This window comes from Schistocerca americana, chromosome X, assembly GCF_021461395.2.
Source record: "Schistocerca americana isolate TAMUIC-IGC-003095 chromosome X, iqSchAmer2.1, whole genome shotgun sequence".
NCBI lineage: Eukaryota > Metazoa > Arthropoda > Insecta > Orthoptera > Acrididae > Schistocerca > Schistocerca americana.
The window spans coordinates 523,201,104-523,273,192 of NC_060130.1; positions in this window are offsets into that span (position 1 = coordinate 523,201,104).

A 72,089-nucleotide genomic window follows, 5' to 3' on the forward strand; every position below is an offset into this window, starting at 1 on the left:
CTCGCACTGGAGGTGTTTATACTATCAGAAATCTGGTCTCGTTTACAATATTGTGCAATGATAAATTGGAGGGATCTACGTTTCTGCATCTGTATTTCGTCAGCTTGACAGTGATAGAAATTCGCACCCAGTGTTGTTACTTCGACTCAATCGTTATGAATTAATGAACCGTGCTTCGGTTCCTCAATGGTCACTCTCTCCATTACTTCTCAGCACCGTTCCACCAGTGAAAATATTGGCAAAGACTCTTGGCGAGAAAACTGGGGGAACAACGCAGACACAAACATCTCTCGTATACACAAAAAAAACTGTTTCTTTAAAAATAAAACATCCTATAAAATTTGGCACATGCAAATTAAAAGTTTACGGCTTACGCAGCATTCTCACCTTAACTATTTTCAAGAAGGAACTGGTAGCTTGGTGGCGGTGCAATTCGACACCACGTGGATGATCGACACCAACGGCTAATTTTTTTTTGTACTCACACTACTGTTCATTCTTTTTTTCAGTCTATACAGCTATTCACAATCACAGCCTATTATTTATCAATTAGTTAGGACGTGAGCCTCTTCTAGGTTGCTGCTTGCAAATGGGGGTAGTCATGAACCAAAAGATCCGTTGTTGATCATTCTTCCGGGTTATATGGCCGTGGTCCATGGAATTCTTCTATTCCTAACGTTTCGTCCAATACTACGTTGGACATCCTCAGAGGTATGGCTGGTCCTGTTGAGTCCTGCCGACTGACGAGTCGGGCGTCGGAGAACGGCCTAAATACCGAGGAAAGTGGTCGTGGTCTAACTTGCACATAGTAGCAGAGAGAAAACTAGTCAAAGACAAAATTTTATCTTTGACTAGTTTTCTCGCTGCTACTATGTGCAAACTAGACCACGCCCACTTTTCTCGGTATTTAGGCCGTTCTCCGACGCCCGACTCGTCAGTCGGCAGGACTCAACAGGACCAGCCATACCTCTGAGGATGTCCAACGTAGTATTGGACGAAACGTTAGGAATAGAAGAATTCCATGGACCACGGCCATATAACCCGGAAGAATTATCAACAACAGTACCATCCGGTCGTGAAAGCCTTCATTGTATGATCAAAAGATCCGTGCACAAAATGTATGAATTTGCTAAAAAATTACATCATACGCTTAGAGCCTACTAACACAGAACACACGCATATCCTAGCAGGTTTCACACGGAATCATCGTCTAAATTTCTCATCAGCAGCTAAGATCATGTTTTAAGCTAACTGAGGAGGGGGGAGGGGGGGGGGGGAGGTCTCATGATACTTTACAAAGACCAATAAGAAATTTAAAATTGCAAAACGCTACTGCTAAAAGTGGAACTCTATGATGTTTGAAACTTTTGTTGCTCTCGTGTGCTGAAGGCTCTAACTGATTGCATTACTACAAATGGATAACGTGAGCCCCCATGCTTACCTCTGGAAAAGAAACCCTAATTGAAAATTTTACAGGCAAAATTTCTCAACAAAAAAAAAAAAATGAATGGTCGTAACGACAGGCTAACTACTTCCATCATGAAAAAGAACAGGTTAATAACAAAATAAGTTATACGTCATCCCAAAAAGAATTTGGCGGCAAAGGCGGAGATCGCCCTCGATTCCATCCGCCCGGTTCAACAGCTTCCCCCATAGTGTGCCTGCTATGGCGGCCCTCACCGGTCGTTCTCCTCCGCCCTGGAGGGGAGGGGAACCTGTTACCAACCCCGAACTGCCCCTGGCGAACAGGTGCATCTTCGCTGCCTTTACCCCAAATTTATATTGGCACTAACCAACCTACATAGTGACTACATCTCTGCCTTGCCACTACCAGCAGACGATCTCTTAACACAAACTCAAAGTTAATTATCCCAAGGCAACGCAGAGGGATTAGGGAAAGGAAGCACATTTATGTAATTATGAATTAATCAGGTAGTGCATTTCTTCACTCTAGTTCCAACATTGCTTAAATTTGGAAAAATGATGAACGTATCTCGGACATCTATACTATTCAGTATAATGTGACGGAACAAGCTAACTATAATGAGATGGAACAATCTGTTTCCTCTCAATGATATTATTACATCATTCAAAGCGCTTAAAAAGAAGTGCTTCTTAATCTTAACGAAGATAGTGCTGGCCAAAACTAGAAAAAAGTCTTGTGAACTTATGCTCTTAAATAACATTTGTTCACATGTGGGCCACATCCGCTGGAAGCAGTCATAGTGGCTGCGTCAACTGACGATGGTTTCTCATTTATTATTAGTTATGGAACTAGCCTTCTGACATTGATCCGACATCTGCAGCGCCTCATTCCATCATTTCAGCAGGCTGATCTAACGACTTACAGACACAGGAACATTCGCAACAGGGCCACTGGATCGTGGTAGAAAATGGTTCAAATGGCTCTGAGCACTATGGGACTTAACATCTGTGGTCATCAGTCCCCTAGAACTTAGAACTACTTAAACCTAACTAACCTAAGGACATCACACACATCCATGCCCGAGGCAGGATTCGAACCTGCGACCGTAGCGGTCACGCGGTTCCAGACTGAAGCGCCTTAGAACCGCACGGCCGCACCGGCCGGCGGACCGTGGTAGATCTCGCACAGTTTGTACTTGGGATACAGAGGAACGAATGTTGCGATGGGAAGATGATGATTCCCCAACAAGTGTGCGAATAATTAATGCTGCTGAAGACATAAATCATGCTCTTTGGTGGTTAAATCTGGATCTGTCTCTATAACTTGTAGTGTTACAAGCTCTCAGACCATAAGGTCACCATCCAGATTACCCTTCGGTCAATGGATTCTGTGATGGAGCTCTGAAGACCCGCAGTTCACAGCTTTAATTTTATTTACGAATGAGGCTTGGTAGAGACAGACTGGGGTAACAAATTACAACAGTAATCATGAATGGGCAGATGAAAATCCTCAAGCAAGAAAACCATCAAGGTCTCTTCAGTATAGAGCAATACAACTTACCGCACAAATTAATAGGTGCAGCTGATAGTAATTGGTGATATCAGTTCCTGCGCAATAAATTACTTGCACAGTTGGAGAACTGCAGAACTGCACAAAGACAACAGATCTGATTTACACAAGACGGGGCACCACCCCATTTTCTACGCCTAATAAGACAGTACCTAACTCAAATGTTTAATAGACGCTTGACTGGCCGGCTGGGGTGGCCGAGCGGTTCTACGCGCTACAGTCTGGAACCGTGCGACCGCTACGGTCGCAGATTCGCATACTGCCTCGGGCATGGATGTGTGTGATGTCCTTAGGTTAGTTACGTTTAAGTAGTTCTAAGTTTAGGGGACTGATGACCTCAGATGCTAAGTCTCCTAGTGCTTAGAGCCATTTGAACCATTTATGAGTAAATACTAACAAACAATCTAAATTATACCTTAAATAATTTGCTATAAGTGGTTGTGTGAATTCCTAAGGGACCAAACACCAAACTGCTGAGGTCATCGGTCCCTAGACTTACACACTACTTAAACTAACTTATGCTAACAAGGGAACCTCCCCATCGCACCCCCCTCAGATTTAGTTATAAGTTGGCACAGTGGATAGGCCTTGATAAACTGAACACAGATCAATTGAGAAAACAGGAAGAAGTTGTGTGGAACTGTGAAAAAATAAGCAAAATATACAAACTGAGTAGTCAATGGGCCACATAAGCACCATAATGGACAATGTGAGATCAGGAGCGCCGTGGTCCCGTGGTAGCGTGGGCAGATGGAGAACGAGAGGTCCTTGGTTCAAGTCTTCCCTCGACTGAAAATTTTACTTTATTTTTGCATAGTTATTATCTGTCCGTTCGTTCATTGACATCTCTGTTCACTGTAGTAAGTTTAGAGTCTGTGTTTTGCGACCGCATCGCAAAACCGTGCGATTAGTAGACGAAAGGACGTGCCTCTCCAATGGGAACAGAAAACATTTGTCGCAAGGTCATAGGTCAACCGATTCCTCCACAGGAAAACACATCTGATATATTCTATACGACACTGGTGACGGCATGTGCGTCACATGACAGGAATATATTGTCGGCCCACCTAACTTGTACACTTGGCGAATGGGTAAAAAGATTCTTCTACCTTGCCCGATTTAGATTTTCTTGTGGATGTGATAATCACTCCCAAAAAAGTGATGAAAACATAAGAGTTTGTCACATAAACTGAAAATAAAAAATTAAACTTTTCACTCGATGGAAGATTTGAACCTAAGACCTTTCGTTCCGTAGCTGCTCACGTTACCACGAGACCACAGCGCTCCTGCGTTCCTATTGTCCTTAATGTTGCCTATCTTCCCTTGAACTACTCAGTTTGTATATTTTGCTTATTTTTTCACAGTTCCACACAACTTCTTCCTGTTTTCTCAATTGATCTGTGTTCAGTTTTTCAAGGCCTATCCACTGTGCCAACTTATAACTACATCTGAGGGGGGTGCGATGGGGAGGTTCCCTTGTGAGGGGGGTGCGATGGGGAGGTTCCCTTGTAAGAGTGTGTTCTCACTCAGGTGTTCGTCGTTAACAGAGACAATTAGTAATGTTAAATATGAGATTCGTTGTAGATTATGTCTGGAATGATCTTTTTGGAGTGAAATAATAAATTTGACACCCCATTGTTACACCTTAAGTGAGAATGTCACATTATGTTTCGGAAATGACAACGAAGTATCATGTGAATTTAGCAGGACAATTCTGAACCACACTGGGAAGTAAATCGACCATCACTTAGCTGCCAAGCATATTCTATAATGTTGCCTATTCTCCGTAGAACAGCGACAGGAAGAATAAAATGGCTCAGATGATGTGCAGATGTGACTAGCACTAAGGGAATCTCGCCTTTCGCAGGAGCGTAGGAGCTATCTGCTACCGCGTCGACAATCAGTCGAAATATCTGAAACATAATCCAATGATTTTAATTGAAACAACAAGTTTACTGTTACCAGTCACCGTTTAATTTATTTCCACGACGCGTTTCAAAGGATTAAACCTCCATCATCGGGTGGATTTACATTAGTTAGTATGACATTTGTGTGTGTGTTGTGTTACGATTTTTTGGAGGAACTTGTGGCACTGTCTCCAGTGGTCACAGATTCCTTTCGCTGTCGTAACGCATCACATGTATACTGTCATATTTGTAAAAAAAATTCCTCCAAAAAATCGTAACACAACACACACACAAATGTCATACTAACTAATGTAAATCCACCCGATGATGGAGGTTTAAACCTTAGAGACGCGTCGTGGAAATAAATACACTCCTGTAAATTGAAATAAGAACACCGTGAATTCATTGTCCCAGGAAGGGGAAACTTTATTGACACATTCCTGGGGTCAGATACATCACATGATCACACTGACAGAACCACAGGCACATAGACACAGGCAACAGAGCATGCACAATGTCGGCACTAGTACAGTGTATATCCACCTTTCGCAGCAATGCAGGCTGCTATTCTCCCATGGAGACGGTCGTAGAGATGCTGGATGTAGTCCTGTGGAACGGCTTGCCATGCCATTTCCACCTGGCGCCTCAGTTGGACCAGCGTTCGTGCTGGACGTGCAGACCGCGTGAGACGACGCTTCATCCAGTCCCAAACATGCTCAATGGGGGACAGATCCGGAGATCTTGCTGGCCAGGGTAGTTGACTTACACCTTCTAGAGCACGTTGGGTGGCACGGGATGCATGCGGACGTGCATTGTCCTGTTGGAACAGCAAGTTCCCTCGCCGGTCTAGGAATGGTAGAACGATGGGTTCGATGACGGTTTGGATGTACCGTGCACTATTCAGTGTCCCCTCGACGATCACCAGTGGTGTACGGCCAGTGTAGGAGATCGCTCCCCACACCATGATGCCGAGTGTTGGCCCTGTGTGCCTCGGTCGTATGCAGTCCTGATTGTGGCGCTCACCTGCACGGCGCCAAACACGCATACGACCATCATTGGCACCAAGGCAGAAGCGACTCTCATCGCTGAAGACGACACGTCTCCATTCGTCCCTCCATTCACGCCTGTCGCGACACCACTGGAGGCGGGCTGCACGATGTTGGGGCGTGAGCGGAAGACGACCTAACGGTGTGTGGGACCGTAGCCCAGCTTCATGGAGACGGTTGCGAATGGTCCTCGCCGATACCCCAGGAGCAACAGTGTCCCTAATTTGCTGGGAAGTGGCGGTGCGGTCCCCTACGGCACTGCGTAGGATCCTACGGTCTTGGCGTGCATCCGTGCGTCGCTGCGGTCCGGTTCCAGGTCGACGGGCACGTGCACCTTCCGCCGACCATTGGCGACAACATCGATGTACTGTGGAGACCTCACGCCCCACGTGTTGAGCAATTCGGCGGTACGTCCACCCGGCCTCCCGCGTGCCCACTATACGCCCTCGCTCAAAGTCCGTCAACTGCACATACGGTTCACGTCCACGCTGTCGCGGCATGCTACCAGTGTTAAAGACTGCGATGGAGCTCCGTATGCCACGGCAAACTGGCTGACACTGACGGCGGCGGTGCACAAATGCTGCGCAGCTAGCGCCATTCGACAGCCAACACCGCGGTTCCTGGTGTGTCCGCTGTGCCGTGCGTGTGATCATTGCTTGTACAGCCCTCTCGCAGTGTCCGGAGCAAGTATGGTGGGTCTGACACACCGGTGTCAATGTGTTCTTTTTTCCATTTCCAGGAGTGTAAAACTGTGACTGGTAACAGTAAACTTTTTGTTTCATTTAATATCATAACCTAAAATGTTTGCATTTAAAGATAATCCAATGAGTTTTATTCGTATTTCTGAAAATGGATTTTGATCTAAGGCATAATTAGGAATAGTATCCAGACTCACCAACTGTAAATCTGACATCATAAAGAGCAGGGGGAATTATTTGGATGGCTCTGCTATTCAGTAGCTGTTGTAGCTATTGTAACTGTTTCCGTTCTTTATGTCTTATGCGTACTGCAAACATGAATTTTTACGACAATCTGACACTTAACATTATGAGTAAATAACATTTTTAATGTTATTCCTTAAAGCAGTTTTCCTTAACAGTGTTTTCATTGGCACCGCCGCTAACATATAACAACTCAAATGAAAAGGCAGTATAGCACTGATTATAAAACAGGAACATCCAAAAAAATTGTCATTAAACTGCGAACAGCATACAGTTTCCAATCAGAAAAGCCAACAGTTTTCTGGCGTAGCCTCAAGCGTCGAAACGAAGATGAACGCAAGACCAGAGAAGGTGGTGCGGCGCCGTCAGCTATCAGCCCGCTGGCAAGGACCGCACCACGACACGAGCGCCCTCAGACCGAAGTGAATATAAGCACCGCTCCTGCCAGCCTCGGACGCTCAGATCGGCTCAGTATACGGACATTAGTGGACGGTATAGGTACAGTTGTAGACCGGCATTCGCAGAGCAGTATCAGTGACGTGTGTCAACTTGCAGGAAGTTTGTCTATAGCGAAGAATCTTACTGTTGGCATGTTACTTGGGACACGGATTTAACTCCAAAGTTCAGCATTGTTAATCTGCTTTATGGAAATAAAACTACTAACGTTATTTGCTTGAATTGTTGTACAGCATTCCGGAATCGCAGCATCCCTTAGACACCCTTTACGAGACGATTGGGGAGACCCAACAAACAGTGCAAGGATGTCTTTTCAATGACCAGAAAACTTTAAAAAGCTGTGAAAGAAGTGGCTCAGGCGAATGAGTAGTGCAAATTCGATAATGTTAGGTAATGTGAAAAGTATACTGCTGTTGATTAGATTAATTCTTATTTTTATCTCTCGCGTTCAATGGAACAACGAAAGAAAGTCGATATAAAGTATATACTGCACTAACACAAATGGATTGCAACTTACCATGATAACCGTACAACAGAAGTGTTCTATAACATAACGAAGTACCCATGACGCGAACGCCCCCAAATTGTCATTAATTAGCAAGATATTATGCGCTTTTGGCATAAAAACTGTTTGTGACTGTGTGGACTCCATGGTCACACTGAAGTAGCGTAGTGCAACTACCACGAAGTTAATGAAATGTAGCAGTGTGGGCAGAAACGTAACGAATTAATCAGTGGCCCATTCAAATCACTCCAGTTGTTTCTTCAAAAAAAACTAAAAATTATCTCTGCCGACGCAGAAAGGGCAGCAATAATAAGATACAAATCTGTCGGTTTTTCACTTTTAGATATGAAATGTACTGAATCAAGGTAGAAAGAAAACTTATGAGGGAGAAGTTTTCTGAAGATATCGTTACTGATTGTTGATCTGCCTGGGGATAACTTTGTGGCAGAAAAAGGAAATATTTTGTCTCCAGTGAGATTTATAGCGACAGTTTTCTCTTCAAAGGGTGAGCACTACCCCTGAGCTAGCAGACAGCTTTCTCTTTGCCCCAATGATGGCAAAGATGGATAGTTTGTGATGTGAAAAATGAGAGTGGTTTTAGTTTTAGCTTGGAATAAGCTTCGTGGACTCAAAAGCAGATTTTCTAACTCTGCGTCACCTAGTAAGTAAGAACCAATCAGAATATTTAATCAAAATGACAGAAAAATATCAATATCTTTCACTCCAGGAGCTAAGTCAAAGGTCACAGTGTTGCCAAATATACTTTTCACGTCTCTAGACAGTGGCAGGTAAAAGCTTAGCTGTATCTTGATCGTCTCCTACTTGCTTTTGAAAGACACAGAATAGGCATGAATTTTATTTGGTTTTCTGTAACTAGAGATTGAACCTAAACCGTGGTTATGAATAATTTTCAGATTCACCGACGGCAGCCGAACCACTTCAAATTAATATTACGGGGAATTATTTGGGTGGCCCAACTCTTCATTAGCGGTTGTAATGACTTTTTTCTGTCTCATGCGTGATGCAAACTGGAAAGCTCCTTTGCTGGACACAGTTCAACAGTAGCTGTTTGTTTTGTCGTTATAACATATACTTAATCTCTGACAGGGAACAAGTTGACCACTATGTGTTAATTGCATGGACAGCCCATAATCCCACATACTAAACAGTCGCCCCACCGTGGTTGGTAAATAAATTATTTACACTGTTGTTCGTTCATCTGAACTTCCTGTTGGGACTAAATAACTTTGGTTAAGAATTGTAGCTGCAAGGCTTAACATTGACAGAAGGTTTAGTAATAGAAACAGAATCTTTAAACAACACAAGAGATACTGAACTGAATTGACATAGTATTGAATTACGAAAGGCGAAACAAGGCATTTGGAATAAAAGACGTTCATTTACTGACATCCTCGGTAGAAAATACTATGACAAACCATTCTATCATGTACGCAAAATATATGACGTAAGAAAAGTACCCTCTGATGTCAAGAAGGATGTAATAGTTGCAATGACAAACGTGGCAGCTTGTGACATATGAAAATATTACCGAACTATCGCTCTTATCAGTCATAGGTGCAAAATACTTACACGAATTATACAGAAGTATCGACGGAAAAAAAGACTTTTGGAAGCAAGACTCAGTGATGATCAGTTTGGATTCCCAAGAAACGTAGGAACAGGTGATGCAATACTGACCTTATCTTAGAAGACAGGTTGAAGAATGGCAAACTTACGTTTGTAGAATTCATCGATTTTGAGAAACTTATTGGCAACGGTGGCAGAAAGAGACGCTGAAATTCTGAACATAACAGTGATAAAATACAGGGAGCGAAACGTTATTTACAAATTCTATTAAAAATCAGATTGTGTGCGAAGATCATGAAACGTAGCATTTGTTGAGAAGGCAGTGAGAGAGAGTTGTCTATTCCCGACGTTATTCTATCTGTACATTGAGCAACCAGCCAAGGATTCCAAGGGGAAATTTTGGAAAGAAACTGAAGTTAGGAGATAAGAAATAAAAACTCGGAGTTTTGCCGATGACATTGTACTACTGTTGGTAGCGGCAAAAGACTTAGAGGAGCAGCTAAACGGATTGGATAGTGTCATGAAAAGTGGTGATGTGGTATAAACATCAAAAAACTAGAATAACGATAATGAAACGCTGTTGAATTGAACCAGGTGATACTGAAGGAATCAGGCTAGGAAATGGGACACTAAAAGTAGTAGAGGAGTTTTGTCACTTAGGCAGAAAAATAAGTGAATGTGGTCGATGTAGAGTGGATATAAAGGCAAGGGGCAAATAGCAAGAAAAGCATTTCTGAGAAGGGGAAATTAGTTTACATTCAGCAAAAATTTAAATGTTGGAAAGTCTTCGGAACGTATTTACCTGGAGCGTAACATGGAACGGAACTAAAACGCGGGCTATAGACAGTTCAGACCAGAAACAAATAGAAGCTTTTGAAATGTGGTAAATCAGAAGAATAGCAACAACTTAGAAGTTATTCTCTAATAAAGAGCTTTTTTTCTCCATTCCTCTGAATGATTTGTTGCAGCTCGTCATGACTTCTCCTGTGCCAACCTCTTCATTTCCACTCAACGTGTTCAGTTATATGATGCATGTATTTCAATATCTGTCTCCTCCTACAGCTTTTGCCGCCTACAGCTCTAGTGCTTGGATGTTTTCTCCAACTGTCTTAACACGCATTCTTTCACCCCATTTTATTTAATATTTTCCACGAAGCTCCTCATTTCTTATCTTATAAGACGCTTCTGTAAAACAACGGCTCAAACAGATCGACTTTTTTTCCTGGTTTTCAGATGACAATATAATTGTCACAGAACTGTCAAAAGTGAAAGTTCCTCTGTAGTAACTTTTAGAATAAGCATTTACAATAGGTTACGTTAGGCATTTTTCTCGTCTGATAAAACAATGATGAGCAGCCAGTATCTCGGTTTTCGAAAGCTGTTTTGAACTTTGGGAAAGATGCGTTATTTTGTGAAGTCGGGGTAGTGTATCGAAAGTGCAGACGGGAATGAGTGTACAAAAATGTTTTATGTTCTTGGGAACTTTCATGCAGGACATGCTAACTTTCAATAAAATTCTGAACGGTGAAAGATAAGTGGCAGTAAAGTGGTTATTAAATTGTAACACACAGAACATGTGCAGTGACCATCATTTCACCTGTGTACCCGACGATAATATTTGTGATGCAAATTATCTGCGGAATTAACAGAGCTGGTTTTACATCCAACCGACATAAGCTTGGGTCGCCAAGCTGAGAGGGGTGCCAGGGGCGTCACAATTGTAAGATTTCAATACGGTGTGTGTCATAATTAGAAGCGGCCGCTTGCGGTGCCCCTCGCTCCTAGATGCAAGATTTGCATAGTGTGCACATCGTCTTCAACGGCGAAAATTTATACGGGTGAGATGGTACGAGGGAAAAGGGTGGAGAGGGGGAGAGGGCGAGCTCCATTTGGTAAGTCGCTTGTGCCGAAAAATATTCTGGAAGCAACGAGTTACAGTAGTGAGCAACAAGTTGCGAAAAGAAATAATCCCATAAAACAAACGGTTTCGCGCATGTCTGACTCCAGTTCTGGTTGTAAGCCGATCCAACATTGTCTTTCAGACTTTCACAAAGCATGCAACACCATTTTCAGAGCAGTTCTGACTTCTCCTGCAAGTCACCAACAGATGAAGTAAAATTAAAATTAGGCTCACCGCTTGAGTCATATTCAACCACAATTAAAGTACTATTTAACGTAGCAGCCTGTTTTAACAGTTATGTGTTAATTCTCATATGAAGTTCTGGATAGCCTTGAGGCTTCGATAGTGTGAAATAATCAGGAACTAATTGTAGTTCAAACATCGCCAACTGCGAAGCGCTCCGCAGTAACTTCATCCCACCGTCATCTTTATGGACCTCATACAAACATTTTGGGTTCCCTCTGTCTGAAGTGTACTGCATGTTAACACAGCCATTCGTCAGACGCATTTCAAAGCAATACCTACGATTAAATCGTAATCACTACTAGTAGATGATACTGTTCGTTATTTTGATAATTGCAGACTGAATGGCAGATTCACTTAATGAAAACGCATTTGAGTCAGGCAGTAGTAGCCGACCGAAACAGACGCAGCAACAGGAAAGTAACCGCTTTTGTGACATTTACGAGTTCCTAACCATGAGCATATTTTATTATATCATTTGTGTGCTTTAATAGTTTAGTTTCTTGAGTTTCTGTGTGTAAATTTAATATCTAATAGATACAGTTCTCGCGTTATCGTTTGCATCGGAAAGTAAACCAATTTTGTGACATATTACAAGTTCCCAATCAGGGGCGAATTATTTAGTTTCATCTGTGAGCTTCGGTAGTTAGGTTTTTAAATATCTGCGTATTATTAGAAACAGTTCCTGCGTTTTCGTCACGGTCTACAGTAGAGTTGTGCAGCACGTGCCGATAGTCCGTTTATCTGCATAGTTTAGTTTTCCACGGTCTTTAATATGGACAGGGACTGCGATTGTTGTGTGCGGATGCGAGCCGAGTTGGTAACACTTCGCTGTCAGCTTCAAGCTGTGATGGCTTCGGTTACACAGTTTGAGGCTCCAGTGGATGGGCACCACTGTTGTGGGCTGGCCGTGAGAATCCAACGGACGTCCAGCACATCGAGTGCTGCGATCGGTCCTCACCGGTGGCCAACCCAGTTACTGCTCTCACTGAGGTTGGCCCCTCACCCGCGTCGAGTGGGAGGTCGCCCCGGGGCGAAGCAGGCGGTGAAAGACTTGCCAGGCTGCCGCACGTAAGGCCTCCCCGGTTTTTCTGACAAACAGGTTCCAGGAGCTGTCTGTGGCTGACACTGTGGCTGAGCCAGATGCTATCGCCTGTCCTGTTTCGGAGGAAACCACTCAGCCTGCAAGATCCGGGCAATCACAGAGGGTGGAATTATTGGTAGTTGGAAGCTCCAACGTTAGGCGCGTTATGGGGCCCCTTAGGGACTTGGCTGACAAGAAGGGAAAGGAAACCAATGTGCATTTCGTGTGCACACCAGGTGGAGTCATTCCAGATGTGAAAAGGGTCCATCCGCATGCCATGAAGAGCACAAGGTGCAGCCAACTGCAGGTGGTTGCTCACGTCGCTACCAATGATGTGTGTCACTTTGGATCAAAAGAGATTCTCTCTGCTTTCGAGCGGCTAACAAAAGTGGTAAAGGCTGCCAGTCTTAGTTGAAAGATGAAAGCAGTGCTGACCATCTGCAGCATAGTTGACAGGACCGATTGCGGACCTCTGGTGCAGAGCCGAGTGGAGGGTCTGAATCAGAGGCTCAGACGGTTCTGCGGCCGTGTAGGCTGCAGATTTGTCGACTTGCGACAAAGGGTGGTTGGGTTTCGGGTTCCGCTGAATAGGTCAGGTGTCCACTAAACGCAGGAGGCGGCTACATGGGTAGCAGGGGCTGTGTGGCGTGGACTGGGCGGTTTTTTAGGTTAGAGGGACTCGGGAAAACACAAGAAGGGCTTCAGTCACAAAGAGTGCAGGCTGAACACAGGAAGAACGTAGATACAGGAATCATTGGTATAACAGTTGTAAATTGTCGTAGCTGTGTTGGGAAAGTACCAGAGCTCCAAGCGCTAATATAAAGCACTGATGCTCAAATCGTTATAGGCATTGTAAGCTGGCTAAAGCCGGATATAAGAGCCGAAATTTTTGCGGAGAACCTAACGGTGTTCCGAAAAGATAGGCTAAACACGGTTTGAGGTGGCGTGTTTGTTGCTGTTAGTAGTAGTTTAACTTATCGCGAAATTGAAGTAGATATTTCCAGTGAGTTAGTATGGGCCGAGGACATTGTTGGCAACCGGAATAAAATAATAATTGGATCCTTTTACCTACCTCCCAATTCAGATGATACAGTTGCTGAAAGGTTCAAAGAAAACTTGAGTTTGATTTCAAACACGTACCCGACTCATACGATAATAGTTGGTTGTGACTTTAATTTGCCCTCGATATGTTGGCGAAAATACATTTTTAATTCCGGAGGTATGCATAAAATATCATCCGAAATGGTGCTAAACGCATTCTCTGAAAATTATTTCGAACAGTTAGTTCAAGAGCCGCGCGAATAGTAAAAGGTTGTGAAAACACACTTGACCTCTTAGCAACAAATAATCCTGAGTTAATAACGACCATCAAAACCGATACAGGGATTAGTGAACACAGGGTCGTCGTAGAGAGATTGAATGTAGTAATCCCCAAACCTCCATAAACAAGGGAAAAATATACCTATTCAAAAAAGAGAAAAATTCACTTGACGCCTTCCTGAGAGACAATCTCCACTCATTCTAAATTAATAATATGCATGTAGACCAGATGAGGCTTGAATTCAAAGAAATAGTATCTACAGCAATTTAGAGATTTATACCAAATAAATTAACAAACTACGGAGCTGATCCTCCTTGGTATACAAAACGGGTTAGAACACTGTTGCAGAAACAAAGAAACAAACATGCCAAATTTAAACAGACGCAAAATCCCCAAGATCGGCGATCTTTTACAGAAGCTCGAAATTTAGCGCTGACTTAAATGCGAGATGCTTATAACAGTTTCCACAACGAAACTTTATCTCGAAACCTGGCAGAAAATCCAAAGAGATTCTGGTCGTATGTGAGGTACGTTAGCGGCAAGAAACAATCAGTGCCTTCTCTGCGCGATAGCAATGGAAAAACTATCGAAGACAGTGCTGCCAAACCAGAGTTACTAAACGCAGCCTTCCGAAACGCCTTCACAAAAGAAGATGATGTAAGTACTCTAGAATTCGAACCGAGAGCAGCTGCCAACATGAGTAACGCAGAAGAAAATATCCTCGGAGTATTGAAGCAACTTAAATCACTTAATAAAAGCAAGTCTTCTGGTCCGGACTGCATACCAATTAGGTTCCTTTCAGAGTACGCTGATGCATTAGCTCCATACTTAACAATCGTTCGCTCGACGAAAGGTCCGTACCCAAAGACTGGAAAGTTGCACAGGTTTATATATTTTTGTGTTAATCGTGAAATGCTTTTTGGGTAGGACACAGGACTTCATGTAGGCACAGACCGTCTGAAAGTCAAAAGTGCGTAATATCTTGTTAATGCGCGATGGTTGTTCGATAAGGAGCGATAAACGTAAACGGTTGAGTGCGTTAAAACAGAAGTAGTAGTGCCATTTGGCCTGCTTTTCTGTCAAACTCCTGCGCAGTTTCTCTTATAAAATCACCAGGGGGTAGACGGGCATTATCGTACAGCAGCTACACTAAATCAGTTCTCCTGATCGCTTTGGTATGTTGCAACCACAAGGCGCCTCAGCTGTTGAGAACAGATCACAACTGTGATGGACACATCTCTGGGATGCAGTTCTTAACTCCTAATGTATACGTAACATTCTGAGGACTCACACTGACCTCTGTTACAGCCAACCACTGTTCCGTTTATAAAGTTAATGCACAGTGATTCAAAACGCCGTTTGACCACCCTGATTTACGTCTAATTTCCTTAAATCGGTTAAGGAAAGTTTTCGGATCTTACCGGTGAGCGGGTAAAGTTGATTTCATTCCCCAGCCTTGGCTTTTATAGGGTCTGCTTTGCCTCTAATGAACTGATAACTGTCGGAATGTTACCCTGAGGCTTCCTTTCTTTCACTTTCACTCAACATTGCCTACTGAATGCAAATGTCATACGTAGGTTAAATTGTCGCAATTCCTCACATTTGCCAGGATCGTTCAACAAAGCCCGTCACTTTTCTTCAATATGGCGAATAACTGAGGTCGAAGCGATTCTACTTTAAATGATTAACCAATTTTTGGAGTGATTTCCTTTGTGCATAAATCTTTCCAGCTGCCTCCGCTACCTACAACCGTCTATTAAATCCTAAGAGACAAAATATCACAAATATCGGAGTTCTTCTCATTTCACTCTCAGTTTTCTAGCGCATAAAGTACAATCCTTATAACCTTCAAATATGCAACATTCATTAAGTCATGGCAAGAACAATTTAGTAAAAAATGACAGCTGATAAGAATATTAACAACACGCCAACCGAAATCTCCGTGAAGTTATGCACAAAAGTAGTTTTTTCAGATGAATTTGGCCTTCGTTTATTATAAAAATCAATAATCTTCATACAAAACGCTGCACGAGAAAATCTCAAAAATGTTCAAACGTGTGTGAAATCTTATGGGACTTAACTGCTAAGTCCATCAGTCCCTAAGCTTACACACTACTTAACCTAAATTATCCTAAGGACAAACACACACACACACACCCATGCCCGAGGGAGAACTCGAACCTCCGCCGCGACCAGCCGCACAGTCCATGACTGCAGCGCCTAGACCGCTCGGCTAATCCCGCGCGGCGAGAAAATATCACTAGCCTCTTGCCTATGCAATTATATGAGACGAAATACCATGTCATTTCAAGTTTAAACGTCTGCACACTTCGTTACTTGTGATTAAAATCATATTTCACAACTTTCGTTGTTAGTTAGCAGGAACAATAACTGCTGGATTGGAATTCTGGCTCCCAACCCAGAAGAAAAATTTTTTGTCACATAATTTCAAGTTGCTTTTTGAAATTTCATTTATTGTAAAAAATCTGGTTTTAAAAGCATATTTTCTGATAGTTCCATTATTAATTTCCATCTGGATTGATAGCCATACAGAGCCGTTATCTCTTGTTGGTTCTTGTAGTAACCATTTTGTGTAGTCAACCAACTGTGCAGAGAAGAGAGCAGGGGACCGTCAAGACAGCTTCGTTATGCTAGTTGCATACAAATCAGGCGAAATGCAACTCAGTCATTTGGACGGTTTTGTGTGTGCTGGTTTAAGCTGTCGCCATCACACCGGTCAACAAAGGCTTAGCAAGAAGATCGACAGTAGGCGCTCCTATCAGGAGAGAGGCCAAATACAGACTCGTAAGCAACATGCGGCCAATGTCCTCTCGATCGGAAGTATTTAGATCGACACCATTGACCAGAGGGGCCCCAATCTCAGTCAGTAGCGCAGTCGCTCAGTCACTGACTTACCAACTCGCACTCCAGTTTGGGGTCTGTCATTCATCGTATAGCGGGACATTTACTTCACCAGCAGTGAGGCCAATGGGGACTATTATTTAACACCTTGTACCACAACACATGGACTCTGTTGTCGGTAAGCAGCTTCCTGTTCGTGTAAATAAAGAACCCTGTTAATCCATGTGTGGAGTTGTGTTGTAGAGAGAGGACACCGGCCACCAAACAAAACCCTCCTATGCTTCCTATGGTACAAGTCTCGACAGTGGCGAGGAGGATAATTCAGTATCGATCGAAGATAATTTCACCAATGGTTTTGTTTACATCTCTTGTGTTTTAGCTTTCAGGGATGATTGTATTCAAGTGTTTGATAAATTGTTCTGGTGTTCTTCCATGAATTCCAGGAGGGGAGCCGCAGAAATAATCAAATTTCTATTTTCGGAGGCTTTGCTTGATTTTTTTATATAACGTATTTGTGTAAACCATGGCTACCCAACCCCCTCCACCTCCTGACACCGCGCTTCAGTCATAGGCGGCCAGTGTGATGGATCTAACACAGGCTTTTCGGTTAAATATACTCTACCGTATCTCGCATAACATTATAGTTCACTGGTTTTTGTTTATGCACTACAAACTCTGTATGTTAACACGAACTATTATAGATAACTATTATAACCTTCAGGTAACTGTTATAGAAAACACTCCTATAAATCGAAGATTCAGTAATTCGAACTCGGACTCGCCCCAATAAATCCGAATCAGTGAGATTTCGTTGTACCTAATACAAAAGTAGAGCCTACTTTCAGTGGTCTTAAGATACCAGGTGACTGAGTAATGCAGCCGGTGGCGAAACCAATGGGAAAATCGTACGTTTGTTGTCACCAGAGACATTCGAAGGTGATCCTGCACCTCTGACAGAACTCCCAAAGCTGCGCCCTTTTTCCTCTACCGCAAATCTACCTATCTACGATTATTTCTACGCAGTTGTAGCAATTTTATAACTTAGTAAGCACGTTTAATGAAAATGAAGCATTAAGTAAAAATAATATTGGTAAACTTCAAAACAAAATATTAAGTGTCTCATTCATGTAAATGAACTACTAATTACAAAAATTTGCCAAAAAAACTACAGGGTGTCCAAAAATTCCCGTTACAAATTTTTAGGATTTGTAGAGAGGAGTGAATATATAATATTTTGAATAGGAACTGATGTCCCTCCTACGACGTTTCAGTTCAGGTGTTTGCACAACTCCTCCACTTCTGCTTGAAGAACTGAATTAGGCGTGACGCAGTACAGTTATTAGGTAACAATTCGAAAAAACATAACGAAGCATCCATTTATCAATTAACCACATTTGTTTGTTTTTAATCTTCAACACTACTTGTTCACATTATTCCAAAGAAAGAAGACCCTAGCATCTATACGTACAGAACAGTACTGATGCATCACAACTGCGGCTCGATATGGCGACCAACAACGCTCTTACAGACATTGTACCTACAGAGCATGTTCTGGCACACATTCTCCATCCCTCCTCTTGTCTCTCCAGTTCCTAATGAAGCGGCCAGAACTCGTGCCAACAGATCTTTCTGTGTCTACAGGAGTCTCGTAAATAAGCTTTGCAAGGCAGACATTATGTGGCGTCAGGTGACCGTGTGACGTAGTACACGTCATTCTATCTACCCTATTGCATTCTAGGACTAGCAACTTCGAGACTTTTCTCTTTCCCCGAACAGACGAGGACGCGATACACATGTGAACTGAAACCGTCGTAGAATGGAAACTGTACGTTTCCGGGCATGGGTTTCTGTTCAAAATGTTATGTACTCACTCCCGTCTACATGTACCAGAAGCTTGTAACGGGAATTTCCGAACACCCTGTATATCTAATCGTTTATGTTAGCAACTGTTCAGTGGTTTTTATGGGCGTGGCTGGCAGTACAATGAAACCCGCTCTGCAGTGAGATTTAAAAGAACTAAATGTGTTAAACCTTTAGGACAGTGATTAACAGAGAACCTTTATATTCTGATGCATTTACGTTCATCAGAGATTCGTGTGCGCTAGAATAACAACAAAATACTTGGTACATAAGAAAGGTCTATTTTCAGTGGTCTTATCACACCAGATGATTGAGCAATGCAGTCGTGAACAGTGGCAGAAAATACACGACACTTCAGTTTAGATAAATGGAGCACAGCTGTCTGTAAACAAATACTAACAATTCCCCTAACATGATTAATCAGCCTCAGAAGGCTTATACTGAAAATATTTTTTCTTTACACAGAAGAATTTAATAACCGAAACTTGGTAGCTATAAACGTACTGGCTGGAGGGGCAAGTAAATCACGTATTGCCCCCATCTCCTTTTGCTTGCTCCCTTCAACATCGCGCCTCTTTCCAATTTTCAGTCGGCAGAAATCGCCAAGAATCAGAACTACTGCTGAGACGTGAACTACTTTAGCGATAGGCTTCTTTTCCGTAGTAGTCGTTTCTTTATAGTGCTACTTGGACGAAATGACGCTATGCAGATGACACTGCACAAGGAGGTGCGCTTAATCTGTCCTTTCACGGGATGCTATTCACACCGTGAGGCTCGCCAAACGCGGTTTCCATCGTGGCTGGTGCACGCTTAGAAACGAGCTGGTACATTAAGCGGACCGTCTTCCTCAAGATTTAATACCGCAGCGCCCTCCATCGGCAGGTGTCAGCCGTATCTGGCTTACGAATAACAAAGTTTCTTTACGACAATGGACGCGCGTAAAATTGCTACTTAAGTGCTATTAAAACGCACATTTCCTCCCTCGTCTATATGCTAACCATATTTTTCTGTCTATAGAGTACATGGATACAAACTTAAATATAAATGAACATGATGTTAGGCTAAAAAAGAGGTACATAGTCCACGCAGTAAGGACATCAGCTTATGAAAAAGTCATTATAAATAGCGCGATACAAACTTACAATAATCTTCCATATAAAATAAAAATTATTTCATCATTCTCACTTTCACTAAAATCGAAGGTCAGTCTTAGCATATCCTTGCTTCTATTCAGCAGCACAATGTTTAGAACATCTAAAATACAAGGAAGTGCTACATATCCCAAAGTACGTAGGGCAAGCTCGCATGTTGATAATGGCAAAAAAGGCTTTTATTTACCGCGATTCTACAATCTTCATTGTGATAGTGCTCTGCAGCTGCGATAAATTTTTAAAATGATTTCGTGATACCTTCAAATGATATTCTCTTTCTTTGATGTACAAGTATCTAAAACGGAAGCATTTCACATTGGATGCATTAATATCAATTATTAGTTTAACATAGGAACAAGATATAGTAGGATGATGATAATTTACTTTGTTAACGACTATTTAATGACATATTATGTCATGTGCGTTGTTACTTTTGAGCAGTTCGGGCAAAGACCTTATATATGAGGTCTATGTTTATAATGCCCTTACACTAGGAAGATTATAATTATTTTACAGAAAATAGTTAATTGAGCTATGTAGGTCTTTGTTCTCAGATTTAATTATGGTACATCACATTTATTCCAACGATGAACGATAATCACGTGTAACTGGAAACAAAGAAAAAAAACTAACAAGAATCTTCCTAAAAATATGGAATTGTTCTACCAAGAAGTAACGGAAGAATCTATGTATAAGATAAAAATGTGACACATTGTTGCTGATGTTTCCAGCAAGATTGTAACCAAAAGGTAATGCATCTTACATTTCCCTAAGCGGCCAAGTTTCCTAATAGCCAGCAAGCCAGTGCTACTACCTGTACACAATCACTGCCATATCAACTGATTACACAGATAATATGCAATATAAAAGGTGAGATTAGTCGTAGATTCTGTGTGGAACAACATCCCTAGAACCAAATTATAATTATAATAACCCAGTATTACACTTTAAGTGTAAACCACATATATTATTTATTTGAAATGACAAAAAATGTAGTGAATTTAGTAGGATAATTCTGAACCACTCCAGGAAGTAATTTATGGTCACATAGTTGCCAAACATCTTCTACAGTGTTGCCAGTTCTCCATTATACTACGAACAGGAAGAATGATTTTGCACTGTTGATGTTTTTTTTGAGCTGTCTTGCGTTTGGGAAGCTCGTGCTTCAGAGACGTAGTGGTGCTGTCTGCCAACATGTTGACTGGGATCCAAAATACACAAGTATACGCCAATGAGCTTTATTCGAATTTCTGTAAGTACGATGGGAGTCTAAACCAGTGATTCCCAGAGTGGTATATATCGACCGCAAGGGGTCGACTCCACCCTGCAAGAGATCAATGACAGCGAAAAGTAAGTTAGGCGTAGATTAGATGTAAATGGGGATCCACAAGAGTTGATTCCCTTTAGGAAAGACTGAACCAAAATTATGAATCATACTCACAGATCTGTAGTTTGGTCCTGTGTACGTCACCGTTCGTCTCATCGACGCCATTATTAATTATTCGTCTAGCTCTACTTCATGAAGTATCCATTGCCCTTTTCTAAGGACTGGAAACTCTGGCTCTGCTATTATGGGCCACGAACGCTTCGACATTTATGAAGAAACATTGATTTTCGACAATACAACGAGACAGAACAATCAGTTTGCAACGGCTTGATATGCAAGATTCTGAGTTACATTGGTGAGGTGGGCAGCGACCGTACACAAAACTTGAGTGGATCGATTCAGATCTAGACAGCGCTAGTTCATTTCTTTGTGAAACGATTATAGTCAAGCGTCATTCAAGTTAAAGTGAATCAATATCATATTCGGGAGTTCCCGGAAAAAGTGAGTAAATTATTATTTTCTCAACATCTTTTTTGTAGTTCATTCGATTGCATAGAGACTCACCGATCATGACGAAGTTGAGAGGGTTGATTCTGATAGTTACGTCTTGTCATATTTACCTAAATAGCTTAATTTTTGGCCACGGATAACTGATACACCCGAATCTAAAAGAAATGTATACAGTAGAATGATGATCATTCGAAGTTTGCCAACATTCCATCATTGTCGGGCAAATGATAATCTATGTGTCTTTTCTACAAAAAGTGTTAAGCAATGACTGCTTGAAACTATCCAAGCTGTAGTATCATCTGAGAAGGTGTCACCCTGATAAAATATTTGAAATATTTTCAAATACTTAAAGAATAACTTCAGAAGAGATCCACGGTGGACAGTATGTTTGTTTCCACGTCACAAAGAAATGATGGTGGTTTGTGGTGATCTTACAATATCTCGCTACTTACAGCAAAATCTGGAAAACCGCTTACAGTCGTGGACCAATTAATTTTGCCAACTACTGAAGAGATTTTAAAAACTTCTATACAGACCTGCAACACTGTTCCAAGACAAATTGATGAAATTCATTTGCAAACAAAGAATTTCGTGTAATTGTCTGCAAACGATCAATTACTTCACAAAAATGGATGAGCCGATTTTACGTCTTTTCGTTTTTTAATGGGCCAAGAAATCCATGAAGAACTGCTCTTCTCGAAAACGGTGGTATCGGAAACTAGATGTGAATCAATATTTTATGTTTTCAAAGATTATTTCACAGAAAAAGATACTTCTGTGCCAAATATAACATCAGTGGCAGCAGAGGGAGCATCTGCCATATTTGTGTGCTACCGTGAATTTTTAATCTATTTAAAACAAAATGTTCCTGGGGTGTTTGCAATACACTGTCACTCGTCGACAACATTTAGTTACTAAAAGTCTGAGTGATAGATTGCTCAAACTCTTCAGTCTGTCATTAAAGAGGTAAACAAAATTCGAAGCAATGTATTGCATTGTAGGTTATATACACAGTTATGTAAAGAAAATGAAGAGGACTTCGATCGATTACTCCTTTGCAGGTACACAGAAGTATGTTGGCTGTCAAAAGGCTTATACTTGACAAGATGTTTCTCACTTTGTGTGATTTTATTAGATTTGTTGGATGCTAAAGATCCAATCAATCAAGAGTAAACCAAACATTGGTTATTTGTTTACTAAATTTAATGATGCTAACTTACAGTTTTAAGGTAACGGTCCAAATATGGAAAGAGAAAGTCCATCATTTCAGCTTTTCTTGCCAGAATTAAACAGTGGACGACGCGAATTTTTCCAGTTCCTTGGCTATGGAAATACCACAGTGGATTATCAGTTCATACAGTGATACGGAAGAAACGGATGTCTTATTACATGAGGAGATGATTGGAATAAGCATTAACAAAGGAGCAGATTTGACAGGGATATCAGCAATTCTGGCTTCAGATAGCTAAACCTGTTCCTTATTCCGAATTACTAACTACCGCGAGAAAGTTTTTGATGGCTTATCCATCTTCATATTTCGTGGAAGGGTGTTTTGGCACGGTTTCAAACGTTCTTATAAAAAAGGAATCATATTAGAAATCACTGACTGAGGAGATTTAAAGTTAAACCTTTAACGGTACCACTGACCACCTTAAAACGGCAATAGACGCTAACGTCATATCCCAGCCGGGAATTTTTAAGTAGTTGTGACAGTGAGATAACCTAATGAAAACAGGGCACTCGACTAGGATTCGTTTCCGGAACAGAAGGCAGTGCTAAGGCTAACCTAACCTTCCTTGACACACACACACACACACACACACACACACACACACACACACACACAATCACACACACGCAAAACTCTTTCCTTATATCTGTTCATATTACAACACAGTAACCTAACCTTGCTTCTAACAAACAAAAGGCCAATGAGATAGTAAACTGTAACATATTCATCTCAACAACACGTATCTTAAATGACCTAGGTGCAACAGTTTATTAAACCAATTACCGACACATGAAACTAGTAGCAAAACTGAGCAGTGAAAAGCTTGAAATGATTCAGAATGTAGCCGGCCGCGGTGGCCGAGCGGATCTAGGCACTTTAGTCCGGAACCACGCAGCAGGTTCGAATCCTGCCTCGGGCATGGATGTGTGTGACGTCCTTAGGTTAGTTAGGTTTACGTAGTTCTAAGTCTAGGGGACTGATGACCTCAGATGTTAAGTCCCATAGTGCTTAGAGCCATTTGACTCTGAATGTAAATCAGGGGGTCTGCTAATGATCATACCGTATAACTTCATTGCCTGTGCATTAAGAAACTTGCATTAGAATAGATAACACAGTAAATAGTTCTTTCCTACATTCGGTTTGATGGAACTAAACAGAATGCAAATCTAACTACACTGGCTCTTAAGGAGCCTTTGCATTGTTTCATTAACTAACTAGTCTAGTACATGAGGACCCTTAAACTTTCATGGTTTGAAGAACCATGCTCATTAACAAAACCACAGCAGTATGTACGAGAAATGGTAAGTATTTTTATCATTAATTATTAATTAAGTAAAGAACAACAAAATATAACTCTTCAAATAACAAATGTGCTTTGATAGGTATTTTGACCTACTCAAAAGTATAACTGGCTGTACAAATGACAACACAAAATTAATTTCATCATCAACCACTTTTTCATAATAAATTAGGACACTTGAAATTAAATTCACCAGGATAGGATTCCTGTCCAGGTTTGTGATTTGTGATAATCATGGGTGTAAGATGGAGTTTTTAGCAAAACCTCAATTATTATTACAAAATCAACCAAATTTCACAAATACGTGGGCCATTTACAGAGTGCCAAATAAAAACAATTTAGTGGAAGGCTGGTGGTTTTGGTGCCGTAATTTGCAGTGGTTATTAACCTAGTGGCGATGCAGTCATAGTAATACTGTTGGCCTCGTAATGTTACATATCGTCTTGGAGTCAGAATTATGTTTACAGTGCCAAAAACCATGTCATGATAATGGTATCACCAAATGTAGCATCCGAGGCCCATGAATATTGCCATTAGGCTCCTCTGGCCTCAAAACTCTAGGAATATGACCCACAGTGATCCGCTACTGCTAGCCCAGACTCCTTAGCCGGCAGAAAGGACGAGTTGCCACTTGCACGCCGACCACACCTTTTCCACTCCGCCAGGCTACTTCCGCAGCTGCGGGGCTTCCCCACATCTTTTACATTCAACACTACTTTCCCTAACTATGGACCAAGTCATTTACCGTACATTATATAACAATCATTTCAGTAGTTATTTAAATTCACAAGCATAATTTAAACAACATCGTTCAAAAGTTAACTAATTTGTATACAAAGTCAAAGAATTTACATAACAGATACAACATTCTACGTAAGCAACACTACAAATTGACATAGAAATATCGATACAGATACAAAATACGTCAAAAAGAGGTGTTAAAAAACTAACTAAATTCAAGCCAATTATTGAGGATTTGCTAATACAACTCAAGGCCTCTCCCATTATAAGGATTTATATATTAATTTTACTAGATTTGCTTTTCATGTCGTTTAAAGCAATAATTTTTAAGTGTTTTACTCCACACTTCTACAGTTAAAGCTATCAAAGTGAGTGGCACTGTATTATCTGTCAAAAATATTTTAAAGTTGATGAAAACTGTCACGTGGTCTATGATATAAAAAATTTTGGCGACATCAGGTCTAAATCATTTTTAAAAATAATGTTCACAATCACCGACTACAACTTTATCACAAGAGCACTTAGAATCAAGATTCAAATGGTTCAAATGGCTCTGAGCACTATGGGACTTAACATCTGTGGTCATCAGTCCCCTAGAACTTAGAACTACTTAAACCTAACTAACCTAAGGACATCACACACATCCATGCCCGAGGCAGGATTCGAACCTGCGACCGTAGCAGTCCCGCGGTTCCGGACTGAGCGCCTGAACCGCTAGACCACCGCGGCCGGCTAGAATCAAGAGGAAATAACACTACCTCTAATATTATACACTTGAAAGCTGTTTTCCTTAACAGTGCTGTCATTGACATCACCCTTAACACATCATGGCACAAATGAAAAAACAACATAACACTGAATACAAAATACAAACATTCACAAAGAAATTTCTGAAGCTGCGAATAACATACTGTTTCAGATCACAAAAAGAAACTGTGTATAGAAATCTTACATAACCACCGAAAAAAAGGAACTCAAGTAACATCCAAGAAAATGAAACCAGTGACCAGTCCAAGGTTGGTTCCAGCTTCTGATAACGTGAAAGGAGAAACAGGTGTCTCGAGAATGTGGAGCAAGGAACAAAAAACGCTGACAGTATTGTATCAAGTATGGCCTACGTGTTTCATAAGCAAAGCGTTATTCAGTCTTTAAAACGATAAGAATGAAAAGTATCATCTACTCATAACTATTACAGTGTAACTGCTACTGACACTTCGTCAGTAAAGCGAAAAGATTTTCATGAATAAGTTGTTGGATTTTAAGACAGCTTTCGAGAGAAAAAAGAAAAAAAAAACAAGCGAAAAGGAGTAGGTTCAAATGGCTCTGAGCATTATGGGACTTAACTTCTGAGGTTATCAGTCCCCTAGAACTTAGATCTACTTAAACCTAACAAATCTAAGGACATCACACACATCCATGGCCGAGGCAGGATTCGAACCTGCGACCGTAGCGGCCGCGCGGTTCCAAACTGAAGCGCCTAGAACCACTCGGCCACACCAGCCGGCTAAAAGGAGTAGGTTCATCTTCATGAGCGTGGGATGAAATTTCTATGCCGCTTCTTGCAGTTGGCGCGTTTTTCCTTAGTTTATTTCATACTTGTTTCACACTAACGATGCCTTTAGAGTCTAGGCTGTTAGAATACTCATGTAGGAATTATTGAAGTGTAATTGTGAGAACAGAGAGCTATGTTAAATACTACGTTACTTCCGACCAATACGGACTCGGTGGACAAAAATAACACCAATTTCGTCCTTGAGGCTATTGTAAAGGCTTAATTACGCTCTCAAGATAGCTCCTATGCACCTGAACTTGTCCCCTTATACTATTGTTCTTCGGGTCTTGCTTAAGGTAACTTGCCAGTGAAAGGCAGGAAAAACGGCAATAATTTTCATAAAGTTTATGAGGGTCTAACAACATAATGTGAACACTGAATACAAATAAATTTTAGGACAATGAATGTGTTTTTACGATGAAGATTTTGGCATAAGAATATTCAAATAGCTTCGATATAAACTTTATATAATAAACATTTATTTCGGTCAGTAATTTAAAATTTTTCCTACCAGTCTACGTTTGAAGTCCACAGACTTATTAAATACTTTTCTTAGATGCTTAAAACTTTGTGCACACATTTATGACATTGTTATCTAAAAAGTAGACTACAATCACATGATTTCAATCAATAGTTTTTATGCAAGAAATACATAAATAAGACAATCAAAATTAAGGTAACTTTTTTTAATTAATAAGGGTATTTTTACCTCCTGGTGATAGTAAGCTGGTGTCTGTACGCTACTTTTCTCCAAATGGTAGCCTGAAACATCACAAAAAAATTTCAGACCTCTAGCTCAGATAGTTTTTCTTGCATAAAATAAACATGTAAGAAAATTTGATTCTTGGGGAATGCAGTTTACAAGTACACTTCATCTGTTACTCGCCTCTGTTGTTCTTAAAACCCTCCAGTTGCATAATATTCTAGGTTTGTTTGTTTCGCATCTTCTCTCTTTCTTTTCTTGCTCCTCTGTGCTATTCTGGCCTCTTTAGTTGCCTCAGGAACCCATTTTCGTGAGGAATTTTTCGTTTCACAGCTTCCCTGTTTGCTTCCCGACTTGGCAAGCAACTTTGCACGCGACTCCGCTCCGCTCCGCTTGCTAGCTGCCCCGTTATAACGAGAGAAGTCCAAACAAGTGGTAGTTGAGAGAATCGCATCCATTAGACACATCGCAAACGCATAAATTACCCTAACTCCTCGCTGCCTTCACTTATAAGCTTCAAACTTTGACACCGCCAAGCGACCACCGACCTTAGAGCGTGGTATCAATTTCAACTTGATACACGCTTACTTTTCCAGGGAAAAACGCTCTCAGAGACTGAAATACAAACCGAAAAACGGATTAAGGGGGGGTAGGACGAGCAGGAGAGGCACCACAGGATATTTTAATTTCCACTGGCTATACTTTTACAAATAAATTCTTAAAACTTTGTCAGCATGACCAGGAAGGATTCAGGATTTACACTCATAGCAGTGGAAGTTCAAAAACATAACAAAATAAACTTTCTTTACGTGTGAAATCTCATCATTTTTTTCACATTCTATTGGCTACATTTTTTGCTATAGGTACACTTTTCTTCGTAAGTAAGAGTTATTCTTCGAGGAATTTTGCACAGCATACAAAGCATACTTGCAGGTGTACTAAACTAGACTTTTCCAAATCTATTACAAACTGTGGTAAAAATTGAGACAATTACCTATAAAATTTGAGTTTTTTCTAAACATGAAGTTTAAAATGTAACAGATCATTCATTTTTTTCATAAATTAAATAAATTGCAGAGTTTAATACACCTCAGCGTATGGTTTGTATGTTGTGCAAAATTCATCGCAGAATCTCTCTTACTTATGAAGAAAAGTGTACCTATAGCAAAAAATGCAGCCAATAGAAAGTGAAAAAAATGATGAGATTTCACATGCAAATGAAATTTATTTTGTTATGTTTTTAAACTTCCACTATTATGAGTGTGAATCCTGACTCCTTTCTGGTCATGCCGCCAAAGTTTTATGAATTTATTTGTAAAAGTATAGCCAGCGGAAATTAAAATGTCCCGGGGTGCCTCTCCTGCTCCAAGTCGGCCCGTTTGACGTCCTACCCCCATTAAAGGAACTCAGAGAAATGCTGTATTTTCGTCTTATGTAAATACAAATTAAACACTTTCCTTAACTTTCCTTCAATTGTACTGTGAAACCTTGTTCCTTTCCGCGTCTCACGCTTCTAGGTCAACGTAAATAATAATGACGCCACTTGACATCCGACCGCAGCGGAAACACGGTCGTTGCCGCATACCGACATATATATATATATATATATATATATATATATATATATATATATATATATATATATATATATATATATATAAATTTATTTTTAAAGATGTTCCCGATGTCCGAATCGATTCATTTAACCACCATTTTGTTCACAAAACTCTAAATATTGATTTAAGATGGAAAAAAATTCTAATTTTTCAAGCAGATACACTAGCAAGTGACCTTAAATGCAGAAATATGGGGTGGGATGAATAGGGAAAACCAGAATGACAAATAGCATTGAGACTAGAGACCTCACTCTTGACACTACCCTGGAATAACATCAAAAAGTCGAAAATTGAAGCGAGTGCACGAATAAAGCTGTATGGCACATTTTGCGTCACCTTACTACACTCCACCATTCTCGTAACATACAGTATTATTCGTGCAGAGGCGCGAAACTGCGCGAGCCTCCGTGCTGTTTAGTGCTGCCCTCGGACGGTAAACGGGCCAACTATTACACCAGGCGATGCAGACTGCCGTATACACATTACTCCAAGCGATTCTACAAAATATCAGAATGCGCCCTACAGCGTGACTAGTGCACACGCTTCGTTTGGTAAGGTAACGAATTTTTATGATATGAAGTTCAGGAAACAAATTAAACGTTTCGAGATCAAACCTAAATAATTACCTACATAACTATTCCCTTCTTGAAATCAGCATTATACGGAGAACGAACGCCAAATACGTATCGTCGAATATCTGATTCGTTATAGACCTTTGGTAACTCATGTTTCCTGTCTAGTGTGTCCGTCACCCACTACAATCGACACCAAAGTCAACACGCGGTATCACTATGCAACGCAATTATGTCGTTACAGAAAAAAGTTATCGGCAGACCCGAATCAACTACATTCGCTTTGGTACTACGTAATAGCTTAGGTAAGTGTCACCCCTCGCGCCTTGACCAACTGGGTAACGAAAATCAAGTCCAAAATACTTGAGGCAGTGAACATCCCCAGCTGAGAAAAATATTTATAAAATAAAAATCCGCTTCAATTGCCAGTAATTTCTTACCTTATTCCATGACAGGGTTCGCACCATAATGAAGCAATTCAGGTGCTACCAAATAATCCCATAATTATCTTATAATTATTTGATGGCACCTAAAGATGAAGCTTTAAGCTCTGAAACCGGTCGTGGAATAAATTAAGAAATTACTAGCAACTGAAGCTGATTTTTATCCTCTAAAGATAATCAAGGCCTCAGTTCTATACCAATGTCATCCTGTAGCCGTCCGACTATCTTTACGTAAGTTAAACATTAGTACCGGGGTGGAGAGATGTACCTGGAGGATAATGTCTCTGCCGGCCAGGGTGGCCGAGCGGTTCTAGGCGCTGCAGTCTGGAACCGAGCGACCGCTACGGTCGCAGGTTCTAATCCTGCCTCGGGCATGGATGTGTGTGATGTCCTTAGGTTAGTTAGGTTTAAGTAGTTCTAAGTTCTAGGGGACTGATGACCTCAGAAGTTAAGTCCCATAGTGCGCAGAGCCATTTGAACCATTTGATAATGTCTCTAGGAACATACAACAATTCTTGGTCGGTGTTTCAATCTAGTGACCACTTTTAGAATTACATGAAGGAAAGAGCACTAGAGACCAACATGAATATTTTCTTGTCTTTTCTATTGTTTTTGTTGTTGTGAGACATGAGGTTGTTTAGTACAGCCTTTGTAAATACGAGTATTACGAGTTCTACACATCTAAGTGCTGTATAATATATTTGAGCTATTTGGAGGATACTGCTAATGCTCCATTTACGGAGTTTTATGGCGAGTAAAACTGTGTGTAGTTTCAAAACTCAGAACGTGTGCACCGTTAAGCAACACGTCAGTCGTGTAACATTTTCTGCCTCTCAACACAACAAGGTCTTCTACCTTAAAACTCATGATATTTGTAACAGAACTGCCTTTTTTAAATTTCTCAACAATTTTCTCTGTCTGGAAAATGGAAATTTGTGTTAGTTGCCAACAACTGCTACTTCGAAATGTTTTTAGCTTGTTACTGTTTGACAACACTTGTTAGTTCTACTTCAATTCGATATTATTGGCACACAGAATACATCTTTCGTTGCACCATCTTTGGAGTACGACGACCCAGTCTTTTCTCTGCGTGTTGTTTTTTCATTTGTGTCGTGCTTTTTCATTCTCTGTCATCCTTCTCTTCTCTTCCTATATGATGGGTTAACTTTGAATACAATATTTTTGTTTCTACGTATATGACCATCTCGCACCTTGTAACTGTTATTCCATTTGGAAGAACCATACTTTTTCGGAGTAATTTTTGTAATTTTGGAAAAAGACTGCAGCACACAGAGTAAATGCTACGATATCAAAATAGAATAAGAGTTATACGTCAAACTTCTGTTACAGGCCTGGCTAGGGGAGAACGTCGAAAGTGTTGTACTCTCCCCTAGTGTACCGTTTCAGAAACTGCTGGCGTAACTACTGACACGAGCATGTTTAATCGACGTAGCGGGACACAAGACCGTCACTCCGTTGCTCGTTCACTCACTTTAAGTTAACTTTTCGAGTAATGGATTAAGTTTTAAATTAATTAAAAAAATTTGACGGATTTTTAAACTTATGTTAACTTCCTTTGAGTCTGTTAATCGTTAATTAGGAACCTGCTATTTATGACAAAAATGGCATCATGCAGCCAATAGAAATCGTGTTCTGACAAGTTCAGGTCATATCGGAGTCTAGCTCCACAACTGATGAAAATCCGTGGTCGCATTCAAATATTTACGTTAATTTTGCATCCAGGTCGAGAAAAGCAAATATTTTTCCACGGTAAACTACGCTTGCCTAAAATATCAACAATTAGGGCTCACTCTTCGAGCCTTAACAATTTGAAACAGAAAATAACGAGAGCACATGGATAGCGGTATGTACAGTTTGATTAAACAGTGAAGACACGGTCCGGTCGAGAAAAACCAAAAAGAAAAATCAATCTGGGGCATTCAGATGCCAATGGCGGAGTTAGCAGCTGCAATCCAGTTACAAGAATACAACAGAGAAGCACTGGAGAGTCTTTAGGCAATGCAGTAACTGTGTGCCTCAAGCTAGTGTGGACCATTGAGTAGTAAACTTTTTTTGTTGAGAACGTGATTCCTATACATATCCTCAAATCGAAGTCGTTTGAGAAGCTAATAAAAACTAAGGTCTATACCCTCGAGTGCTGCAGCCGAACGACTTTTTCCTGTGAGCAAAAACATTTTGTCTCCTAATCAAGCCTCGCTCTCGTATGAATACTCTTACATGTCGAATTTCATGAAGGGAAATATGCACCTTAATTTATGTACTATCTGATTTTGCTATACCCTGACTCTCCCATGAGTGAACATTGATAAATAAATAAGTATAGAACTAAATGATTAAACTGTTTTTTATTTGTCTTCGATGTCCTATCTAAACTCTCCCTACCAAAACATTCTTATTTAAGCAACGGTGATATTTTTGATTCACTTGGCTCTGAGCACTATGGCTCTGAGCACTATGGGACTCAACTGCTGAGGTCATTAGTCCCCTAGAACTTAGAACTAGGTAAACCTAACTAACCTAAGGACATCACAAACATCCATGCCCGAGGCAGGATTCGAACCTGCGACCGTAGCGGTCTTGCGGTTCCAGACTGCAGCGCCTTTAACCGCACGGCCACTTCGGCCGGCTGATTCACTTGCTCACTTCACTGCGTCCACAAAAAAGTCTCCTTAACGATTAAAGTTTAACCTTAACTTCCGATAAATCTCCTGTGAAGTATTGCTTCAACATTTAACGAAGTTAACTTTTTGCCCAGATATGTTCATGGAGTTCTTGCAGTATTTCCGTACCAGAAGCATATCTCGACCAAATCCCTACGGACATCAAATGACTATCTTGAGAAACTACTATACTATCGAAATTAATCATCAAGTCTTGCGTCCTGTGGGATTGCGATGACAATTTTAGGCATGTTAAAGTAATATTAAATCATATCATTTACGTGGGAGCAGAGGTGTTACATTTCCTGTGATCTGTGGACTATTTTATTCTCTCTTTTTTGTTGTATTCCCTGTATTCCTGAAGCTAAATCAACGCTAAGCTTTCCCATAAAATTGTAGGGTGCTTGTTGGGAGTTACGTGGGGAATAGAAGCGATGCCTGTTTCCAGTTTAGTAGTACGAATTTAGAGCTTGGGAGCTGATCCGTGTCCACTGATAAATTTTGCTAATAATGAGGTAACTGCGTTCGAGTAGTGAGATCTCAGACTGTATCACATCGGGACTCCTATGACAGTAATATTGGGTGATGGGTGCTCCTCACCACGACCTCCCGTTACCGAGGTAAGTGTGTGAAACTACTCTAATGGATCTTCAGAGACACGTATCAGGCGTGTAAGGCCGGCCGATTTCAACACGGGAATAATTATGGAAGCAATGAAATATGTTTGATTCCAAAATGTTTAATTTATTTCACCAACATCACCTATTACCGTTGCCTTTACTAGTTTTCGACTTTTTCAAATCATTCCATGTTGATGTCAAGCGTGAAGTATGCAGTCCATGTGAGTATTTACCATTTTGGTTTTGCCCTCTGTATGTGATCCCCTAACTTCTGTAGTAAAGCAAGAGTCTATGAGCGATAGTATCAGGAGGCATGTTGGTTTGCGCAGGGGCTATCTTCAAACCGTTGTGCGGAGTGGTAGTCTCGCTTCTCTGGTAAGACCGTCAAGTTTACGCCAGAGAAATAGGGAAGGGGAAGTAATTCTGGCGTACACTTAAGAATTCTTACAGGTGAAGCTGCGACATAAGTCGTCCGTCCAACCATGTTTACAAGCGACACAATTGTAGGAAGACGAAAAGCTAATTGCAAAATCCTAACCCGATATTCGACGTTCTGTTTACATGTTAGGCCTTTACCTATTTTGGTAACTTGATCAAATACCGGTTTCCGAGTGTCACTTGTTTACGGCGACTAGATTATGTAAATGTGCTGCTTCGATTTAGTAAGCTACGTGAAGTGCGATTACCAGGGTCTTCGTAGATTTATAGTAATAGTAATGAGTCTTGCATGGTCAATATTTAAACATATCTTCTTGAACAACCCCCCCCCCCCCCCACCACCACCTCCCTCTCTCTCTCTCCCCCTCTCTCTCTCTGTCTGTCTCTCTTATGCATGTATGAGAGAGAGAGAGAGAGAGAGAGAGAGAGAGAGAGAGAGAGAGAGAGAGAGAGAGAGAGGGAAGTGGTTGTGGTGAGGGGGGGAGGGTTGTTCAAGAAGATATGTTTAAATATTATCCATGAGAGACTCATTACTCCCACCAAATGCCGAGCGTTATGGAAAATTTATCATTTGTTGAACATTATTGTATTCAAAGATTTTGGATACCTACAATGGCTAGAAATATTCGAAATGGATAAGTATTTTGCGAGTAAGCAACAAAAAGAATTTGCGTTATGCTGCTGAGCGGTAAAACTAGAAGTTTTGTTGGGAGTGGTAGCATAGCGTAGTGGTATACGAACCATCCCTAACAAAGTGGAGGTCGTGAGCTCGAATCCACTCCGGTGCTTTGAAATTTTTATTTCTAAATTTTTATCCAAACGATTTCATTCAATACTGTTATTCAGTTAGCTCTACTTACTTTATCTCTGATACTTTGTCAGTTCATTATAATCACCGAATTAACATTTTTATTTGGCCACTACATTATACAGGAGCAATGTCCAACCTTTTAGCTTACCTGGGCCACGGTCCGAGGGGCTCCCCCGTCGGAAGTTCGCGTCCTCCCTCGGGCATGGGTGTGTGTATTATTCTTAGCGTAAGTTAGTTTAAGTTAGTTTAAGTTAGATTAAGTACTGTGTAAGCCTAGGGACCGACGACCTCAGCAGTTTGGTCCCATAGGAACTTACCACAAATTTAAAAAAAAAAAAGTAAAACCGACTGGCTTCCGCCCCAGGGTTTGAAGAGGATTCAGGACACACGCAGGAGCGCAAAGGCGATGCAATAAACGTGACACAAAATGATTAGAAAGCAATTCGAAACGCTAGAGAAGCTAAGAGAAATAGACGAAAGCTTGAAAACACGAACGGAGGCAGAAACTTTGTTAGTCGCGATGCTATCATTTTCGTTTCTATGTTCGAGTATGTGGCAACCGGTGCTGCATGAACTTAATGGTACCCAAAATTATTTGCAAACGGGGGGACTTCACGTAGATCAGTGTGCTCAGAAAATAAGCGCCTTCCAGAAGGCGTTGGAAGAGAAGCGATTGGATTTCTTAGATGTGGCTTTAAGTTATGCTAAAATCTTGTGTGAAGAACTTGGCATTTATACTGAACCTCCAAGACGAATTAGGAGGGGACACATTTGTGGCGATGGAATTGGATATGTGAGGATGTAGTACGAAGACGATTTGAAACGAAAAATGTTTCCTTCATTACACATAGAAAATGCTGAAATTCGAGAAAGGTTCCAACACCTCCAGAATTTGGAAGCCGGAAGGCCTGCAATAATACTGGGCATTCATGATGAGAAATGAAACCTCGCACAAGCTTCTCAACAGACTGACAGACGAGTTTAAGCTTGACCACGTGCTTCTACGCGCTTTCGTTATTACAACAGATTGTAATAAAGAATTTTGGTTTCTGTCCACTGGGTTTACTTAAGTTTACTTTGAGTTCAAATTTGAAGAAGGGTTATCTAGTATAGTTATAAGGCTAACGATATTCCTCATAGCTGCCGTAAGTAATGCTAGCTGGGAGAGACGCTTCTCTAAATTGAAACTGATTAAAATTATTTAAGATCTACTACGTCTACTTTGAGATTAACAAATGTAACTAGTCTGGCAATCGAATAAGAGGTTCAAATTGAAACAGTCAAATGTATTAGAGAGTTTGCGTTGCAAAAAACAGCAATAGCAGAGGACTGTAACGAATTACAGGAAGACCTACAGAGGTTGGAGAGGGAACTGGGAGTTGGACCTGGACGCAAGTAAATATAACGTACTGCAGATAAATAGTCGAGGAGACCAACTATTTTCCTATCACATTATTGACAAAAAATTACTAGACACAGTAAAAATCGTACAGTAACAGGAAGTAACCATCCAGAGTGGAATGTAGGAAACGCAGACCCAGGGTAAAATTCATTGGAGGACTCGTAGAGAAATGCAATACATACATCAAAAAAAAGTTTTGCATCACCCCGGTTTCCAGAACTCCTGAAGATAGACGTAGACTGTGGGTATTGTATCACAGACACAGTCCCTTTGACTGTTCAGAAATGTCACTAAACCCGCTCAAAGATGTAAACAACCATGCATGAGTAGCGCCTATTAGACGGAGGGGGTCAGACAGCCGATCAGCTCCAGTCATTCCAGGAGGAAGGAAGTACATGGCTCGTGTTGTCTGTAGTTCAACCATCCATAGACGGCCAATACCGCGGTTCAATTGCATCCGCATTGTTACTTTGTGCCAGGAAGGGTTCTCAGTTAGGGAATGGTCCAGGTGTCTCAGAGTGAACCAAAGCAACGTGTTTGGACGTGGAGGAGATACAGAGTGACAGGAACTGTCGATGACATACCTCGCTCAGGCCGCCCAAGGGCTACTACTGCAGTGGATGACCGCTACCTACGGATTAGGGCTCGGAGGGACCCTGGCAGAAACGCCACCATGTTGAATAATGCTTTTCATGCAGCCACAAGACGTTGTGTTACGACTCAAACTGTGCGCAATAGGATGCACGATGCACAACTTCACTCCCAACATCCATGGTGAGGTCAATCTTCGCAACCACAACAGCATGCAGCGTGGTACAGATGGGCCTAACAACATGCCAAAAGGACCACTCAGGACTGACATCACATTCTCTTTACTGATGTGTGTCGAATATGCCTTCAGCCAGACAATCATCGGAGACGTGTTTGGAGGCAACCCAGTCAGGCTTAATGCCTTAGACACACTGTTCAACGGGTGCAACAAGGTGGAGGTTCCTTTCTGTTTTGGGGTGGCATTACGTGGAGCCGACATACATCACTGGTGGTCATGGAAGGTGCCACAATGGATGTACGGTACGTGAATGCCATCCATTGCCGAATAAAATTTTAATTCAAGAAAGACGTTTCATTTGGAACCCATTTGAAATAGCGACAATGAATCACAGATGTTTTGATTTATAATTCCTCGCATGCATTTTGCAGTCAGTATAAGGTAAGTTAGTGCTTTCGTGAACTTCGAGACTTCTTGCTGATTATGAATATTTTTTGAGTGATTACTGTGTTTGAGGTTAATTTGTGAATACGTCCTAAGATTTACAAAGTGAGCTCTTACATGCTCGTGTCACGTGTCGTTTCTATACGGGAGAACACAAATACGCTTAGATTTGCCAGGAAATTACAAGGTGTGATTATAATGTTGCATTCTGTTAAATCTATGTTCAAGCTCCTGTTATATTTTTTGTTGATCTATGAAAACACTTCCTACGTCTGAATATATCAATCAGCTTGAAGTCAGGAACGCAATATTAATTCTTGGGCCAAAATTTAATGTAAGAAGCAAAATATACACTGGAAAAATGTACACAACACACTTTGTGTCAATACAAAATGTAATGTATTTTTTTAAGCTAGCCTAAAGTTCCCTGTAAAAGTGTTCAAAAATAAGTTTAATAAATTTCATTCCATTTATATTTATTTATTTATTTATTTTTCTTTTTGCAGGTACTGGCGAACATACAGAGATCAATGCCACAGCTCCTAAACACAGCAGTTCATTTTCCATAGTGGTACTTAAAGACACAATTAAGTTGGAAATAATGGTTGAAACTGCTTGTTAAGTTGCTCGCGTGTGGGAATATCGCTGGAGTGTGTTTGTGATCACATTAAATTATTTCTAGAAAGCTCAAGAATTTTACAAATAATAAAACAACGGGATTAGGTACTTATACATACAATGTTCACAATCTTTATGTCAATAATACAACTTCATTTGATTTCATTGTTCTCTGTTTGACAAGATACCTGGGACATTAGAGGCAAACGAATCCGAAAGGTAGTGAAGTTGTGACGTTGTCCTTTCCTGTTTTCGCCTCGCCTTCGTCCCTGTGCTTCAGGCGAGGCGAATCGCACTCTATTTCGTTACGCAAAATAATCTTACTGTTAACTGCATCACGCTCGCTAAAGGAAACGTGAATTACGTTTTTATCGACGGTTCGAGAAATACACTACTTAAAAATTCGCTTTAGAAAGCTGGAGAAGGAGATTCCATCATAACTGCCATGACACTGATTTTAGCGCTAGCTATAGATAAGAGTATTCTTAATCCAAAGCCTTCTTCGACTAATTATTACCTCTACAACCTAATACATGGCTGCCACCGAAATATAACGCCATGCTTAAGTTAATACGCAATCATTCACCCTCGAAAATCAGGGCTGCAAAGTAAAATCTACCGTCTGTTCCCCATATCCCGTAGGATGTGTGCCCGTGCTTTAGATTAGGCAAGAAGTTCTTGTTAGGTCGTCTAAATCTTTAGTCGGGAGGACATTCATTTTATATTAAATGCTTCAGCCAACAAGTGCTGTGCTAACACATTGACTGGTTTCCGCCCCAGTGTAAGCATTCCCATTCTCCTCTGCTGATAATACTTTTCTCCCTGTTACTAACACTTTCCTCCTTGGTTTCGCTTGCTGACATGACCACTCGCTACTATTATTTTCATTCTAACGTTTCTAAAGTTTATACGCCAAGGTAAGCTCTTGTGATTGGTGAAATTCTCCTGAATCCAACAAAGCCTGGTTTAACCTCAGATTACTAAACCCTCGAAAAAATTTGCGGTTGCAGTTGGTATCTCTTCGCGGTTCCCGCCAGCTGGGCACATGAACGACACTTGCTCGTGAGTACCACCATGGCAAACATTGTTTGCTGACACTGGTTTAGTAGCAACGTAACGCCCCACCCCCCTGCCCCCCCCTGCATCACGCTCGCTAAAGGAAACGTGAATTACGTTTTTATCGACGGTTCGAGAAATACACTACTTAAAAATTCGCTTTAGAAAGCTGGAGAAGGAGATTCCATCATAACTGCCATGACACTGATTTTAGCGCTAGCTATAGATAAGAGTATTCTTAATCCAAAGCCTTCTTCGACTAATTATTACCTCTACAACCTAATACATGGCTGCCACCGAAATATAACGCCATGCTTAAGTTAATACGCAATCATTCACCCTCGAAAATCAGGGCTGCAAAGTAAAATCTACCGTCTGTTCCCCATATCCCGTACTCTATAGCAGTCGTCCTCAGAATGGGGGGAGCCGAGAGTAATAGGGGGCTGCCAGCTTTCCGTGAAATATTTGTATTTCATATAATATAAGAAAACAACGCGGTGAACAAATACTGCTAGTATCAGATTCTTATATCCATACACTAAGTTAGGAAGCTGGCACATTGTTAACTTTTTGTCTTATTTCACAAGAACTGAGCAGCAGATCGTGTCAGCAGGAATAGTGACAAAAATCACGAGCCATATTTCATCATCCAGACTCTGCTACAAATCACCTACTGGGTTATCCACTTACCAAACATTTTACAACTACTAATAACAATAAGCTGCTTTACACTGTGACCGCCACATCTTTGCAACACTGACTTTTAAGAATTGGTTATTAATCACAGCAATTTGTCCATACGATTTTAGCCAGGCTTCGGGGGTCACCTCAAAAGTTGTGAATTAGCTAGAAGTTGAATTTTAGTGTGTGTTCAGTAGAAGTAGTTAACCGGATTTAAAACAAAGTGATACAAGTTCCGTCGTTCCCATAGATAAGCGTCTGATTCGCAATGGTAACAAGATCTCTCGTGGTAGTGATTCGCCGAATGTGTCTTCTCCTTCTAAACTATGCAGCACCTCCATCTGCTCTTATCACCAATGTTAGTTGTAAAAGGAAAAACAAAATGTGTAAATATCAAAGTGATTATCTGACATTAGGCTTTACCAGCATCCTTTTGAATATGGAAGAACGATGACAGTAAGTTCTTTGTTTGGAGATTGTACGTAAACTCAGCGAATTTTTTAAGCGTCATGAGCAGCAACTAAAAGGAAATGACACATTCGTCAGAAAATCACCATACATTATTAGTGAGAAGTTATGTCCTCCCGCAGCCGTCAAAATGTGCAAAATCATTCAAGGATAAAGATTTGGCCATGAAAAATAAATTGCTACCACATCTTCAGCTCTACAGCTTTATGACAGTACCGACACCGGAAATTTTTCCAGCTTCTTGTTCTTGTACGCTACTGTTATGACAATGAAATGCACGAGGGATTTCTAGTTTGTAAATTTCTGGAAGAGAGGACTGCAGGTGAAGATATTTTCTTTCTTGAGAACTCCTTTTTTGTTGACAACCATCTGTTACGAACAAATTGTACCGATGGGGTGGCAGCATTCACTGGAACTAAAAAGGGATTCAGCACAAATGTGTGTACTGTTTCTCCTCTAAAATTCACATATTGCATGATGAACAAGATGGCGTTGACTTCTAAAGTGCTACAACTGGAAGTCACTAAAGTGCTGAATGGTGGAGTCAGTGCTGCAAATTTGGTGAAAGCATCGACTTTATACATAAGAACTTTGCAACAACTGCTCGAAAGTAATGTGCTCCTAAAATAGCGAAAAACCTTTCTAATTTATTTTATGGTCGCTACGTGTAGTCATTGGAGCAAGGACGTACATGACATAATATACTTCTAAAGAGTCATCCATAAAGTACGTTATAATGCTCCTAGTTTACCTACAGATGTGACTTGTTCCTGTGTCAAAGTCACAACTGTCACTAATGTATCCAATGTATAATGCTCCTATTTCACATATTTGAAAGTGCCCTAAGGCCGAAATTGTACAATCGTACATGAAATAAAGAGAATGACAGCAGAAGGAATCACAAAATCATCAAAAAAGGAACAGGGTTCACGTAATACATTTAGAAAACCTTCGTCAACAATTCGAGAGTAAATTCCCAAAACTTCACCTGAGTAAGACACCATTCACAAAACGTTAGGTGCCGGCCGGAGTGGCCGAGCGGTTCTGGGCGCTACAGTCTGGAACCGCGCGACCGCTACGGTCGCAGGTTCGAATCCTGCCTCGGACATGGATGTGTGTGATGTCCTTAGGTCAGGTAGGTTTAATTAGTTCTAAGTTCTAGGCGACTGATGACCTCAGAAGTTAAGTCGCATAGTGCTCAGAGCCATTTGAAAACGTTAGGAACGATCACAACAGAAATTTGACAATAGTAGAACAGGAGGAATTAATAAACCTCTCAAGCGATAGAACACTTCAAATGAATACAAGGCGAAATCTCTTGAAAACTTTTGGGTGCAAACTCAGAAGGAATATCATTACAAGAAGGGCAGCAGACGTGTTTTTCCCTTCACACCACATACTGGCATTCATCAAGACGAAACATCGGTCTCGACTGTGGCTGGAAGGGCAACTGCGAGTTGCTGTTAGAAAGACCCAAGTAAGACTGTTCTTTTTATGAAGCTGCACACACAGCACACTAAATGTGCAAATGTCAAAAATGTTACGACTTTCGAACCTATGCATTTTTACTCTTATTTCCTTTTCTGGACGATCAGTTTGAATAAAGCAATTTTTAAATTGGTATTTAAATTTTGAATATTGTTATTTGCACGTCGTGATCTTTCAAATATTAAACCTCTGTAAATGAATTAAAAGCGTTACAGATGGAAACAATATTTAACTGACAAATTTGAGAACCAATTCGTAAAAAAAAAAAAAAAAAAGCGAAGTACAGATGTATGTTCAGTTCCAGTAATTGTGCTCACAGCTGTGGTTACTTATAAACTAGCTGTATTTGTCATCTTGCACCACCTTTGGATAACACAAATCTATGATAATTTGAAGAAAAAAAAAAGAATTTACCTCTGACGCACTCAAACGACATCCTCTAATAATAATAATAACAACAATTATTGGCTCTAATAATAACAATAACAATTATTATTATTATTTCTATTTTTCTCAGACCTTAGGTCTGGTTAAAAATGGAAAGTGACGCGGACCTTCATCAAGCGTGACTTCCTTTTAACTGTACGGTATATGTTACATTGTATTTAGGAACTTTCGGGTTATTGAACACGTATCAATAATTACGGATTTCTGTAGTTATTGTTATTATTATTATTATTATTATTATTATTATTATTAGTAGTAGTAGTAGTAGTAATAGTAGTATTAACATTGTCCTTGTTGTAACTTAGTTGCAATAATTAGAAGTAAATAGAAATTTTTTGTCGTTTTTTGCAGCAAGTATGATAAGTGCTGAGGAAGGAAAGCAAGATTGGAGGTGTTAAAATAAATTATGTTTCAGAAGAGAAGCAAGATGGAAAAAGTTTGAGAACCGCTGCTCTAGGTTATCTGAATTCGTCCCATCAGCTAACACTAAGCCAAGGCTGGAACCACCTCGTGTAGTAAACAGTGGAAATGCCTACTGAGGGCCTACTTACAGGGAATTATTGGATGATTTAGTATACGTATAAGTACTCCCAAAACTTAAATAGAACAGCATAATTTATTTCTATGAAAGCCCATGCGCCATAGGTCCAGACGTAGCAAATTATTTACTTCTCAATATATTATACAGTTAAAATAAATTGTAACGTCCCTATCTTCTGATTGTAAGTATTAACCAAATATTGCTATGCGTTGTCAAAAGTCTCCATTATTTGTTTCTTAATTGCGAAGAAAGGGAGCCGGTAAATTTAAAGCTCCCACCGAATGGCAGAGATCCACACTACGCCACTGTATAGAATAATAATACACATACCAGCCTGCTACAAAGGATAATACAGTTGTCGCCAATGAGATTTGTTAATATAGAAAATATTTCAGCATTTGTATACATTTTTCGTCAAAGAAAAGTAAAATGTGATTCTCCTCAAATAAATAAAGTAAAAAGACTTCTTGGTCCATTTCCGAGTAATAGTCCAACCTTTAGGTTTTTTAATCATATGAGAAGTGAACACTTACTGATAAACCCATGTAACCCCCCACATGCACAAAAAACTGACCGACACAGTCATTCGAAAATACACCTCCTTGCACACTGTCACTTTCCCCGCATTTATTTGCGATGTGAAGTGTGTGAATTTATGTTTCATCTACCTACATCACTGGCCACTTTGATTATGATGCTTCATTCTTCTATAAAAACCTAACGTAGAATGCCCTTTTTGTAACCACCTCCTGTCTTTCGCACATAACGCGTTTATTTTGGCACTTTGAAACTAAATCCCACAGACAGGACCATTTTTCTAAGAATTTTCTTGCTAGACTTGAAATTCAGTTCTGTGCGATAAGAATTGTGTAGTTTTCCCAAAGTTTGTATTTCTGTATATTGTTCGTAATAGCGTACAAATTGCTGTCCGATAATACGCGTACACTTATCCATATCGTCACTGGAATACTGATTGTGAGCATGGTTTTTTCCCTTCTTTATCGGAGAAACTAGAATTGTACTCTGCTCGGCTTCCTGTCCCTCCTTCCGTAATTTGCAGAACATCCTCTTACTCAACTAATAGTGTTGGCTGCACATACCGTCGCCTTCTCCGCCGGCACAATAATTCGCTTCTCATTCTCATAGTCGGCAAGCTAAATCACGTAACGGTAAGCCGTCGCGCCTGCCCGTGAGTACATTTCCTGCGCTCACCTTCCATACTTGCATTGCAATGTAGCAGCCTTCACTATTTTAATCGGAGTGAGACTGTACCTTATCACGTGACCAAGTTAGTCCCTGCTATTGCCGCATCATCAGTTCGACTTGCCGTGTAATACATCTACATGACTAATCTTCAAGTTCAAGTGTCTGGCAGAGAAATAATTAAACCAACTTCAGTCTATTTCTCTAGCGTTTCACTTTCGAACAGCGTATGGGAAAAACTAACACTTAACAGTACTTAGTGGAACTGACAGCCTTTAGATTTGTGAAACTTATCGTGTAACCCAAGTTAAACGGATTGCTTTTAATGCTCATGTGATTGGCCACACACTTTTTATTATTTAGAATCAATTACTACTTTTCTTACAACACTCTAAGAGGGCTCCACAGATAGTCTTCTCTATCTTTTATTTAGATAAGTAACAACAAAACACCTTTAGCAGTTCCTTCGGGAGCTCCAGAAGATTTTATTTATTCTCGTTGACATGATTAGGGCTACATGTTGTGGCTGGTGTTAGCGACAGCCAAACTTACCTCCGTAAAACAACCTAACGCTCACTTTCTGCCTGTTGACTCAACGTCTTCTTCGCTTTTCTTATAAAATGTTAGTTGCAAATGTGACGTTAAATTTCTGCTTCATTGTTGAAACCTAGTACAAGAATATAAAAATTTTATCAACTAACAAAACACATTGTGAGTTATTTCACCTTATTAAATAACTTCTCACAGGTTAAATATTTCTTCTCTGTAGTTCAGAGTTTTGTGTGAAGTAAAAAAAAAAAAAAAGTGTCTATTAAAAGCATAAACGTATTCTAAAAGCAACTTTTTCTGACATCACGCACATGAATGTTTAATAACAGAGAGCATTTTGTCGTTTTGAATGAAATGATCCGCACTGACTGTAAAATACCTTTCATTAAAAGTCACGACTGGTTTCACGTCGATTGAAGACGAATCCTCAGGTGTCCTGTACAAATTAATAAGGATTTTTTTTACAAAGAACCATAGCAATGGTCTGAAGAATAAAGGGACACCGAAAAATAGCGTTATATACTTGGAAGTACTCACATAGATACTTTTTAATAAGTCATAGCCGAAAGATAAGTGCCTTACAAGTGAAGACTCTCGGCTAGAACAGGAAATTATATTAATATATTTATACACAGAATCAATCGTTTATCTCAGCAAGGAGTTGACATGTTTGGTATACATCTGTTCAAATGGGTCCGCAGCTCGTGTTCGTGCGGTAGCGTTCTCGCTTCCCACGCCCGGGTTCCCGGGTTCAATTGTCGGCGGGGTCAGGGATTTTCTCTGCCTCGTGATGACTGGGTGATGTGTGCTGTCCTTAGGTTAGTTAGGTTTAAGTAGTTCTAAGTTCTAGGGGACTGATGACCATAGATGTTAAGTCCCATAGTGCTCAGAGCCATTTGTTCAAATGGTTCAAATGGCTCTGAGCACTGTGGGATTCAACTGCTGAGGTCATAAGGCCCCAGTAACTTAGAACTACTTAAACCTAACTAACCTAAGGACATCCCACACATCCATGCCCGAAGCAGGATTCGAACCTGCGACCGTAGCGGTAGCGCGGTTCCAGACTGTAGCGCCTAGAACCGCTCGACTACTGCAGTCGGCTCTATACGTCTGTCAGTATCGTCAGATATATAGAGCAAAAATGGACGAAACCATTAACACCTGCATCAGTTTAAGTATTGTGGCATCCAAGTTAAGATGGTGTTATCAACGGAAAACTGTAGGACAAGATGATGGCATTTTCGAAACGCCTTTGGTGAATCTGATTATTGAGAAACATGAATAGTCACTTGACTGCGCAGTGAAGTTCCATTTGGTAGGACTGTGGATGAAGTAAACGACTTTATAGGCGGTAACTCGATTAATAGTGTTCAAAATTTTAGTGTTGCTGGTAGTGGCGGAAAGAGTACTCCTCAAAGAGAACTTAACATTTCTGGTGACTTCGAACCTTCACCAGAATAGGAATCAAATACTGTTGGTATTTTAACAATATTTTAGGGAGAACGTATTTATGATGATTATCATACATCTCCACGTAAAGTTGCGACCTACAGTTAGTGAAGATCCATCCAGCTATAAAAAGCACATAGAACAACAAAATGATATTTGATTATGTGGTGAAAAAAAGACGTAATGTGCATCTGTTTCGGGGAAACAAGGCAATCAAAAAACTGGAGATAAAACAACACATTCTGTTCCAGTTTTACATGGCAAGAACTAAAGAAAAATGTATCCATTACTGGCACCTGAAATTTTGGGCAATGCAAAAAGCAAGAGAAATTAGGCATACAAAGTATAAAGTTCTGCGGATTTTAGAACAAGTCTCACGAAAGAACACTGCATGTGCCGTAGACACATTACTGCTTTCATGACAGAGATGTACAGAAAGACCAAGAAAATCGCCAGAGGTATTCGCCAGTCGCAGAAGTAAACCAGAGAACTCCAAGTTTCGAGATAAAGTTTGGAAGACTAATCAAAATGGATTTAATATGAACTAACTTCTGGTGCGACACTATCTAAAATAGGGGGAAAATCAACAGTTGTCTTCGTCCAGTCTGCACACAATACAACTCAGTTATACAATAGATGCTGGGCTGCCAATGAGTGCGCACCTGACAGAAAAACTGTCTTCAGTAAAAAGACTATTAAAGGCAATAGTCCATCAAACACATTTCGGGGCTAGCGCAAGCGGGAAGATATCAAAAGAACATTAAAATTTTTTTCGCGAATATTGATAATGACAATATCGCGAGTAACAAGACGTGTTTACTAACGTGGATCCTCTGAGTGCTCACAAGGCTACAACAACAGTAAATAAGTCATTTGCGGGTAAGGACAATGAATGCATTATCATTCCGCCAAAAACAAAAAATACGTACAGCTTTTGGACGTATGTTTCTTCCGTCAATATAAAATATATGCAAGGAGGATAACAGAAAATGTAAGGACACTCTGCAGTGACCTCGACAATATATTAAGAAACAGGATTTTCACAATGGAACTACAGTCTGCCATTCATAAACAACTGTTTGCTTAAGCCTATGCTTATATTCCTGGCAAGCGGCTGGGTACAATACTTCCCCACATGTTGCTGAATTCAAGAACGTGATTCAAGTGGCGTTTGATTTTGCAGCTCAGGAATGTGATTCTGAGGATTGTACGGATATTGCTTGCTCCAAATATGTCTGTTTTGATTCTGCATATGGTTTCATGTATTTTGTCGAAGAACCTCATGTACATTTTTAAAGTCCAATAGTGTGGTAAATAAGAATAACACAATCGAATGCTTTCACTATCCTAATGTACAATTGGAACACTGAATTCCTGTTCGAGCCGAGAGACTTACCTTGTTGTAGCCACTCCTATCATTCATCTCAAGTTGTAAACAAATAGCGGGATAAAAGCAATAGTCCGCAGTTAAAATGAAGCAGAAGCTATAAAAATAAAACACGGATAAAAACCAGACGGGCCAAAGAAAGCTGTAGGCTAGTAGTGCATCTAAACAATTTCAGTGAATAAATCCAATAAAAGAGAAGAGCCTTAGCGAGCCACGGGGATGGTGGCTCGATTCCCGGCGGGGTCAGGGATTTTCTCTGCCTCGTGATGGCTGGGTGTTGTGTGCTGTCCTTAGGTTAGTTAGGTTTAAGTAGTTCTAAGTTCTAGGGGACTGATGACCATAGATGTTAAGACCCATAGTGCTCAGAGCCATTTGGGATGGTGGCTGAGCGGCAGCAGGCAAGGCAGTACTGACCGCTCTGCAATGCGAAATATGGTTACAGGTGACGTCAGAGGCGACGGAAACAAAACAATCGATATAAGAGGCGTGAAGGGTGGGAGGCGGTTGTACATGTCCTAAACTACTTAGAAATATGTCAAACATTATAGAAAAAACTGAGTCCAGTTTATAAAAATACTGAAAGTGGACAATTGAAATGTAAAATATTATTAAAGCCTAGGTGATAATACAAATTCCCTCTGTCACAAATACAGTTTATGAAAATATTGGAAGTACGTGGTTAAAATGTAAAATATTAATAAAACTCTACTGGTAACAAATTCCCTCTTTCACAAATACAATACCGTAGTAGTGGACAAACATGAAAGGCTAATATGGGAGGCTCTATATATAACCCAAATTTGCTGAAACACCCTTATGTCGCAGATCTGTTTGCGCATTCAAAGCAGAATCAGAGAATTTTGTTAGTAAAAAATGGTTCAAATGGCTCTGCGCACTATAGCGCTTAACATCTGAGGACATCAGTCCCCTAGAACTTAGAACTACTCAAACCGAACTAACCTAACGACATCACACACATCCACGCCCGAGGCAGGATTCGAACCTGCGACCGTAGCGGTCGCGCGGTTCCAGACTGAAGCGCTTAGAACCGCTCGGTCACACCCGCCGGCTTTTGTTAGTAAAATTAACAAAAATATATTACAGAAGTTGAATGCAAAGCGCATTACTGCTCATGTCCCCCTGACATCCGGATCTTTGACCCTCCTCACCCTAGCAAGTAGCAGGTTATTTGCTGATAATAAATTCCATGTGATACCATTCCACGGTAATATTTCCAGAAGAATCGGCAAATATTAGACTGCTAAAGATATAATTCCGGCTTTTTACATCCCAGATAATAATGATCAAAAATTTAGGCACAGAGAGAGTGCAAGAAGACTTAAGTCATTTGGGATACAAAGTATCACTTGTGATGACCATAATGCTACATATGTAGATCAAATGGTAAGGAGCTTCGGAACCCACTTTAGAGAGTACATCAACGATTCCAGCGCAAAATCTGCACCAAGCGCGAATTTGCACGAAACTGGTCGCCTTATTACCGACATTTGACAGAATGGGCACGTACTACGCTTCGAAAGCAAATGTAATACCCTTAATGTTTTAGAAGAAGTCGAGATATACCATCCTCTAAAAATGGGCGCAATCATGATCAATCGAGGCCACACTATGAAATGTTGCGCAACATTGTGTAAGAACTGTCTCTTGTCTTTTCTCCCATTTCAAATGGGTTTCAAAAGGTCTGTGATTTTGTTACAAAGCGTGTCTTAGTTTTTTATATACAAAATCGCTCGATTGTCTGTAGAAATTGTCTAGATACAAAACTCGACCGACTTTCTGTACCAGTGTGTACAAGACCTTGCAGACCACGCCGCACAACAGGTACATTATTAATTATATTGGATTCCATATGATCCCATTGTGCGCAACGATTGTTGAATATAGACAATGCAGAAAAGAACAGCAATATGTGGCGAAATTTGTCGTTTTATTACAGCAGATCTAGATTTCATCTATTACATAGTCATATTTAGTGCTAAAAATTACAAAATAGGAGAATCAAGAATAAGTATAAGATGGTTAACAACACATCGCAAGTGCAAACATAAACACCATACAGTTACATACGATGTAACCCCAGGCGACATTAGTCCAACGTGTCACATACTGTATGAAACACATACACATACTGTACATACACATACACATACTGTACATACACATACTGTATGAAACAATATTGATAGATGTAGAGCATACAGGAGTCTAATATGAACTGAACCCGTTGCTTACATGGTTCAACAGGACACAAAATGTAACGTCATGGACGTGTGGGCACCGGTGAATAGTTCAGTAATGGTGAACCTATATAATTTTTAAGGTTTTAGAAAAAATTACTGACCAATAAAACCATAGAAAACAAATCATATGTGAGGAGCCATACGTACACCCAGCTCAAAAACAGTAAGCACAGTGTAGTATGTAACGTATTTTTGAATAAGAAACTAATGGAAGAAACTGCTTTTACAATTCCATACAACAACGAAAAGTACTATGTTAAAATTATGTAACAAAATACTTAAAATATAAAGTCATGAAAGTAAAACAATACAACATGGTGTGCCTCTCTGGGCATAAACTAAAATCATACAGATCGTATAAATACTGTAGCGCCATCTCTGGGCTTACAGTACAAAAATATGGAATAAATCAACATTACAGTGTCGAACGGTATGAAACTAGCCACCGCAAACCACTGGAATTAAGTGAAGACGTAGTTATATTCAAATGTGCGCCCTCATTGGGCTAACATAAGTTACGAAACCAGCCAAGGAGTAAGATAACCACGCTTAACGTTATGTGGCTCTGAGCACTATGGGACTTAACTTCTGAGGTCATCAGTCCCCTAGCACTTAGAACTACTTAAACCTAACTAACCTAAGAACATCACACACATCCATGCCCGAGGCAGGATCCGAACCTGCGACCGTAGCGGTCGCGCGGTTCCAGACTGAAGCGCCTAGAACCTCTCGGCCACCAAAGCCGGCTAACGTTATGTCCCCAGAAGCAATTAAAAATATGCAGGTCGAATTGTAAGGTAAAAGACCATCCATGATAGGTATGATGTACCGGCTTGACTTAAGGACTACTATATCTCATTACGCAATATATCAAGCGTTAATTGAAATTGTTGCATTCTTGATTTATAGCCCACAACAAGATTTGTCCCATTACTCAATGCATTACCGGCGTATAGGTTATCTCCTCAATACGGCGCAGATCGGTATTATATATTGTATACGCAAGATTTTGGCTTTCAAAGCCGGTACATTATAACTTTTGTGGATGCTCTTTTAATTTACTACACCAATTGCACATTTTTATTTGCTTTTGGAGACTTACATTAGCCCAGTGAAGGCGCGCGTTTGAGTATAACGACGTCCTCATTTAATTGCAGTTGCTTAACTATATTTTATTCCCGATAACTCTGTTACACTCTTTACTCCACATGTTTATCCTATAACCTCAGGGATGGCGCTAGAATGTTTTTAGGATCTGTATGATTTTAGTTTACGCCCAGAGAGTGCACACGTGTTTTATTGTACTATTTTCATTTCTTTATATTTTAGTTACTTTGGTAGATTATTTTAACACTGAACGTTTCGCTGATATACAGAACTGTAAATAGATCTCCTTCTATTAGTTTGTAAAGCAAAAATACATTACATATTACCCTGTACGTATTATTAGTGAGTGGGGTGTACTTATGGCTCCAAATATGTGATCTGTTTTCTATAGTTCAACCATTAGTTGTGGCTTTATTGTTCAGTACATTTTTAAATATATTTTGTAAAAGATCATATAGCTTCACCATTATTTAGCTGTTCATCGGTGCCTCGATAGACGGCACCACACGTCTCTGACGTCATATTTTCTTCCTGTTCAACCATGTAAGCAACGGCTTCAGTTCGCGTTAGACTCCTGCATGACCTGCATCAACCGATTTTGTTTAGTACGTGACACTTTCGACTAATGTCACCTGCTATATGCTATTATGTGTGTGGTGCGTATGTCTACACGAACGAAGCTTTGTTAACTGTCTTATACTTGTTTTGATTCTCCTGTTTTGTAATTTTTAGCACTTAATATGACTATGTAATAGTTGAAATCTAGATTTACTGTAATAAAACGACATATTTCGCCATCTATTGCTGTTCTTTTCTCCATTATCTTGATACATTATTGTCTCTCTGTCTCGAGTCTTATGTCATTTGTTTGTTGCTAGTTTCTCACCGTAGGCATTTTTGCTAAAACACTGCTGATCGTTTCTTCCAATATCTATAATAATCAAGTACTTCAAAGCAATGGAAATTTTACGAATAAACTTTTGTTTGGCTCGTTTGTTTCATATCCAGGTTTTATTTTTATAGATTCTTCCATTCTGTCCCCTTTATTTTAACTACGGACTACCGCATTTAGCGCGCTATTTGTACAACTTGAGGTGAGTGATGGGGAGTGGCTCTGAGGTAGTTACCTCTCCGCTATGACATGTTAAAAAGAAACTCTGTGTACTCTTCAGGTATTGCTGTGGCTCGCCACTCTTTGGCGGGTTCGTGCTTGGTTACCACGGGGTCCCAGCCTTTGCAGCATTTTTCCCTTCCGTGCTGCTTGTCTGTCCTCTTGCTATTCTTTTTCCCCTCCCTTAGGGAGCATATTTGGGGAATTATTGGGAATGTTCTGCATTCTGTCACTGACGTACGAAGAGTCTCACCTTTCTTTTCGTCTCCCTTTTCCTTTCCTTGTTTTCCTTCTCCTCTGGTTCCTCCACTTCGGCGTTTGAGAATCCTCTTTTTTTCTTCTTCCTTCCTGTGCGCTCCTGAAGGTCGGCCCACGCGTCTGACGTGTAACAGGTGACTGGGTAACGCGTAGTACCCAGTCCAGGGTCGACAGGTAGGGTTCGCACGTACCCCCTGGTACAGGCCAGGCCCAGGTTGGGCTGACTGTCTGAGCTGCAACCTTCCCAGATTGCCGATTGGTCCCTCTGTCAGACGTTCAGGAGGTGTGACCTGAGGTGTAAACAATCGCCGGCCGGAGTGGCCGTGCGGTTACAGGCGCTATAGTCTGGAGCCGAACGACTGCTACGGTCGCAGGTTCGACTCCTGCCTTGGGCATGGATGTGTGTGACGTCCTTACGCTAGTTACGTTTAATTAGTTCTAAGTTCTAGGCGACTGATGACCTCAGAAGTTAAGTCGCATAGTGCTCAAAGCCATTTGAACCATTTCTGAACAATCACCTAAGACGGGTGTGCCCCCTTGTGAAGGGAGCCCCCAGTTGGAAGGAGCACGTCATCTGAGACGCTGGAAATCATGGGGGATTTTCTCGTAGTCAACGTCTACATAACGTAACCGTAATGAGGCTATTGATTCAAAGACCCTTCCCGCTGCACCATGATTCCTTGTGGTCTCATGTATTGAAGACGGCCAGTCCATCACCACAGTCAATGCATTTATTATTCAGAAAGGTGTTGATGCAATTGCTGGCCTTGTGAAATCCTGCTGTCGTTAATGGAAGGGCATGTTGCATTTGGAGATGGCCTCTGATTCTCAAGCACAACAGCTGCTTGCTGCCTTGCTTGTCCACGGCTACCATCATGGCATCTGTTCAGCCACGGGCGCCTTTTTCACCACCCAGTTGAAAGTCTGTATGCTGAAGCTGTTGAACTACCACTGTCGTACCGCCGTAACTTTCTCCTCAGCAGGTATGCATGCCGTTTGTCTGCCATGTGTGGCCGACCCTCCTATGCCTCCTTCCTTGATGATTCCTTTCATCGACAGTATGAGGCTCGTCCCTCTTCTATGTTACCTCCTGGAGTCCGCTTTCGCCACTTGCTGCGGCGGCTTCACTTCACACTACCTGCAACTCTCCCAGTGGGTGTGAACCCTTCACCACCTTGGCTTCGTGAAGCGGCCCATGTTAACCTTGGCCTTCATTCGCTTCCTTAGGACAATCTCCAGTCTCGGTCTATCGCCTCCAGTTTCACGAACTTCGCATGGAACTTCGCGATAGTACCTTCGTATACACTGATGGCTCTCGGACTGACTGTGGGGTCGGGTGTGCCTTCGTCATTGGCACCTGTGTTTCGATATCGGCTTCCGGCACACTGCTCAGTATTTACAGATAAGCTCATCGGCTTGTATCAGGTCACGGAGTGCATCTGGCGACCCAGTCTCTCCAACTGTGTCCTCTGCTCAGACACACTCAGTGCCCTTCAAAGTCTATGTACGCTGTACACCGCCCATCCACTAGTGCAGCGGGTCCAGGAAAACTGTCACTTGCTCACTCTTGGTGGAGCCAGTGTCATGTTTCTGTGGGTCTCTGCTCATGTCAGTCTGCCAGGAAACGAGGCTGCTGACGCTGCTGCCTAGGCTGCAGTCCTCGTACCTCAGCTCGCGAGTACCTGTATTCCCTCCGATGATCTCTGCGTTGCCGTCTGTCAGGAGGTGGTGTCCCTTTGGCATCGCCAATGGTCGTCCCTTCACGGGAATAAGTTTCGGCTTATTAAGCCTCTCCCAGCGCCCTGGACGACCACCTCTCGGCAGCGTATTGGGCAGTACCATTTAGCCATCGTCATTTGCTAAGTGGCGCTACCCCATCACTTTTTACACATTGCGCCCAAATTTTAACTGTCCGGCACTTCCTGTTGGAATGCCGTTCTTTTAACCATTTACGTTCCAGTTTGGGTTTGCCGCCTGATTTATCAGCAGTTTTAGCGAATGACGCACGGGCTGTCGACCGCGTATTACTTTCTATCCGCCGAAGCAATATGGCGAAGGCCATTTAATTTTTGGTTTCGGACCTTCATTTCTGTATGGTTCTTTTCAGCTCTTTTTCCACGGGCCTGTCTTTAGCTGTCTCCTATTCTGTCCACTGGGACTGAGGTATAGTCGTTAAACTCCTCTGTGTTCGTATTCTATAGTTTTTACTTGGGCGCGCGTGGCCCCAGTGGTTTTTTGCGCCCTAAAGCGAAACAAACAGACAAACGTATTGCTATGTAATACTACGTTTCGGGATCCCTTTATTCTTCAGACCATTGTTAAGGTTTCTCTGTAAAAAAATATCCTTATTAATTTGTACAGATAATCTTTTATTAAAAAGTATTTTACAGCCAGTGCGGATCATTTCATTCAACATGTGGAAATTTATCTGCAATTGGCCGCAGTTTAAAATAATATGCTATTTTTGTTGTGTCTTTGTACTCTTAGTGGCACTTTTGTTCTGGAAATTAACATTTTTGAATGTCTTCGTCTGCTACCAATGATATTGTTTATGATAAGTACTCACTGTGAAACATTAATACCACTTGCCACTCGTTTTCATAAATGTAACTTATTTTCCTAAAACGTTCATTTAACTAATACACGATTGACGCTTCTTTCAGAGGCGATTTTGTACTGGAGATGAAAACTTAATACACTAAACAGAAAAACACCGCTCTTCAACTCAGAGACACAAATCTACTCAACAACAGGAAAAAATCATCCAGTACTTCTATAGTGATAAATATCTCACTTATTCGCTGTAACACTGCAGTAACGTCTACCCGCCGACGGCTTAGACTCAGTCGTGTTGTTTTTGTTACCGAAGTGTGTAGCTGCGACGCCTCGCATCCGATTGCAGTCGTTTACGAATAATGCCGAAATCAAATCAGCGATTACAAGGTTTTATTAAGAATTAATTACCAGAGTTACTAACTTCGCTTATTGGCTCCAAACTGAATAAATTCTGGGAAAGTGTTTCTGCCAAACTTTCATCTGTATCTGCCACTACGCAAGAAATCTCTTATTCTGAAGTGACAGATTACAGCAATAAAAATATCACGCATCTCTTTTTCTATTAGAATTCATCGAAGTTATAAATACACATAACATAATCTGACAATTCTGCAGTAACCTGAAGAAAGCAACCCTATTACATTCACAGCGGAATATGTAACAAATTGACTACTCTTTATTTTTTTCTTGCTCAGATTTAATGCGATACAAGTTTTTTCATCACAGATTCTATTCTCCGACTTAAAAAAATTACGAAGTCGTTAAAACCTAAATGAAGAGTGCGCAGCTCGCACAGATCTGTTATTAGTGAAATATTTACTACTCTGATAAATAATAGTGATCAGTAACATACAATAATTGAAAGACAAAAATTTGTGTGTGCACAGTTCGGGTCTGCGCCGTGGGTTTTTCGTGTAAACTTCGGAATAAAATCATAACAAATATTCCGTATCATTATGTAATTTAGTTATGTATCTCTTTAATACAGTGGTCACACACAGTAGTACATATAATAGTTACATAATAATTATATCGCAGGTTTGGACTGTCGCTGTCCGCTGTATGTCCGATAGGCTAGCTACGAAATCGCTTCCACATTATTTGCATTTTCTTTTTCGACGCTGCCGTAGCTCACGCATTCGCTCGGCAGTGGATTTTTTAGGCTTTTCTCTGACTTAACTTTCTACAACGCCGCCCGCACTTACTTACTCTTTCATAATTTTGTAATTTTAGATTTAATACTGGTTTTAATTTATGTCCCGACGAATAATTTTATTGTCTCACTTTGGGTCAAGTAGTGTTCCGCAAGCTCTTCACAGTAACAGTCCAATCAACGTCCTAATTATACGTCTTTAACTCTACACCCATTTACTCAAAGCTATTTCATAACAATTGCGCGCATGCGCCTACACTGCCACGACAACGTCACGGAAAAAAATTAAGTAAATAAAAAACTGCGTGACGAACACGTACATTGGGCGTTTACGCATTATTAGTCTCGTAGTTATCAGCGATTTAAATCTTGTGGTATCTCCTCACAAAAGAAAATTCGAACGACGAACGAATAGGTGTTTTCGTGTCAAAGACACGACTAAAATAATTTTAAGAGTTTACATTAGATTGTGGCGATACATTCATTTAAAAGCAAGTATGAAATATCGACAGTCTGAAGCAGCGGGATTTACTGCGAATCGGCGGTAAATTTCCAGACTAGAGTTCCAAGAATCGCAATTGTATTTGGGATGTGCGTCATCACGCCCTTCCCCAGCCTCCCGTTGCCACGGCAACCATCATGGCCGACGCTGTTGCTTAGCAACCGAACTGCGCAGGAACTTATCGATCACCGGAAAATCCACTCTCGTGGCTTCGCGTTTCCCCTCTGACCTGTACGGTCGACACGTGTCCGCCCACCATGTTTTGCGCAGGTGATTTTCCACTCCAGTCATATAAACTTAGAGATTGTTCGCTCTACATTATTTTGCGTCGCAATTTCTTCCGCGACTTTTAAATTACTGTTCACAGCAGTATTTTTCTAATCAGCACCTCATTGTACACAATTTAAAATCACACAGCTGTTTCAGAGGAATTAAGTTCTGAATCACAAAATAAAATTAAGAGATATTCTAAGTATGTGAAGACATAAAAAATAAAACTAATATACTGAGTAAAACAAATATAATTAACAATTTGCTACTGAACATAGGTTCCAAATAACTGTTTTTGTAGCGCGATAATTGCAGAATATTGTTGCTGATGCACGACGTTTTCTTTCTGCCTCGTTTCTCTCTCCTTTCTTATTTTTATCCTAGTCTTGTGTTATAAGAATAGCGTGTACAAGGAATTGTGGAGATTCTCTCACTTCCCCGTAGGCAAACATGACAGGCTATACCGCCAAGTACCTCTTTTGCGCTGCTGATGAAAAAATTATTCCATTAAAGTATATTACGTAATGGAATTTGAATATGAAAATTCAATTACCACATCATCTAACAATATAATAATACCGTAAACCTCATTTTATATTTACGTGGGCGTGCTGAGAGGTTATACCTCCGAATTTTGTAATGTGAAAATTCTTAAAGCCATTTAAATAAAACAGACTTTGACACAAAACTTTTCTGAGTATGCTAACGCGTCATAAAGTAAAAACTGTACTGGAAAAACCAAGGATTCGGTCACTGATATAGTGGACCCCTCCTGAGTATACTGGTGTGTTTTATGTGTGCAGAGAGACATATTTTTTCATTACTGCTCATTTATTTACTTATTTATTTATTGTTCCGTGGGACCACATTAAGGAGAAGTCTCCATGGTCATGGAACGAGTCAATACATGAAATTATAACACGATTGTAGAAACAGATAAAATGAAATATAAGAAGCATATTCAGGTGACACGTCGTTAGTTTAAATAAAGAAAATCAAGAATGTAACACTGGGATTTGCTTAATATTTTAGCTCTTCCAGGAGCTCCTCGACAGAATAGAAGGAGTGAGCCATGAGGAAACTCTTCAGTTTAGACTTAAAAGCGTTTGGGCTACTGCTAAGATTTTTGAGTTCTTGTGGTAGCTTATTGAAAATGGATGCAGCAGAATACTGCGCTCCTTTCTGCACAAGAGTCAAGGAAGTGCATTCCACATGCAGATTTGATTTCTGCCTAGTATTAACTGAGTGAAAGCTGCTAACTCTTGGGAATAAGCTAATATTGCTAACAGCAAACGACATTAAAGAAAATATATACTGTGAGGGCAATGTCAGAATTCCCAGACTATTGAATAGGGGTCGACAAGAGGTTCTCGAACTTACACCACACATAGCTCGAACAGCCCGTTTTTGAGCCAAAAATACCCTTTTTGAATCAGAAGAATTACCCCAAAAAATAATACCATGTGACATAAGCGTATGAAAATATGCGAAGTAGACTACTTTTCGTGTTGAAATGTCACTTACTTCAGATACTGTTCTAATGGTAAATAAAGCGGCATTTAGTTTCTGAACGAGATCCTGAACATGGGCTTTCCACAACAGCTTAGTATCTATCCGTACGCCTAGGAACTTGAACTGTTCCGTCTCGCTTATAACATGCCCATTCTGTCTGATTAAAATATCAGTTCTTGTTGAATTGTGAGTTAGAAACTGTAAAAACTGAGTCTTACTGTGATTTAGCATCAAATTATTTTCCACAAGCCACGAACTTATTTCATGAACTACATTATTTGATAATGTTTCAATATTACACACAAGATCCTTCACTACCAAGCTGGTGTCATCAGCAAACAGAAATATTTTTGAGTCACCTGTAATACTAGAAGGCATATCATTTATATAAATGAGAAACAGCAGTGGCCCCAGCACCGATCCTTGGGGAACGCCCCATTTAACAGTGCCCCATTGGGACTGAACATCATTACCACTCTCAATATTGCGGAGAATTACCTTCTGCTTTCTGTTCTTAAAGTAAGAGGCGAACCAATTGTAAGCTACTCCCCTTACTCCATAATGTTCCAACTTCTGCAGTAATATTTTGTGGTCAACACAGTCAAAAGCCTTCGTTAAATCAAAGAAAACACCTAACTTTCGCAACCTTTTATTTAATCCGTCCAAAACCTCACAGAGAAAAGAGACTATAGCATTTTCAGTTGTTAAGCCATTTCTAAAACCAAACTGTACATTTGACAGCAAATTATGTGAATTTAAATGCTGCAGTAACCTTGTATATACAACCCTCTCGATAACTTTAGCAAACACCGATGGCGTAGAAATAGGTCTATAATTATCAACATTATCCCTGTCTCCCTTTTTATAAAGTGGCTTCACTACCGAGTACTTAAATCGGTCAGGAAACCGACCACTCCTAAAGGAAAAGTTACAGATATGGCAAAGTACTGGGCTAACATACATGGAACAATACTTCAGTATTCTGCTAGATACCCCGTCATATCCATGAGAGATCTTGGTCTTTAGTGATTTAATTATTAACTCAATCTCCCTCTTGTCAATATCATGGAGGAACATTTCAGGTAACAGTCTCGGAACACTTTTTTCTACGAGCGCTATATGATTCCCTGTTGGGACTAGGTTTCTATTTAGTTCACCTGCTATATTCAGAAAGTGATTATTAAATACTGTACATATATGCGACTTATCAGTAACACGGACATTCCCACTACGCACTGATTCTATATCCTCGACCTGTCTCTGCAGACCAGCCACTTCCTTTACGACTGACCACATGGTTTTAATTTTATCCTGAGACTTAGCTATTCTATCTGCGTACCACATACTTTTTGCCTTCATAATAACTTTTTTAAGCACCTTACAATACTGTTTGTAATGGGCTACTGCAATTAGATTGTGACTGTTTCTAACGTTTTGATATAATTACCACTTTGTTCTACAAGATATTCTTATACCTTTAGTCAGCCACCCAGGCTGCCTGTTTGTGCTAGTACCCTGTTTTGAACGTTCTAACGGAAAACAACTTTCAAAGAGCACGAGAAGAGTCTCGAGGAAAGCATTATATTTATCGTCTACTGTATCAGCACTATAAACATCTTGCCACTCTTGTTCCTTGATAAGGTTTACAAAAGTCCCTACAGCAACTGGATCAGCTTTCCTAAAACGTTGGTAACTATAGTTAACCTGTGTTGCAGCACAAAAATCTTTTAGACTTAAAATTTGTGCATCATGATCTGAAAGGGCATTCATCATTTTGCTCACAGAATGCCCTTCTAGTAATGACGAATGAACAAAAATATTGTCTATGGTTGTTCTACTGTTCCCTTGCACTCTCGTTGGAAAGAATACGGTTTGCATAAGATTATATGAATTAAGGAGGTCTACCAGCATCCTTTTCCTTGCACTATCACTTATACAATTTATATTGAAGTCACCACATATAACTAACTTTTTGTATTTCCTATAAAGTGAACCAAGAACCTGACGTTACGTCACAGTATTTAAATATCTTTGTTATGATTGATTTCTTGAAGCGCAATGAGCGGGAACTTGCTTGTAATAGGTGGAGATATGCTGTTGCCTGTTGCTTCTTGCGCTGTGTGCCATGATTGGTGATCATCGCCGAAAGAGGTGTGGGCTGCTGTTTTCCTCCTGCTGGACACAGGCAGTGCGGGGGCGGACACTCCCCAGTAGCGCTGGCGCTCGCGTCAAGTGTTGTTGGTGCGACCTGTTGAACTCTGACGGCTGGCAGCCAGGATGGGGCAAGCCTGGATGCATCCTCTCTGTTCATGTTGTTAGGGTGTTTTAGTATTTCGATGGCTTCTGTGATCTTGCGTTTTATCAAACCTGTCTGCTTGACAGGTAAGAAGGTTCCGTTAAATTTTACTTTCTTGTCACAGTCTTGCCGGTGTTCGGCCACTGCAGATACCATGTTGCCCTAGACCAGGGGTGGGCAATAGTTTTGACTCGGAGGCCACTTTGAGGGTTGCACCTTTTAAAATGATTGCATGGGTAAACTTTGCATTTCAGAAAAGGTCACAAATTGTTATAAATATTCTGTCTCAGCGGGCCGCTATTTGCCCACACCTGCCCTAGACGAATGTAGCGATCATGTTCGCGTTTTTTGTTTTTATAATATTTTATTTGTTTCGAGACGTGCGCATTCAGCCATTCAATAGTTGAGTGACAGTTAAGATGATACAACGTAAGAACAACCCAACATTCACTGCCCGAGTGGAGAAATTCTCCATCTCGGCCAGGAATCGAACCCGGTCTCCTTTACTTGGCAATCAAACAAGCTGACCGCGCAGCTACTGATGAGGATCGGATACACTATTGACCTGCCGATTTCACGGGTGTATACGTCTCCAAAAACCATCAAGGGAAATGTATATGCCAAGTGCAATGTTAGTGGAAATTCCTCGGCATTTTCCTTTAGCGATTTAAGGAAATCATCTACGAAGGTGTGCAGGAAGGTAATGAGCCCTACTTTTTAATGTGAAAACTCTTAAAGCTTCTGAAATAAAACAATCTTTATTAACATTCTACGCCTTCACTCTTTACGTCTACATATTTACTTCTTAACATTTTCCCCCTCGCGGCGAACACATTTGTGCCAACGAGAAACCAGCTTGTTGATACCTTGGAATGCACTGCTTCATCACTATCAAAATGAAGTCCGCGAAGTGTTCTTTGAGTTTTCGACACAGACAATAATCGAATGGAGGGAAAGACGGGCTCTGTGGAGGATGATCGATGACAGTGAACCCAAGGCGTCGTACTGTTTCAGATGTCGCAGTGTTCGTGTGTGGTCCGGCATTGTCATAGTGAAGGAGAGGGTGGTCCATGTGTGGACGAACGTTTTCTGTGGTTAGAAATTCGATTGAAGCGCGCTGTTTCTCAGGCATCGACATAGTTACGTTCTAATTTTCCGCGTTACACGCTGCAGTTTGGAGGCCTCAAACGGCAGAGTGGTATGAACTCGCATCAGCGAAGCAGGAAAGTCGCCCGACTAAATAGCATGACATGTGCAATGGTATCCAAAAGTAAAGCAACAAACCTATTTCCCCATTCTCTGTCTAATTCACGATATAATCAATCATACTAACTGTCAACAGATGTCCGTACGACCGTGTTCTGTACGGGAGGTGGCACTCCGGTCAACGGACAACCACGCCAACGATGGACATCAGGGCACCTATTAAACGGGGTAGTCCCTCATCCACAATTGCAGTGTACACAGCCACAGACGGTGTAGTATGGCACAGAGAAGACACCTACCAGACCCCCTGCGGTGGAGGGCCACAGGAAGAATGGAAGCAGAACAGCTCCAAACTGATGTGCTCCGACGGCTTAATGTGAATCGATCTGTTGTTTCTTGGATGTGGCGACAGTGTACCAAAACCTAAACTGTATCCCGAAAACCAGGGTGGGGCAGACCATTTGCGACATCAGAAAGTGAGGACCGTTGTTTGGATGTAAGGGCACGACGGTTTTGCCTTAGCACTGCATGGCAACTGGCATCTGACCCCGCAGCATCCACTGGACGTGTTGTATCGAGGCAAACGGTGTACAGAAGGCTTCGGCAGAGTGGCCTTTATTGTCGGAGGCCTACTGTACGTGTACCTCTGACGTGTCTTTGCAGAATGGAACGTCTAGAGTGGAATCGTCAATATGTCACCTGGAAAATCGAATACTGAGCCAATGTTCCTTTTACAGATGAGTCCCAATTTGGTCTGGAGAGCGATTCTCGACAGATTCGCATCTGGAGGTAACGTGGAACTCGATTTCGGGACCCAAACACTGTGGAAAGAGACCGATATCGAGGAGGATCCCTAATAGTTTTGGCAGGCATTATGTTAAACACACGAACACCACTTCACGAAATTGTACGGGTGGATCGGCAATGTTTAATTGCTGTTAGGCATCGTGACGAGATCTTGGGAACTCATGTGTGGTTGTTCCAAGATGCTGTGGGCCCAGATTTTGTACTGATATACGATAATGGTCTCCCTCATGGAGCACGGGTGGTTGATGTTTTCTTGGAAATGGAAGATACTGCACCCATGGCGTGGCCTGCTCGCTCTCCCGATTTTAATCCCATAGAACATGCCTGGGATGCACGGGTAGACTGTTGCATCACGTAAGCTTCCATCAACCACTCTCCTAGACTTCCGAGCAGCTCTGCAGGATGAACGGGCGTTATTGTGTCAACATGAGATTGATGACATCATTCACAGCATGCCCCGTCGTTGCCATGCCTGTATTGCTGCCAGAGGTGGTCACACCCCATGCTGAGCATGTTAACCAGTTGTAAAAAAAAAGGGTCTGAGCACTATGCGACTTAACTTCTGAGGTCATCAGTCACCTAGAACTTAGAAGTAATTAAACCTAACTAACCTAAGGACATCACACACATCCATGCCCGAGGCAGGATTCGAACCTGCGATCGTAGCGGTCGCTCGGGTTCCAGACTGTAGCGCCCAGAACCGCACGGCCACTCTGGTCGGCGAACCAGTTGTCAGAATGGGTGTGCAAATCAGTTAAGTTGGAAAACACGAAGAACATTTTTGTCTATCGTTATGCATGTTACAGTTTATTACGTTTCTGTATTCATTACATTGTTTCTACTTTCCTATCACCTGTGTATCTGTTTAGTGACAAAATAAGCGCAACCTTGCAAAATTTCCGTTTGTTGCTTCAATTTTGGACACCACTATACTGTTTCGACCGATACTAAGGCCAGAACAAAAAACTCGTAGTTGGTACTTTCCAGCACGCTGTCGTATTTCAATTTTTTACCACCATTTAATTTTGCTGACCTTGTGTTTTTCTGTTTGTACTAAGCCGCAATGAGTTACTTTTGCTGCCACTGAATTACTACATAATTTGACTGAACATAATTTTGTTTAAAGGTTCACATTGTTTTAGTTTATACCAAGTGCTAATATGCTTATTTGTTAATAAATGGCTCTGAGCACTATGGGACTTAACATCTGAAATCATCAGTCCCCTATAACTTAGAACTACTTAAACCTAACTAACCTAAGGACATCACACACATCCATGCCCGAGGCAGGATTCGAACCTGCGACCGTAGTAGTCGTGCGGTTCCAGACTCAAGCGCCTAGAACCGTTCGGCCACACCGGCCGGCTACTTGTTAATAAACGGAGTAATATTTGGTTGGAAACTACCTTACACACTGAGAACACACTTTAAGGAAAGGATAAGCGGTACCTATCATAGCTCATAGACGTCGGAGCGTACTGTCTCGGATTTAAACGGGATCCTTCAGTCCGTAATCGACCCACCGGCATTGGACAGCCTCTAAAATCCAAGAGTCTTGGCATCTCTAGTGCACAGCCTCTACGTAATTTAAATTGTGCGACATTATCGTGCTTGCAACTTATGATTGTTAATGTATTAATACATATTGTGATACCTAGGATTTGTGATAAAACAAAGATCTTAACTGTAGTACTTGTATTCAGGAGATGGTGTAAGTTTCATTCGGTTGTAATTCTACTGTCTTTGTGGCGAATGTCCTCAGAAGTCTTTATGTAGCATACCACGAACCCGTAAGAAAGCGTTGCATAAAGTCTGCAGTAGTCTGCACAGTCAGATCCTAGCGAAAGATTTATCGGAATAGTGTAGGAAAATATCATCGTGCGTAAATGCAATGAATGGATCCAACCTCCAATACAATCTCCCGTGGTTCAGTCTGTTATTTAAGGGATAGAATTTTCAAAGAATCATTATTATTGTCTTAAAAGATGCTTTGAACCTTTTAAAATACACTCCTGGAAATTGAAATAAGAACACCGTGAATTCATTGTCCCAGGAAGGGGAAACTTTATTTACACATTCCTGGGGTCAGATACATCACATGATCACACTGACAGAACCACAGGCACATAGACACAGGCAACAGAGCATGCACAATGTCGGCACTAGTACAGTGTATATCCACCTTTCGCAGCAATGCAGGCTGCTATTCTCCCATGGAGACGATCGTAGAGATGCTGGATGTAGTCCTGTGGAACGGCTTGCCATGCCATTTCCACCTGGCGCCTCAGTTGGACCAGCGTTCGTGCTGGACGTGCAGACCGCGTGAGACGACGCTTCATCCAGTCCCAAAAATGCTCAATGGGGGACAGATCTGGAGATCTTGCTGGCCAGGGTAGTTGACTTACACCTTCTAGAGCACGTTGGGTGGCAAGGGATACATGCGGACGTGCATTGTCCTGTTGGAACAGCAAGTTCCCTTGCCGGTCTAGGAATGGTAGAACGATGGGTTCGATGACGGTTTGGATGTACCGTGCACTATTGAGTGTCCCCTCGACGATCACCAGTGGTGTACGGCCAGTGTAGGAGATCGCTCCCCACACCATGATGCCGGGTGTTGGCCCTGTGTGCCTCGGTCGTATGCAGTCCTGATTGTGGCGCTCACCTGCACGGCGCCAAACACGCATACGACCATCATTGGCACCAAGGCAGAAGCGACTCTCATCGCTGAAGACGACACGTCTCCATTCGTCCCTCCATTCACGCCTGTCGCGACACCACTGGAGGCGGGCTGCACGATGTTGGGGCGTGAGCGGAAGACGGCCTAACGGTGTGCGGGACCGTAGCCCAACTTCATGGAGACGGTTGCGAATGGTCCTCGCCGATACCCCAGGAGCAACAGTGTCCCTAATTTGCTGGGAAGTGGCGGTGCGGTCCCCTACGGCACTGCGTAGGATCCTACGGTCTTGGCGTGCATCCGTGCGTCGCTGCGGTCCAGTCCCACGTCGACGGGCACGTGCACCTTCCGCTGACCACTGGCGACAACATCGATGTACTGTGGAGACCTCACGCTCCACGTGTTGAGCAATTCGGCGGTACGTCCACCCGGCCTCCCGCATGCCCACTGTACGCCCTCGCTCAAAGTCCGTCAACTGCACATACGGTTCACGTCCACGCTGTCGCGGCATGCTACCAGTGTTAAAGACTGCGATGGAGCTCCGTATGCCACGGCAAACTGGCTGACACTGACGGCGGCGGTGCACAAATGCTGCGCAGCTAGCGCCATTCGACGGCCAACACCGCGGTTCCTGGTGTGTCCACTGTGCCGTGCGTGTGATCATTGCTTGTACAGCCCTCTCGCAGTGTCCGGAGCAAGTATGGTGAGTCTGACACACCGGTGTCAATGTGTTCTTTTTTCCATTTTCAGGAGTGTAGGAGGTAAAAACGCTAATCCCTGAAAAAAATGTTCTATGGAATTCTGAGCTCCTCTTCTAGCGCCTAACGGAAACGGCCTACCTGCACCAACTCGATACCCCTGTGGTATCGGGGTAAAATTGGAAGCATTTCAAAACAATAATACGTTAGCTTGAGTTGAGCAAGCGTCCGTACGTGTACGAAAAAGGCAATTTTTCGCTTCGAATCTTGACTTTTGTGTGCAATATTGACTTTTGATGGTTTATTTGTGAACTTATAGTATATAGTTCTGTTTTTCAAATAAGAATGATTAATAAGAAAGTGTATTTGGGCAGAAAAGGTAAGAAAATATCTTATCCGGCGTCAAAGCATTATGTCATGAAAGCGCCCAAAGAATAGATATGAGGCTGAGATTTTATTGTTGTTCAAAGTGCTCAGACGTTGTTATACCAAGTACGTTCAAAAATGGTTCACATGGCTCTGAGCACTATGGGACTTAACTTCTGAGGTCATCAGTCCCCCAGAACTTAGAACTACTTAAACGTAACTAACCTAAGGACATCACACACATCCATGCTCGAGGCAGGATTCGAACCTGTGACCGTAGCGGTCGCGCGGTTCCAGACTGTAGCGCCTAGAACCGCTCGGCCACCCCAGCCGGCTATACCAATTAGGAAGTTTATACGGCACGCATATGAAATCAACGGTTGAATCGTCCGAGCAATGCACCTGCTTGGAGTGGGCTAAGCGGAATTGTGCGTTCACGGAACTGCCACGACCGATATTTCAATCGTTCTGAGATAAATTTGTGGATATGATTTCAATCGCAACACTACGACAGGTCGGTCCGGGATAGCAGATTAATGGCGAGAGTTTTCTAAAAGCTGAATTTTTTCATTCGTTCATATCTTTAACATTTCAAAACTTCAAAGAGCTTTTTTCGGAATTTGATTTTTCAAAACGGCACGCAGTATAACGCCAACAATTTTCTATCGGTTTATTTGATAACTTAACCATAACTTTGAAATAGTGTTCCACTAAACAATATTTATTGACTAGCGACTGTCCTTTTTTGGTGAAAATTGAAAGACTTCATTCAAACGCCCGCCAATTGCACAAAAATCAATATTTCTAAGATCGTCTCTGTGCTTTACTAGCTACATTTATGTAGATTACATAGATTTTTTTTCCTTCTTCCAGACTGAAATTGGCACCAGTTATAGTGCGTGCCGCAGATCACCTCAAATTCAACATGCCTCGCAGAATTGCTGCACTGTCACCATTTTGTAATTTTTTTTATAATATATTTAAATGTGTACTCAATAATTACCTCCCAAGCATTATTTATCTATTATCTTTCCTTCTGCGTGCAAAATAAAAGTGTTAAAGAAACTTTTTTAAGACTATTACTGTGGTGTTACCCTTAAATTGAAAACAGCGGCAATAAATACTAAACATTAAACGCTGCATTTATACTATCATAACAACGTTTGACAGCTGACCACACTCACAAATGAGACTTTCATTTACAAGTCCCGGTATTGAAAAACTATTAAGATTAATCAAAGCGAACATGGCACCGGGAACTGACGGAATTCGTAATAGATTTGACGCAGAATACGCAGTGGAATTAGCCCTCCTCTCCGCTCATATTTGTGAAGAATCACTTACGCAGCAAGTAATATTGCGCGACTGCAAAAGCTCACAGGTCAGTCTCTTTTACAAAATGGGCAAAAGAACTGATACACAGAATGACGGACCAGTATCGTCTGTTTAGTGTCCTAGAGAACATTTTCAGCTTGAAAATTATGAGGTTTTTTTAGGAGAAGGTCCCCTCAGTGAATCAACACGGATTCACAGAACACCATTCATTTGACACTGAGCTGATATTATTTACACACGAAATTCTGCATACAGCATGTGGAGGTCAAAAGGTTGGTTCCGTCCAAAAGGTATCGGACACATTGTCAACTAATAATCAATATATGACCACACGGAGTTTTGTTCTGAGTTATGTTATTCGTTTAGTGAAGTTTTGAGTACCAGAACCCATCATGTTAATCTGGTCGGCGAATGTCGACAGAAACGAAAGGAGTATCGATTGTTCCCCAAATAATAAGACCACTAGTATTCACGAATGATGCATTAGATACTCAGCAACACCATCCGATTCTTCGCTAACAATGCTATTGCCTTTTGGAAACTCGTTTATCCATCGTAAAGAAGTGCAGAAGCATTTGGACAAAATTTTCATTTAGTGTTACGGAATAACACGTGGACAAATGCACTGTAATACCCATAACAAAGAGGAAGGACCCAGCACTCTCAGATAACAAGATTAATGTTGGTGAACGTTTGGATCATATCACATCGCTTAAGTATTAGTGAGAAATTGTGTGAAATGGGGAGAACAGGCAAAATACCTAATAGAGAAGAAGAACGGAAGAGTCGTATATTTGTGGCGGTGCATCTGTAAATGAAATCACACACTAGACTCTAGTCTGACCAATTTCTGAATTAGGAGTCCTTGTAGAGAACACGTGAAAGCATAAATGAAACGATCAGGTATATATAGTAACTAACAATGTGGGAAACAAATATCAGAAGAAAGTAAACAACAATCTTTGAAAGAAAGTCGACGCTCTCGTATAACCCAGCCGGGTACATTTAGAGATCCGGTTTTCGAAGAAGACAGTACAGAAACTGTGCTGTCACCACCGTACAACTCGTGCTGTGAGCATGGATGTAAGATAACGTCGTGCACAGAGATACATAGAAGGAAATTTTTTCTTCACTCGACACGCGAATAGAATAGGACAAAATCCCTTAAGACTGGCTTAATATGCTCTTCGACATGCACTGCACAGTGACTTACGGAATATATCTGTAAATGTCGTTACTAGACATATTAAACGAGTAAATCGACAACTTTTTTCTAGTTTAATTTTCCTCTAGTCCATGACTGAAAGGAACTAAATAGAATCATAGGCAAATCCAAACAGTTGGAAGTTCTGGAAGTACGTTGCCTTGCAATGGAGTATATTAGTTAGTGGCGCATGTGTTAGGAATGCCTACTATACTCTCATCAACGTCTCTTATATATATACAGGGTGTTACAAAAAGATACGGCCAAACTTTCAGGAAACATTCCTCACACACAAAGAAAGAAACATGTTACGTGGACATGTGTCCGGAAACGCTTACTTTCCATGTTAGAGCTCATTTTATTACTTCTCTTCAAATCACATTAATCATGGAATGGAAACACACAGCAACAGAACGTACCAGCGTGACTTCAAAACACTTTGTTACAGGAAATGTTCAAAATGTTCTCCGTTAGCGAGGATACATGCATCCACCCTCCGTCGCAAGGAATCCCTGATGTGCTGATGCAGCCTTGGAGAATGGCGTATTGTATCACAGCCGTCCACAATACGAGCACGAAGAGTTTCTACATTTGGTACCGGGGTTGCGTAGACAAGAGCTTTCAAATGCCCCCATAAATGAAAGTCAAGAGGGTTGAGGTCGGGAGAGCGTGGAGGCCATGGAATTGGTCCGCCTCTAACAATCCATCGGTTACCGATCTGTTGTTGAGAAGCGTACGAACACTTCGACTGAAATGAGCAGGAGCTCCATCGTGAATGAACCACATGTTGTGGCGCACTTGTAAAGGCATTTTCTAGCAGCACAGGTAGAGTATCCCGTATGAAATCATGATAACCTGCTCCATGAGCGTAGGTGGACGAAACTAAAATGAGCTCTAACATGGAAATTAAGCGTTTCCGGACACATGTCCAGATAACATCTTTTCTTTATTTGTGTGTGAGGAATGTTTCCTGAAAGTTTGGCCGTACCTTTTTGTAATAAATGGCTCTGAGCACTATGGGACTTAACATCTATGGTCATCAGTCCCCTAGAACTTAGAACTACTTAAACCTAACTAACCTAAGGATAGCACACAACACCCAGCCATCGCGAGGCAGAGAAAATCCCTGACCCCGCCGGGAATCGAACCCGGGAACCCGGGCGTGGGAAGCGAGAACGCTACCGCACGACCACGAGATAATACCCTATATAACAGGGCATAGAGGATGCTCCACTAAACAATTTGAGGTACTGAACCTGGGGTCACAGAAATCAGTTGAAGGAGAAAATAGGAATAAAATCACAGTGCTGTGTACTTTCTTATTTACGTTGGTTACAGTTAACTACAAGTACCATCACTGGCACAATGAATGTACCATTTGTACTGTAACTTATGAAATGTGTTGAAACTGAGGGCCATCAACCTCACGAACAAGATTTAACGCTCCCTGACAAATATCCCTGGTGTGTTTCGAATCACACCAAAGGCAGCGACAATTCTGGCAACTAATTCGATCTCCGTATCCTGTGGGGTCTAATACACAAGTGACTTTAGATATTCCCATAGGAAATACTTCCTAATAATCAGGTTGGCCCTCCTCGTTTCCTTGCAGAAAATGAAAATGTACATGTAAATAAACAGCATAGTACGTGTAAACTTGTACGCATGTTAGTTGTAAATGAGTTGGAAAACAGTAATGCTAGACAATGCGGTAGACAAGTTTACTTCCATATCTCCTTAAGCTGACTTCTCCGACCCCAGGTTCCCTACCCCAAATTGTTCAGTGGAGCATTCTCTATATCCTGTTACATTTTTGCGCACTCTTACGGAAACACCCTGTATGTGGGCCCATCTCGTCGAATTATAATAAAAGGTTCTCAAAAACACTTGATGTACAGGTGGGTGCACGATTGAAGCGATTTTGTATAGACGGATACAAAATAAGTTGTCGACTTGTCTTAAACAGAGATAACGCAACACTGGCGAGTATGAAACGAAGAAAACGCGGAAAAAAATAAAAAATGAATGCATGAGGTATCCTGATTATTAGAGCGCGGACTTTTAGGTTAAAACTTGTTCTTTTCCTGAGTTCCTAGTCGCGAGTAAACTTGCACTTGCCGAGCGATGTGGCGCAGTGGTTACCACAGTGGATTCGGGGGGATGACGGTTTAAACCTGCGTCCGGTCAACCTGATTTAGGTTTCCCGTGATTTCTCCAAATCGCTTCTCGTAAATGCTGGGATAGTTCCTTTGAAAGGGCACAGCCGACTTTCTTTCCCGCCCTTCAGTAATCCGATGGGACCAATGACCTCGCTGTTTAGTCCCTCCCCCGAATCACGAACCCCCCCTCCACCAACTTATGCGTTTCATGACTAATTAAATTCGAATCCATTAATTTTATGGTACCTAAAAGAGCCTGTTACGAAGTTAACATCTATATTAGCTTCAAAATCCTTAAAGGTATTTATTTCTTTAAAGCAATATAAAATTCTTGTATCGTCAAAAGGTTAAAATTGCTTACAAGAACGAAGTTGAGGGGACTGAAAGCAATATTTAAAAGAAAAAGACGTAGCTCACAGAATCTTGCCTAACCGCCTGTTTCCACAAATAAACTGTTTCCTTGAACTGACCTCAGATGAAAAAAGACATACACATGGGGAGAATTAAGGCTGCCTAGCCATTGTGGTAAAAAAAAACCTCAATTCTCTCGTTGGTCATACACGGACTCTCATTGAAGCAAAGAGGGACCTTTGTCGAATTTTTGTTATCTCCTCGTTAAACTAAACTAGCACGTATTGTACCGATGGACGTATGAAGTGTAATATGTTCATTGTCCAGAATCTATTGAAGTAGCAGTGCGAGAATAGTTCAACAGAAGAAAACGCCGAAAACAGCTAGTCAGAGTCTAGTCGTAAGGCTGTGACGTATTATACGACAGGCGAAAAAATTATATTCAGTTAAGCATGCAACAAAGAGGTTAGGTGTTATGTTTTTAGGCTTCTTAGTTCTTTCTGCCATTACGGAACCGCGAATTTTTTCTCACATCTTTCGATACCAGAGCATGAGTAAATTATTTTTGTAAATATTGCTTAAAATTACGCTAAGAGACACTGGGATTCTACTTTTCACTTTCATTATAATTTTTATGTTGCTGAGTTCAGTTTTGATACAAAGGGTACGTATAGGGCAAAGCACGTATGTTTTTCAAATCATAATGAAGTTTTGGAAACTGAAACTGCTAAACTGTTCTGTATGTTTCTTATTTTTTTTATTTTGCTAAAATAAAGAATCAGTGTTCATTAACAGAACCAAATGCTTTTTGTAGGTACGTCTATATAGCATTTTCTTTCTTTCTTGTATTAGGTTTCGAGTGACATGTCCCACTTAACTCAGCATGCAAATGTATCGTCACATAACGCAAATGTTAGACGAAAATCGAAAGTGAAGCAAACGAAAGACATCTGATGAATCCACCAAAAAGAATAATTTCTGCAGTGACTTGTCATGCTTCAACATTCCTTTTCGAAAACTGGAAAATACTATTTTCAAAGATTTTCTTGAGAAGTACTGCCATCAGTCTGTTCCAGCAGAGCTAACGTTGCGTAAAAATCACGTGGATTCAGCTTACACTGACGCATTGCACAGAATTCGAGAAGATATTGGGGAATCTTGCATATGGATTTCTGTTGCTGAAACTACTGAGTCTTGGCCCGGAACATTGCAGATCGGGTTATTGGCAAGCTGGACCTATATGCGCCATCCAGGGCTTACTTGATGTGTTCAAAACAATTTCCAAAGACTAACTAGCAAACAACTGCACACTTTATCAACAATGGGCTGACGCTATGCTATATCCTAATGGCATGGAG